At 45.2% G+C, this 71,841-nt stretch overlaps 4 protein-coding genes across 5 annotated transcripts; 2 read left to right on the plus strand and 2 right to left on the minus strand.

Moving 5' to 3' along the window:
- The first annotated feature begins 15,338 nt into the window (after positions 1-15,338).
- On the plus strand, positions 15,339-16,108 carry LOC103696655 (zinc finger A20 and AN1 domain-containing stress-associated protein 1-like). The gene has a single exon (XM_008778339.6). The coding sequence runs from the start codon at positions 15,459-15,461 to the stop codon at positions 15,939-15,941; it is 483 nt and encodes a 160-aa protein (XP_008776561.1). The 5' UTR covers positions 15,339-15,458; the 3' UTR covers positions 15,942-16,108.
- A 14,953-nt stretch (positions 16,109-31,061) lies between these two features.
- Positions 31,062-33,197, plus strand: LOC103696656 (serine/threonine-protein kinase UCN-like). Its single transcript, XM_017840490.5, has one exon. The coding sequence runs from the start codon at positions 31,478-31,480 to the stop codon at positions 32,786-32,788; it is 1,311 nt and encodes a 436-aa protein (XP_017695979.2). The 5' UTR covers positions 31,062-31,477; the 3' UTR covers positions 32,789-33,197.
- A 3,557-nt stretch (positions 33,198-36,754) lies between these two features.
- LOC103696657 (sm-like protein LSM7) lies at positions 36,755-43,260 on the minus strand. Of its 2 annotated transcripts, none has more exons than XM_008778341.5 (6): positions 42,942-43,260; positions 42,501-42,563; positions 40,290-40,371; positions 38,127-38,198; positions 37,370-37,422; positions 36,755-37,043 (listed from the first exon to the last, which is right to left on the minus strand). In XM_008778341.5, the coding sequence occupies exons 2-6, from the start codon at positions 42,501-42,503 to the stop codon at positions 36,954-36,956; spliced, it is 300 nt and encodes a 99-aa protein (XP_008776563.1). In that variant the 5' UTR covers positions 42,504-42,563; positions 42,942-43,260; the 3' UTR covers positions 36,755-36,953. The 2 variants fall into 2 exon arrangements, with proteins under 2 accessions (XP_008776563.1, XP_008776562.1); XM_008778340.4 differs by having other exon boundaries at positions 42,501-42,591; positions 42,942-43,259.
- A 651-nt stretch (positions 43,261-43,911) lies between these two features.
- Positions 43,912-54,562, minus strand: LOC148714644 (uncharacterized). The gene is made up of 3 exons (XM_088714300.1): positions 54,142-54,562; positions 53,227-54,060; positions 43,912-44,028 (listed from the first exon to the last, which is right to left on the minus strand). Exons 1-3 carry the CDS (start codon positions 54,337-54,339, stop codon positions 43,912-43,914), a joined length of 1,149 nt encoding a protein of 382 aa, XP_088570426.1. The 5' UTR covers positions 54,340-54,562.
- Positions 54,563-71,841: the final 17,279 nt, after the last annotated feature.

The following is a 71,841-nucleotide window of genomic DNA, read 5'->3' on the forward strand; positions in this document are numbered from 1 at the left end:
ACGTCTCTCTCTATAAAAATAGCTCATGTCATTACCATATAACATTTTCAAGCTAGCCTGTATGGTTAGGTATATAACTTAAACAAAATTATCGGATCTTAACATCATCATTTCTGCGTTGATTGGATTAAAACCGTGTGATCGAGGAGGACGAACGCATGCGACCACATCCTTGATAGGATCCAAATTTCCAAACTTTATCATGCACGAGACCAAGTCTCCAAACGTAGTACTGCGGTACAGTACTCCGCCGGTATTACCTTGACTCACGCCCTCCAGTCGTGGTCTCGGCCGTACGGGTTCTCATCAGCTGATCCATGCCGAACGCGCGACACCATAAATCCGACTCTCTTCGGGATGCCTCTAGGGATCTCCCCGGTTCGTAGGGCTCGTGGCATTTGTCTGTTGGTTGCGAGGCGGTATCTGGTGTTTGGGAAGGAAGGGGGCGAGCGTCGCGACACGCCGACCGGACGACACGTGGGTGGGGGGTGGGACCCTCGTGATGGACAGAAATAGAGTCGCTGGTGGCGGTCAGATTGGGCGGCCGAGCGGCCAGCGGTAGGAGAAATTATTAGATTGGCCAGTTACGGATTTGCCCTTACCTGCCTTCCAAGTTACGGTTTTGCCCTTCGCTGCCTCATATAAACCGAGGACTCGGCGCATATGAACAGGCTCGTTCATCAGATTGCTGGAGTTGATTCTACTTGCTATCTTGTATGTTAGGAGACAAATATGTGGTCTCTACTGTTGGGATCCCATCAAGTTGTGGCCCACATTGACAAATGGCGTCAATATGGTCCAAATGGAAGAATGTTGGATCAAGAGTTCGAAGCAAAAGATGACAGCTGCTTCAACAATGAAGGCTGAGTTATTAGTATGCTACGATGCAGTGACACAGGCTATTTGGTTGAGGAACTTTATCACGGGCCTACAGATTGTGGACACTATTTCAAGGCCCATAAAGTTATATTGTAATAATTTAGCAGCAGTTTGCTCAATAAAGAATAACAAGATATTCAATGGAAATAAGCATATGGAGGTGAAATATCTTGTTATAAAAGAAAAATGTGATGACCATAAAGTTTCAGTTCAATACATCAATACCGTGCTTATGTTGGCAGATCCTTTGACCAAAGCAATAGCCCCGGGATTGCATAAGGAGCATGTCGGTCAAATGGGCCATTTTCTGTATAAATTAATTGATGTATGATGACCCAAAGATTGAGTTAAAGATTGATTTTGATGATCACAAAACCTTGAAGTATAATTACTAATGTTTGTGTTGCAAGAAGAAAAGATAATTTATTTTGCAAGGAACATAGCAAGTTGGAAAAATACAAGAAGGCCTCAAAAGCTCTCAAAAAAAGTTAGAAGAAAGCTACAATTTATTGGCCCAAGTTTCAAGTTCAAAGGATTTAAGTTGGAGGAGCAAATTCAAAGAAAGATTCAAAAAAAAGTCCTCGAGTCGACTCCGGGAAGTTTAGAGTCGACTCTGGCACTCTAGAGTTTCAAGAAACAGTGCTCGAGTCGACTCCGGCACTCTACGAGTCGACTCTGACTGAGAACAAACAAAAAGACAGAAAGTTGATTTTCAACGCTACAGTGATCTCGAGCCGACTCCAACTTCAGCGCTACAGTGCGGAGCCGACTCCCAGCTACAGTGTCGGCAGACTACTATTCACAGATCGACTCATGTTTCAGCCGAGTCGACTCCTACTTCAGCCGAGTCGACTCGAGCACGCTGGGAGGCATAACGGCTAGTTTTTTCTCGATTCCAACGGCTCTATTTTTGTCTCTAACGGCTAGATTTTTGTTTCCACTCTCTCTAAAGCTATAAAATCAAGAGGAGAGATAGGGAAGAAGGTATGGAAGTGGGAGAGAACATTTAGGAAAGAGATTTCAAAGAGATTACAAGGAAAATCTCCCATAAGCACAAAAGGGCCATTCAAAGTAAAATAGAGAGAAGAAGAGCATCCAAGTGAATCCCAAAGCTTCCTCTCCATCCGTGTGCTGCCTCGGTGATCCTCTACTTCGTGCAAAATCAGAAGAGGGTTAAGGGAAGAAGAAGCCGAGTTCCTCCATCTACAAACTAGTTTGAAGGCTTCTTCTCTTTACTTTACTTATTTATATTGCTATATTTGCTTATATGAGAAGCTTGTATTTGATTTAAACTCTTGTTCTAATATCTTGTAACTTGGTTCAATCAAGGGATTGAATCAAGGGGTTAAGGTTTGTTGGTGAGCCAAAGGGAAAACCAACGTTGTAAGGTTGTGGTTGGTGAGCCTTTGGGAAAACCAACTGGGTTGATTATGAATCCGGAAAACAATCGTTGTAAGGTTGTGGTTGGTGAGCCTTTGGGAAAACCAACTGGGTTGGATTGTGAGCCCGTGAAAACAATCGGTTGGTTCTAGTCGGTGAGCCTGTGAAAACCGACCGAGTTCGTTGTGATCTCGCAAAACAACAAGTTGGGTTGTGAGCTTGTAAAATAACCGGCTGTAATCTGAGGGATTATAGTGAAATTTCCAAGAGGTCTTGGGGAGTGGATGTAGGTGCTGGGATGCACCGAACCACTATACTTTTGTTGTGTTTATGATGCTCTTTGTTGTCTGACTTCCTCACTCACTTACTTACTTAGATACTATGCGTGCTTAACTCTTCTCCGTGCATCCTTTAGTTGCAAGCATATTCAATTTACTTAATCAAGTCTCATTCAATTGAATTGCATACTTGGGCAAACTTAGACTAATCTTTTATTGAGTCCGCTGCTTAATAGTTGATTAGATTAGAATCATACTCTTGCTAAGTTTAAATTCCACTAAGCATCCATACAACTTAGCCTAATTAACTCTAAAAGATTAGAAGTAGTTGAAAAGTTTTTAAAAGACCCAATTCACCCCCCCTCTTGGGTTGTCACCTTGGGCAACAATGTATTATTGTGCACATTTCAGATGGTTGTAAATCACATTTATTATATTTTCTGCTTTAATGAATTCATGTGGTTTATGCATACTATGGTAGCAGAAATTGTGACCAAAGAATGGATTTCATGAGAAGTTCATTCATAAGGGTTTGGTTATGATGGTTTAGTAATATAGTGATCATGGAAGGTTATACGCCAATCAAATAGGTGTTATTTCCGTCATGGTTCATATTATTATTCTCAAAGTAGTCAAACATAAAATTTGCCCAAATTGATATCAGAATAGAAAGAATACGCGTATAAAGATTATAAAATTCAAGTGCTAAGGATATTTCACTTGTCAATATGGTCCAAGTGGGAGAATGTTGGGATCCCGTCAAGTTGTGGCCCACATTGACAAATGGCGTCAATATGGTCCAAGTGGGAGAATGTTGGATCCCGTTTAATTAAACCTTGATCCCGTTTAATTAGAACCCACATCTTGACAAGTATTACTTGTAAATCCTGATAATCACAAGGGCATTAAGGTAATTGCACATCAGTGAAAGGTTGCCTTGATGGGGGGTGACTCTTCACGGGTGTAACTAATCACGGCGTTTGGTCCCTGGAGAGGACTATAAATAGCCTGTTAGACCTCTTCTCTTATACATGCATTAAGAGCTCTCTCTAGAAGATCTCTCGCTAATTTCTGTCCAGATCAGAGCAATCTCAGTTGATCGGAGCTGCGCACGTATCTCCGAGTTCAATCCAAGATGGATATAGCGACTCAAGGTATGATTTATGAAGGTTATGAAAGAGTAGATGCCCTACAAGCCAATCGCAATATGTATTGTGAAGGATTTTCTTTTGATTTTCCAAATCATGTACATGACATTTAATATAAATAAAGGCATTGTGTTTCATCATATGCTGTTGATTATATTTGTGATGAACCTCTTAGATTAAGACAATGATTTTGAGGCTATGATGAGATCATACTAGTGAGACCTAAAATCTTAAAATCCTAATCTTAAATATTCCCAGTCATTGGTACATTGAGTCGAGGATCAATGTTTACCGGAAAGACTGGCACATCTTATGTATGCTCGATGCAGAGGGTGATTGATCTCACAATCACTTGTGTGGAGACACTAATACAAAGATGTGGGTGCTCATTAGAGAAATGAGTTCACTGAATTGACCTACAAAGAGAAATCTTATGAAGTCTTACTTACATGTCAAAAGATGATTCTCTTAGTAGGAGTTGTGCAACTGATCCTTTGACCTGAGATCACCATAGTATCTTGTGCACATAAATCCATATTTTGGTTTCCACTCATTCATGACAATAAGTTATGTACGAGGTCTTCTGGATATGGTGGAATGTGTACGAAGGTTATGAGTAGGTCAATAAGGAATTAATCACTTCTAGTAAGAGAAGATCGCATCCTATTTATTCTAATCATATGATAATTCAGAAAGTCTTTGATCAAAGCACAATGAAAATTAGAAAGAGTTTCTAATATTTCATTATTCGAATTATCATTAGAAAATTGAGAAATATGTGAATATAAAATTGAGTTTGACATATATTCATACTCATATATATATTCGGGATGCAGTTTGATTAAAGGATTGAATTGCACGGTAACTTGCCACTGAAGGGTATTTTTGGTATTTCCACCAAATTCCATATTTTTCGGGTAGACATGACATGTTGCTAGACGTCAATCTTGTCTTATAGGTTTGATCGAATTAAAGAGTTTAATTCGATCACCAATTAGAAAGGATTCTAATTGTTAAGTTTGGGTTCGCGCAGTTTTGTCACGACCCCCGCCCCGTTCCCGGCGGGCCGCCGCGACGGTCCTAGGGTGCGGGTAGGCATAAGGCCACCAGCCACCGCGTAGAACCCTACTACCTATCAATCATCAATAAATCTTGAAAAAATTTGGCATGATGCATGCACAAAATGATCACTTTTCCTATAGTGACCTGTCAGGATTATCTCAATACATACAACACACTACCTGTCAGAGCAGCAATCACATAATCTGTCACATATAAACCTGGACAATATATAGCAATACATTATCACAGGCACACAACTGATCTGCACACATATATATACCTGCTTCCCAATCCATCCATGGTCAAACCCATATCCACAACAGGATCTATGACTGTAACTATGCACTATATACAATAGAAGGTTTATAATACACCAAAAGATATAAACCTCTATCTACATTATACTATACTATACTATGGAGCGGCACAGCTAGCAGGCAACCACTAATCCTGCTCCTCTCTATACAATACCTTTCCTGCAATCAAAAACATCAAACTGGGGAGTGAGTATATAAATACTCAGTGAGTGGAGTAGAGAGTACTATGCACATGAGACAGAATATAATCATGGCTCGAGATGAAATCTCAAGATCAATAACAACATGAACATGAACTCAACATAGAGAATATAGAGTAAATCATCAATATCACCACAATCAATATCAACTCATCTGAAGCATATATGGAATAATCAAGTAAACATATATGCTACTCATGAATATGCTCAACAGATCATAATGCTGGAACATACAAATCAGGTGTCAATATGCTGAAATCATCACTAGACAGCTATCGGGAGGTGGGTTTTACGCCCCAGGCGAACCAGCAACAACTCCCTACTGCCATATGCATATATCGAATATGACACCACACCAATATGTAAATCATCACTAGACAGCTGTCGGGAGGTGGGTTTTACGCCCCAGGCGAACCAGCAACAACTCCCCACTGTCACATGCATATGCAGGATAAGACACCATACCGATAACATAAATGCTAGACAGCTGTCGGGAGGTGGGTTTTACGCCCCAGGCGAACCAGCAACAACTCCTTACTGTCACATGCATATGCAGGATAAGACACCACACTGATCATATAAATGCTGGCCAGTATCCAGAACAGAAATCCATCTCACATCTACATACTAAACGGCACCTCGCGGGAATTCTACATCCGCGGAAAGCCATACTGCACCTCGCGGGGTCTTACTATGCCCGGCGGCAAGCAGAATATAAGTCGTAGGACCGGCCGATCCTACGCCTAGGGCCGTGTCCCCCCCTAGGAAGGAACTGGGCTCCGCCCACCCAGAAGGCTACTATGTGCACAAAGGCCGATGTTCAACCCCCATCGACTATAGGTGTCCTGCAGATACTGCCAAGCCATGCATAAATTTCATAATGCACCCTCCCAATACTCTACTAAAAAGGAGTATGATCAAGACTACCACTCACTCGACTCCGACCCAATCATAAACTAACATCAGAGTTAGGAGTGAGGGTCAAGGAAGTGCAATACAACTCAATATACCACTAAAAAGGCTCTACAAATCTTTGAAATGGAGGAAATGAAATCAATTTACAAAAGAAGTTATTTCACAATTTGGAACCAATTTAATTACTCATAAAAGAGTATAATCAAGCTACGACTCACAAGTCTTTAAAATAGAGGAAATGAAATCAATTTACAAAAGAAATCATTTCACAATTCGGAATCAATTTGATTACTCATCAACCCCTCGTAATTCCTCTCAATGTTCCCTCAAATGCATGTACAGAATAATCAAGCATGGAGAATCAAAATATAGAGGAATATACAACAACAATTAATCAATAGGCTCAGGTGGAATCAATTCACACCTGGCGACATTCATGAAAATGAATTAAGGATGCTCATGGTGCAAAGTACATGACTCCCACTCACCTGTCAATCCGGCACGGCCTCGATACGCCTCTAGAATTTTACAGTAGGCAGCAGGGGACTTCTTTCTCTTGTTCCCTAGCTTCTTGCCCAACTCTGACATGCATTTACAATACATTTAGTTTTGTATCAAGGGCTATAATCTACGTACCAATTATAATATAGGGAACTTTAATTGATTCAACTCCCCCATTCCCTAAATCTTTTCTTTTCTTTCTTCTTTTTCTTTTTAATTAATTAACTTACCATTTATATGTATTAGGGACTCCCTTGCATGAGTACAAGGTCCCTTTTAGCTTGATCTAGGCTTAATACTCTATTATAGCATGAAATCCCCTATTTTCCACCCGGATGAACAGTAACCCGAACTGACAGTGGGTTACTTCATCCCGGTTTTGATCCACTTTCAGGACTCCAAAATTGATGAAATTTTTACCTAACATTCTACACTCATAGAGGATTCCAAAGAGATAACATGCATCATCATCGGAGGCCGTTTGACCCCATAAATAATTTGCCGAAGTTAGGACTTCGACACAGTTTTTTTCGTAGTGCCGGAAAAATTTGTCAAAATCCGATTCTTCTTCTTTTAACCACCTCTACAACCCTTATCCGACCCCTCTAGACTATATCCACCCTTTGTATAGCCTAATATCATCAAAAGACTAGATAGGGATGGATATTTACCTTTTTCTTTTTGGAAATCGAGGTCCTTGCGTAGAGGGGAAGGAGATCTACGTTTTTCCCTTCAGCTGGAAGTGCAACCGGGATCCCTTTCCTCCTTGAATCCCCTTCCTCTTCTTCTTTCTTCTTCTTCTTCTTCTCTTTTTCTTTCTTTCTTTCGTCTGTTTCACGCCTGAGAACCCCCTCCCTGTTTCTCTCGGTTTCATTCCAAAAGCCAGCTCAAACCCTCCAATTAAATCACATCAAGATACTATTCACCCTTTGTTTAATATTATTAAATTTCCATTTTGCCCCTAACACTTCAACATATCTACCGTTGTGCCATTAACTTTTGATTCCTTTCCAATTTTACCCTTACCACTTCAACGCATCTACAACTATGCCATTATCTTTTCATTCCTTCCAATTTTACCCCTCATATCAATTTTAAATGACTATTCTATCCTTTTTTATATATAAAAAAAAATATTTTGGGGTTATTACATCCTCCCCCCCTTATATAAAATTCGTCCTCGAATTTAAAAGAGTAAATTACCTGATTACTCAAAGGGGTGAATGTATCTGCTCTTCATATTTTGCTCGGTGTGGTATTGGGAATCAAATAAATTGGGAGTGTTTTACCTTCTATCTCTACCACATAGGTAGGATACACATACTTCGCTTTTATACTATCCCCTACAGATGTACTAATAGCTAAGGAAATATGCATTAATATCTTATCCTTAGCTAACTTCTTAGCAAAATAAGGGGACACAAATGAATGGGTAGCTCCAGAATTAAATAATACTCTAACTTTAATCTTATCAATGAGGAGCATACCTGTCATAGCTACATTTAATGCCTGTGCCTCTTGTGGATTTACCGTGAACACCCTTCCTTGCCCTCTACCTACTGGAGCTGATGGCTGAGATGGTCCAACACTCTGCTGTGATGCTGGTGTCTGACCTCTGCCTCTGCCTACAGGCCCCCTACTACTAGGCCTGTCCATCTGCACAGAAGGGTAGGATGCCAAAGGCACAAACTGCTGGATGGCACCCTGCAGGCATTCTCTGGCAAAATGACCCGGCTGTCCACATCTGTAGCACACTCCCTGGCCCATTCTGCATCTGCCAGGGTGCTGCTTCCCACATATGCCACACACTGGCCATGATTGGAACCCAGATTCAGTTCTGGCTATAGTGACTGGAGGACGAGGTACTGATGGTAGAAAAGTTTCTTGTGATTGACCTCTTTCCCTCCATTTCCTCTTACGTGGGGCAGGTGGAGTTGAGCGTACAGACTGCTCCGTCGGGCCCTCCGAGAGATCTACTCCCTCAGATCTACCTCTACTGCTTTGCTCCTTCCCCACACTCATTTTTCTCTGTTCTCTTTCAGCTCTTTCCTCTTTGTTTCTGGTCTCCCACTGTTTTGCTTTATCTATCAGCCTAGACAGGGTGGGGACCTCTACTGCCAGTACTGCATTATAAAGCGGGGAAATCAGACCTCGTCTGAACCTTTCTATCCTGGCAGCTTCAGTGGGGATGATGTAAGGAGCATACTTCCCCAATCTAGTGAACTCACGAGCGTACTCAGATACGCTCATTCCGGGCATCTGCTTCAGCCTCTCAAACTGAAGAGCCCGATTTTGCCTCTCAGCCGGACACAAAAACTCATCCATCACTGCTTGCCTGAACTCTTCCCAGGTTGGAGGATTCCTACTGTACAATCTGTCCTCCACGTGTCTCTGGTACCAGTCCCAGGCATCTTCCTTCATTGTAAGCCCTACAGGTTCTATAGCTCTTGCATCAGAACAGGGCAGTCTCCGTATCATCTTTTCAGTCTCCTCCAGAAATCTCTGAGGATCTTCACCTTCTTTCCCCTTAAACTCTGGGGTTCTGAGCCTCAGAAATTTCTGTACAGTAATCCCCTCATCATCTAGAGCCCGCCTGGCCAAACTTCTTGGCACAACTACAGGAGGTGGGATGGATACTACTGACGGGGCAGGAGATTTCCCCCGAGCAATCTGCTCTCTCAGAGCCTGATTCTCTGCCAGTAACTGTTCCATTAATGCATCTCTACTTCCTACCTCTCCTTGATCATCAACCCTCCGTCTATCAGCAGAAGAAGATTTTTCTCTTTGGGGCTCGACATGTGTGGAACCCGCATCCAATGCTATATCTGGCTCCATTTTCCTTGGAAGTATTCTTTATATGTCTCTAAAAGAGTTAAAAAGAGAGGGCAGTCGTTACACACTGAGTCATAATATATTTTACTGAATTGTAAATGACTCATAAATTAACATACAGAAAAATCCTATGCTCCATAGTATAATCCTATACTTAATCCTGACTCATCCTATTGCTCTGACAGGACTCTTCTTAACCTTTGCTCTGATACCAAGCTTTGTCACGACCCCCGCCCCGTTCCCGGCGGGCCGCCGCGACGGTCCTAGGGTGCGGGTAGGCATAAGGCCACCAGCCACCGCGTAGAACCCTACTACCTATCAATCATCAATAAATCTTGAAAAAATTTGGCATGATGCATGCACAAAATGATCACTTTTCCTATAGTGACCTGTCAGGATTATCTCAATACATACAACACACTACCTGTCAGAGCAGCAATCACATAATCTGTCACATATAAACCTGGACAATATATAGCAATACATTATCACAGGCACACAACTGATCTGCACACATATATATACCTGCTTCCCAATCCATCCATGGTCAAACCCATATCCACAACAGGATCTATGACTGTAACTATGCACTATATACAATAGAAGGTTTATAATACACCAAAAGATATAAACCTCTATCTACATTATACTATACTATACTATGGAGCGGCACAGCTAGCAGGCAACCACTAATCCTGCTCCTCTCTATACAATACCTTTCCTGCAATCAAAAACATCAAACTGGGGAGTGAGTATATAAATACTCAGTGAGTGGAGTAGAGAGTACTATGCACATGAGACAGAATATAATCATGGCTCGAGATGAAATCTCAAGATCAATAACAACATGAACATGAACTCAACATAGAGAATATAGAGTAAATCATCAATATCACCACAATCAATATCAACTCATCTGAAGCATATATGGAATAATCAAGTAAACATATATGCTACTCATGAATATGCTCAACAGATCATAATGCTGGAACATACAAATCAGGTGTCAATATGCTGAAATCATCACTAGACAGCTATCGGGAGGTGGGTTTTACGCCCCAGGCGAACCAGCAACAACTCCCTACTGCCATATGCATATATCGAATATGACACCACACCAATATGTAAATCATCACTAGACAGCTGTCGGGAGGTGGGTTTTACGCCCCAGGCGAACCAGCAACAACTCCCCACTGTCACATGCATATGCAGGATAAGACACCATACCGATAACATAAATGCTAGACAGCTGTCGGGAGGTGGGTTTTACGCCCCAGGCGAACCAGCAACAACTCCTTACTGTCACATGCATATGCAGGATAAGACACCACACTGATCATATAAATGCTGGCCAGTATCCAGAACAGAAATCCATCTCACATCTACATACTAAACGGCACCTCGCGGGAATTCTACATCCGCGGAAAGCCATACTGCACCTCGCGGGGTCTTACTATGCCCGGCGGCAAGCAGAATATAAGTCGTAGGACCGGCCGATCCTACGCCTAGGGCCGTGTCCCCCCCTAGGAAGGAACTGGGCTCCGCCCACCCAGAAGGCTACTATGTGCACAAAGGCCGATGTTCAACCCCCATCGACTATAGGTGTCCTGCAGATACTGCCAAGCCATGCATAAATTTCATAATGCACCCTCCCAATACTCTACTAAAAAGGAGTATGATCAAGACTACCACTCACTCGACTCCGACCCAATCATAAACTAACATCAGAGTTAGGAGTGAGGGTCAAGGAAGTGCAATACAACTCAATATACCACTAAAAAGGCTCTACAAATCTTTGAAATGGAGGAAATGAAATCAATTTACAAAAGAAGTTATTTCACAATTTGGAACCAATTTAATTACTCATAAAAGAGTATAATCAAGCTACGACTCACAAGTCTTTAAAATAGAGGAAATGAAATCAATTTACAAAAGAAATCATTTCACAATTCGGAATCAATTTGATTACTCATCAACCCCTCGTAATTCCTCTCAATGTTCCCTCAAATGCATGTACAGAATAATCAAGCATGGAGAATCAAAATATAGAGGAATATACAACAACAATTAATCAATAGGCTCAGGTGGAATCAATTCACACCTGGCGACATTCATGAAAATGAATTAAGGATGCTCATGGTGCAAAGTACATGACTCCCACTCACCTGTCAATCCGGCACGGCCTCGATACGCCTCTAGAATTTTACAGTAGGCAGCAGGGGACTTCTTTCTCTTGTTCCCTAGCTTCTTGCCCAACTCTGACATGCATTTACAATACATTTAGTTTTGTATCAAGGGCTATAATCTACGTACCAATTATAATATAGGGAACTTTAATTGATTCAACTCCCCCATTCCCTAAATCTTTTCTTTTCTTTCTTCTTTTTCTTTTTAATTAATTAACTTACCATTTATATGTATTAGGGACTCCCTTGCATGAGTACAAGGTCCCTTTTAGCTTGATCTAGGCTTAATACTCTATTATAGCATGAAATCCCCTATTTTCCACCCGGATGAACAGTAACCCGAACTGACAGTGGGTTACTTCATCCCGGTTTTGATCCACTTTCAGGACTCCAAAATTGATGAAATTTTTACCTAACATTCTACACTCATAGAGGATTCCAAAGAGATAACATGCATCATCATCGGAGGCCGTTTGACCCCATAAATAATTTGCCGAAGTTAGGACTTCGACACAGTTTTTTTCGTAGTGCCGGAAAAATTTGTCAAAATCCGATTCTTCTTCTTTTAACCACCTCTACAACCCTTATCCGACCCCTCTAGACTATATCCACCCTTTGTATAGCCTAATATCATCAAAAGACTAGATAGGGATGGATATTTACCTTTTTCTTTTTGGAAATCGAGGTCCTTGCGTAGAGGGGAAGGAGATCTACGTTTTTCCCTTCAGCTGGAAGTGCAACCGGGATCCCTTTCCTCCTTGAATCCCCTTCCTCTTCTTCTTTCTTCTTCTTCTTCTTCTCTTTTTCTTTCTTTCTTTCGTCTGTTTCACGCCTGAGAACCCCCTCCCTGTTTCTCTCGGTTTCATTCCAAAAGCCAGCTCAAACCCTCCAATTAAATCACATCAAGATACTATTCACCCTTTGTTTAATATTATTAAATTTCCATTTTGCCCCTAACACTTCAACATATCTACCGTTGTGCCATTAACTTTTGATTCCTTTCCAATTTTACCCTTACCACTTCAACGCATCTACAACTATGCCATTATCTTTTCATTCCTTCCAATTTTACCCCTCATATCAATTTTAAATGACTATTCTATCCTTTTTTATATATAAAAAAAAATATTTTGGGGTTATTACAAGTTTGGACTTAAATCGATTAGAAGAGTTCTAATCAAGTTGGGTCAACTTGCACTCACACCTATTGCTGGCTAAGTATGGAACCCAATGGGTCACACACAAGAAAACTTATTAAGGGTCTAATTGGATTAGATCATGTTTGCAAGATAGACATCCTAGCAGGTGTTGCAAACCCTTAGCTCTTGATTCGAATTGGATTCGAATCTGATTCTTAATTGATCTAATTTGATTAGATCATCTTCTAATATGGGTTAGCCAAGAGTTGGCACCTAATTGGCTTGGTTTGAGTCTAATTGGATTAGATTTAATAAATCATTCAATCTAGACCGTTAGATCTTGATCTACCGTTGGATGAAGACATAATGGAGAGTTGGTTTAACCCAATTGGATTGGGTTAGAGGATGGCTATCATAATTGACCATTGGATCTTAATCCCACCATTGGATGAAGACATAATGGGTCAAGTAAATGGCGCCTTGCATTGGAGCCCTTGGATCATCATCATGAAAGATCAAGAGGTGAGGCGTGATGGACATGTGATTAGCATGTGATGTTGACTTGGTCAAAATATGGCACCACATGAAAGGACATATCATTTGATACACCTCTTCACTTGATCTGCACCTCCTCTTATTTGATATGGCCCTTAGATGATGTCCTTTCATGAAAGGATGTGTGGATGGGATGCATCCCTTGGAGATGCATCCCTACACCTATTATAAATAGGCTAGCACTCCATGAGTTTCATCATTCCAACTCCACCCCACTCCTCTCTTCTTTCTTTCTTACATTAGTTTCTTTCTTTCTAGCATTGCTTCTAGTGTGTCCTAAGCCAAGACAAGGTGGTCTTCTTTAGGACAAAAGGATTAGAAGTGATTTTAGAAGGTTAAAGAAAAATAGAAAGAAAGGAAAGCCAGCCATTAGAGTTCTTTAAGAATTCTGCATTAAGGATCAAAGTCTTTGGAGCTTAAGACTTAAATCAAGTTTTCGTGTGGATCAACGTTGGAGGGTGAACACTTGGGCACCTAGTGGAAATTCTGCATATTGGATTAGCGTTAGAGGTATTCTTCTATTTCTGCATTTATATTATATTATTTGATTGCTTCCATTAAGGTGATCTTGGCTTATAAGGGTTTTATGTTAAGGAACTTTATCAAGAAATTTTTAAAATTTCTAGCTTCCGCTGTACATTATAACATGCTAAAACCCTTCAGGTTAATCATTCCATCAGCTACTGCATGGATTAACCACTTGGATGACAGAGAAAAGCCTTTTTTTTTTCTTCCAATTTTCTGTCAATGATATATAGAATCTGAAGTCACATCATTTCTGAACTAATTGAAATTCTTAATCTCCTATAATTATCTAAAAGGGTACAAATCCAAAATACTGCTAAAAGTAAAATTAACATTTTGGTTCTTTAGACATCCTTACTTTCCATCTCTCTTTATAAGAAAAGAAAGAACAAAGAGAATCCCATTTACATCCTTTTGGATAGCTATGAGGAAAGTATTATCAGTGCTCTCCATTATAACTCCTTTCTTTGTAGCTATCCTTTCCTACAGAGCTGAAAACTGTTCCACTTTTCAAGTTGGATAAGTATTTCCTCCTTAGCTATTGTCGCAAGCTGAGCAATTGGAATCCTCAAGTAGGGTACCTTTGCATTCAACAACTGCAGGTGGCGGAGCTTTTTTAATTACACTTTTTTGAGTTGGCTTGGCATAGTGTAGTGTGTAATAATCATGGAATAATTAAATCAAAAAATTACAACTAATCATCCCAACTTATACTACTCGAGAAAAATAATTTTTTACTTTGACACATAGAAATTGTTGGAGTTTTAACTTCAAAAAGAAATAATTTTAAAAAATAAATATACTAGTTTTATCTTCTAAATTTTTTGTTTAAAAATATTGCATCGTATCAATTATCGGACAGAGTCTATAAATAGGCTCTGGTCCAGTAGCTTAAAAAATCTCAATTCACATTACTACTAGTTTGTTTTATGAAACGAAAATTCTTCTCTCCTCTTTCTACTCAATCCATAATCACAGATAATTAAATTAGAAACTTACAACTAATTATCTCTACTTATACTGCTTGAGAAAAATAATTTTTCATTTTGGCACATGGAAACTTTCATTTTTCCTTCTTAAAGCTTACTTGTTTGTAGCATAAATCCTGCGTGCGGACAGCGCAATGAACCCGGCCCACCATGCTTGGCGGCTGCTATCTGGGTCCACCATGGTCGGCGGCCCACCCGATACTATTCTTCTTCCATAGTGTGTGTATATATATATATATATAATCAAAAATATCAGGGGTAATTTAGCCACCGCAATGCCGACATTATGTCGCCATATCCGTCTAAATAAAGGGCAATTGCGTAAAATAAGCGTCCAATCCAGGGCCAATCTCGGTATTATAGCTTCTAGAGTCGTCTGATCCGCGTGCCAACGCGGCTACATTTCCTAACGTCATGACCGGCCCTCTACCCCTTAAAAAAGCTCTCTCCGCCCCCTCCTCTTCTCTCCACGCTCAAACCCCTCGCCCCCAATTCCTCCTCTCCCAAACCGTAACCCTAACCCTAACCCCAGGGAGCAATTGAAGAGGAGAAATGGCCCAGAGAGAGAAGGAGCTCCAGGTCCCCGAGACCCGCACCCTCTGCGTCAACAACTGCGGCTTCTACGGCAATCCGGCCACCAATAACATGTGCCAGGCCTGCTTCCAGGCTGCCGGATTCGCCGCCCCGTCGTCTCCCCCGTCCTGTTCCAGCCACGAGAAGCCCAGATCCGCCCCTGCCCGGTCGCCGGATCCGGCGGCGGAAGGCGGGTGGGGAGAGGCCAGGGGGCCGCCGGCCAAGCCCGATGCCGCCGCCGCCGCCGCAGGGGTGACGCTGGCGAAGCGGGTGAACCGGTGTGCTGGGTGCCGGAAGAGGGTGGGGCTGACGGGGTTCCGGTGCCGGTGCGGAGAGCTGTTCTGCGCGGAGCATCGGTACTCTGACCGCCACGACTGCAGCTTCGACTACAAGGCCGCCGGCCGGGAGGCCATCACCCGCGAGAACCCCGTCGTCCGGGCCTCCAAGATCGTTAAAATATGAGGAGTTGTTGGGGGAACTTTTCCGTTTTTATTTTTCCTTTTGGTAATCTCTCCTTTGTGTGACCGGAAAATTTCCAGAATCGGAGAGAGAAGCACCTTGTTTTTTTTTTTTTCTTTTTTATATAAAGATTAAATTAAGAAGAAAACCGATCTCGATCTTCCGTTAAATTCTCGAATTTCTGCGTTTTTCCTGTTTAATAACTACGTTGTGTTCCGGGACGGAAGATTTTTGGAACTAATCCTGGTTTGGTGATAAAAAAAAAATGATGAAAGGTTGGTGGCGGTGTGGCCGGCCTCAAAATCGCGTATGCTGTGACGTCAGACCACGTTTATGGGTTGAGGACGTTGTGGTGCGCCCTCGGAACGGAAGAGCCGCCGTCGATGCGCGGTGGTTCGATGGCACTGTCATGGTCGTTTGTTGACCGAATCCGGTCAAACTGTGACTTCCTTCTGGAATCCAAACTTGGGCCGGTGCGTCCCTCCCTACGGCCCAACTTCTTTGGAGGAACTAGGAAGTTGGGTTCATTGCCTCCGAAAATGTCCGCTTGTTCTATTGGTTTTAACTTTGTTATCTTAGAAAGCCTTGTTGCCTGTTGCTATAGGCCTCGGGCTTTTGCTATCTTGTTCCTGTGAATATAGCTTAGCTTTAAAATTAAATAATTTTTTTTTGCATGAATATCCTTTCAAATATCGAATTTTATATGATGTCTTTTTAAAATTAATATTTGCATGTATATTATCGTAAAATATTTGTTTTGCTATTTTATTCTTCTTTCATTCTTCTTTTAGCATATGCACCAACGCCATCTAACAGCGTTAATAGTTTCAAATTAAAATGACAAAAATATTTTTAATGGATAGATGTGCAAAAAGAAATATTTATAAGGTGATCGCGATAAAAGACAAAAAAGATAATTTTAAAATTTTAATTTATTTTTAATTAAAATAGTTATGGTTTTCATTGAGGGTGCTAGAAGAACAGTTGGCTTCGGCAGGTTGCTCCAGTGAGCAATAACAAAAAAAAAAAAAGGAAAAAAAAGAGATTCTGAGGTCTGTTTAAAGTAGCAGTAAAAATTGGTTAAATTATATTAGGGTCTTTGTGCATAAATAGTATTTTTATGAGAGTATAGAAATAAATATAAATTTTAAAAAAAATATTCATGCAAATTTAAATTTTTAGGAGAATACTTGTGTAATAAAAAAAAATCCAAATTAAATTAGACGATTCCTCTTGTCGGGGAAAATTTTAACCGGAAGTGCTTGGGGCCCAGCAAGAATTTTAGTCTCATTATAGGCTGGCCTTCGCTTCAATGTATGCAGCGGGCCAGAGACACTGCTTCCATGACTCCATGTGAAAGCCCATTAAGGCCATAAAAAGGCCGAGCTCTTAATGCTAGGTGGCACTCGGGAATATTCCAGCTAAGCCTCGTGCAAGGCGTGACGGCGATTGGTTTAATCTGCATTCCAAATGCGAGTACAAGGAAATTGAACTCGCACCAAATTACTTTTGTTGCATAGCAAATTAATTTTATTGTCTTTATAAGGCGCAGGAAGATGGCCACTTGGCTGGAAACTTGTTCCTGCATGTGACTCCATTAAAACCCCATTTCTCTCTCTTTCTTTAATGGTTGCGTCCTCCAGCCTCTAACAGCTCAGAGAGATTTATGTTAGATGTGACCTGAAGCACTATATAAATATAAAATTACTAATTTATTTTAAATAAAATAAAATTATTTTAATTTAAATATGAACTTTAGTTTTTTTTTTTAATTTAATCCAAAAAATCATCATCGTGGAAATAAAAGTTTACGACCTATGATTTTAGAGAATACATAATTGACACAATCGAGAATATTGTGAATGAGAGCTCATCAAAATAAACAATGAAAGCTTAAATATAATTAAATGAGAGAAGCTAAGAGGATCAATTAAAGGAGGAACTAGCTCAGTTGAGGATTTTTTTCGGCGATTTTGGGAAGGGAGTTTTATTTAATTTAAGTTTTCTGGTTGGGCTAAATAAGTTTGGATCTAGGTTGAGTCTATTATTCTATTGGAGTAGAATAACATATGGACTAAGCCATGTTGGATTAGAGAGTGGTGTTTTAAACTTTTTGGATATCTATGGTATCGATTGATTTTTTATTTTTTTTTAATCGCAAAGTAGGTGAATTAGTGAAACATATTGACAGGGCCCGAGTGCCGCTCGTGAATGCTGGATGGAACGGGAGGAAACAAGATCATTAGTTTGCGTTCAGAGAAGTTTCATGGTGCTATATGAATTGATGGTGGTGACATCCTCTTAGGCCTGGTCCTCCTCCTACCTTATGGCAGCAAATGCTTGGTTTCTCCTTTTTTTTTTTTTTTTTTTTTTTTTTAAGAAATAGTGGAGGAAGTGAGACACTTCCACCAGCTTTATTATTGATAAAAATGCATGCTTTTACAAAAAAAAAATATAGCACGAATCTTTTCGATGATAAGTATTCTAATAGGGCTCGTTTGGTTCGTGAAAAATATTTTTTTCTTCTAGAATTATGATTCTTGCGAAGGAGATTTCTAAAAAGAGAATTTCTAAAAAAGTACTTATGGCATGTTTGGTAGACAATGAGAAAGTGACAGATTTTCAGAGTGCTTATGTTTGCTTGACCATCTACTTTTTTGAACAAGTTATGTGCAATTCTTATTATAACTTAATAAAAATTAGGTCTTTAATGCTTCTTTAATGCTGAAGATTTTTTTTGGAAAAAAATAAAAACGAAATGATTTTTGGATCACAAAAAAGTAACTTTTTTCATGTTTCTCATGGAAAATGCTTTCTTATAAAACGTGGGAATCATATTTCAATGAAAATATAAATTTCTCGTTTATCTCCTTTAAAATTTTCAACCAAATAACAAGCATCTTATTACTTTTTTTATCGGCCATACTGTTCTTTCTCCTTCTTTTGCGAACCAAACGAGCCCATGATGAAGGCTGTGGGTTTCAGTGTGTGTCTTCCTTTCACTTTCCCTCAAAATGGTTTCTAATAATGATTATTCAAGCTAAATCAATGCCATCAAGATCCTGCCAGTTTTTCCTCCCCCAAGGAAATAACGGTGGGTAGTTACTAAAAAACAAAAAAGACAACGATAATAGTTGATAGAGCATGATATAACCTCTAAAAAATTACATCCTACATCACATATACTACCATATAGTGATCCACCAAATCAATCACAGATATTTGTTTCTACGAGCCCCATTCATTCATTAAGTGCTTGTCTCCTGAGAATAAGTATCTGTGTTTGGCGTGGTGCACCCCGTGGTGTACGATATAATTTTGCTTCAAATATAGGAGGAATGCAACTGTTGGACTATAATCTAATTATCTGAAGATGACTAAATTAAGCTCAAGGACATAGTTCTTCATCCTTGGTTGTGGTACACAGTCACATTAAACTTAAGATAGCCATTAAAATAAATAATCAAACTTCAATAGGCACCTGCAACTCATGGACTCAAAATCCTAGAGTTCACTTCCATTACTTGATCCGATCACTTTATGCTCAAGGATTAAAATTAACTAGTTGCATAATATATGAGCTTTTCTCTGTGCTCTCTCCAGCCAAAAGATTAATGCTGATATTTCATGAGATTTTTTTTTTAATGATGATCCAGAAATAACTCTAGGAACTCTTGGCAATAAACGAATTGGTAACTTGTGATGCGCCAAAATATTTTTCCATGTACCTGGGAGAAGTGGTAGAGAAGGCACCCGGATAATAACATAGTTTTGTAGTTTTATTTTTATTTTTATTTTTTTACTGTAACGGATGTATCATAGAGCGGATACGAATACATCCAAAAAACTCAAAAGATAATAAGCTCCGAAAAGCATCGGGTAGTCCCTTCTTCCTCAGCCATAATGTCTCTCCAAAGTGGTTAGTCACATAGGAGGCTATCCAATCTGCTGCCCCGTTGGCCTTTCGATACACATACTTGCCTGCTGGGCCATGCCACCCCCACCATTTTTCGAATATTCCTAAGAAGTGAATGGTAATCACTCATCCCTCTCACACTCTGCTGGATCCATCTAATAATAGTGGCTGAGTCGTCTTCAAGTACCAAGGTATTAGCCTACAATACGTGCCAGGCATACCTTGGGCTGGTCGAGGCAGCCGAAGGGGGTTCCAATCATTCATGGATCTTAAGTGCAGGTCTGTTAACGAGCCGAGCTGCTCGGGCTCAGTTTGGGTTCGGCCCGGTAAAAGCTCGGCTCGAGCTCGGCTTGTTAGTCAAACGAGCTAGAGCCCAAAATCAAGCCCGTTTAAACTCGAGCTCGAGCAGCTTACGAGCCCGTTTGAACTCGTGACTTAACCCTTTTTGAGTCTCCCCAGTCCCCTCCCTCTCCTTTGAATATTGCTCTCTTGCTCTAGAGTCCGGCTCCCCCGACCTAGATCTCAGCCTGCCTCGCTCGAATCGACCTCCTCCACGCCTCTCTCGACAACCTCCTCCAAATCCCTCAGGCCCAAGACCCTCTCCGCCGCCCCGCCTCCACCCTCTGGACCGACGGCCTCCTTGACTACTTCCTCCGCTTCGCCAACTCCTACGGCTCCTTCCGATCCGCCCTCATGTTGCTCAGACAAACCCAGTCTGAGCTCCACACCGCGATCCGTCGCCACGACAAGGCCCGCCTCGCATCCGCCCTCCGATCTTAGAAAAGAATCGAGAGAGATCTCGCCAGATCTGGGCACCATCTCTTCCTCCACTTGTCTCCCACCTGCCTCCCTCGACCTCTCCCACTTCTACTGCTGGACCGAGGATATCCCCCCGGCCCTCCAGGCCCATCTCGCCGCCGCCGCCTCTCTCGCCCGCCTCGACCTCCTCCGCCGAGGGCGTCCGCGTTTCCGAGCTCGCCGCCATCGTCGTTGCCTGCCCCAACCTCCGTCCTCCTCGCCCCTGCGTCTTCAACCCCCGCTACTTCGAGTTCGTCGACGACGCTTCCCTCCTCACCCTCGCCGCCGCCTGCCTCTGTCTCTCCCTCTTCAACCTCGTCGACCCCTCCATCCTCTCTCTCGCCCGCCCCATCCCCATCTCCATCTCCGAGCTTAGGCTCGAGCTCGAGCTTGTAATTCAAACAGGCTTTACAAGCTCAAGTCCGAACTTTTACTGTACCAAGCAAGCCTGAGTTTAAGTCCAATATAGAGCCCGGTATCGAGCCCGAGTCAGAAATTCTGTGAAACGAGGAAGGCTGGGGCTGGGCTCGTTAACAAGCCTACCTAAGTGGAAACTTGGGAGGGTTCTCAACGCGGCGGGCGCGAGGAGATAAAAAAATGGCAGGCATGGGCGTGAGACTCGCGCGCTCGGGCAGTGCGGCGAGGAGATACCGTAATCTTAGTCGAGCACCGAAAGTGTATAAAATATGGCCTCTACTGCGTCTTGTACTCTGGACCACTCTGTACGTCCCATCACCAGGGGTTCAAGTGGGATCCATCGTGGAAGCCACCACTCTGTACTCTTTTTTTTCTTATTCAAGGATATTAGAATTAGTCCATAGTTCATGAATTCTGGATCTTTGACGGATTGTTCTTGTTTAATGAAAAATAATATATTTAGTTTAATTATGAAAGATGAAAAAAAACTCATACAATAAATATGATTTGTTCTAAATAAAAAAATCTTTTTAACAAAATTGTGTGGATTACTAGTCATTTAATGGAAGCTTCTTCTGCAACCTTTAGATCTATAAAATATTTTTCTTTTATTGCAGCAAGCAGAAAGTATAACAAAAAAAATATATAATGTTTATGTGGTTTGATCTATTGATTTATCTCAACGAATAAAGACGATGCAAAAATTTTACTATAAAAATTGAAAATTATAAAATATAAAATTTTCTTGGAAACTCTAACCTGGAAAATATTTTATCTCTGCAATATTCTATTATATATATATATATATATATATATATAATAGAATAAGTTGATTTAGATTCGAATTGGTGTCTCGTAATGATCAGGTTAGCTAACTATTTCCATACCTTCGGCTAACTATTCGAGAGCTCCGCTCCAAAAAAGAATTCCTTTTTGACTCTCTATTACTTGTAAACTTAAAGGCATATTCAATGCTTTTCATTATGTAAAAAAAGGAAATTAAATCTATTTTTCTAAAAATTATTATAATTAGTTATTTCTCAATTTTTGCTCTTACATGAATGGATAAATGTAAATATATTGTATATCATATATCAATAGTATTAATTGCTTGCATTTTATTTAAAATTGTAAAATATAGGATGGACCGCTTTATCAGTCTATTTCATGCTCTAATATGTTATCTAATGAATGGGATATTGGTCTAAATCTCCATGTGACACTTATCTAGCCCCTCAATATTGCATCAATCATCAACCGACACAATAAGTAAAAAATAGAATTGGAATCGATGGCAGTAACCATTCAGTCATTCCAACTTCAATAGAATTTTATAGTTTGTGCTTAGATCTGAATAACAGCCCTAATTGAATCATCGTCCGTCAACCCTAAATGTAGAATTTCAATGGTTCCGATGTTTTCGGTTGTGGCCCATACTTGAGGACCATTGCTAGCTTCTGCTAGAAAATTGATGGATGGGATACCTAGAACTAATCATCCAATTTTTGTGACTAATTGGTAGGTCTATGGATCCATCGGACGGTTCTTAGCAGTGGACCCACCAGTGATGGGCTTCTAGAATTCGGTCAATTGTGGGCTTCTAGCATTGGTGGCAAATGATATCTAGTGATCATCACCTCCAATGAGCGGTAGTGCATGAAATAGTTTATAGGAGGAATGTTTGAGTATAAGTAACCACAGCACGGCTACAACGAAACGCACTTGTTCATAGTAGTGCAATTCGCAGCTTTTACTTCTCTATGCCGTTAGCTCTTCTTGTGTGAATCATCTAGTTTAAAGCTATAGGGTTTCATGGATTTATGAATCCAACCTTCTTTTTTATCTTTTAAAAAGTACATCTTTTTTGTAAAATAACAATAGGAATGCTGTCATTCTTTTAAGCAAACTGATGGAAGATTGAACTCGCGCACCATTCAGTGAGAAAGAAAACGAGAGGAGCACTAACACTAATAGTGATTTCATAAATTAAAATGATAGAAAAAATATTTGTTTGGTGGACTTTGAGAAAAACTTCTAGGCTGGATAAGGAAACCTTTTCCAAGTGGACGAGGGTTATTCAACTCGAAGTTTGAGTGCTTGGATGCCATCAAGGTGGTCCAAGGTTTTGGGGGATGGCTATTGGCAACGACATAGGGCTGGGGTGGTTGTAAGTTTGGTGGTTTAAGCTTACCAGCTAGTGCCTTAAGAGTAGGTTGGCCACTTTTGTGTTATAGTTGAGGCTCTTTTTTTCTATCATAGTGTAAGAATCTATGTGGACGTCTTTAGTCTTATATCAGCTATGCACTAAGTAGATCTTGGGTACTTATACGGGGCCAAGAAACCTAAATAATATCTTCTGACTAGTCCTTTTAGATAAAGTCTTGGGTTGTAACAAATCGTATCAAAGCGGACCCGGCCTCGGGCCTATGTGGATTGAGAGATATTGCAGCACAAGCTTATCGGGGTTGACCACAGGTCGATTACGGTGCTTGTGATTAGATTTGAGTGGATTTAAATCCTTAGCCTAGCGAGAACAGCAGGACTTAAATGACAGAAATATATGAGGATCCGTGTAGACGTTTGTTTAGTCCCACATCAGCTATATACTAGGTAGATCTTGGTTACTTATACAAGGCTAAGAACCCAAATAAGACCTTCTAACTAGCCTTCTTGGAAGAAGTCCTAGATCATGACACATATAAAGGGTAATATATATATATATATATATATATATATATATATATATATATATATATATATATATATATATATATATATACTTCTATATTATGGTTTTAAAATTTGAATCCCCATGCTATTAATGAAGCCAAAATAATGACCACCAAAATCGAGAGAATTTGAGGAGTTTGACGCTTGCTACTTTTTTTTCTTCTTCTTTTTTTGATAGTGTGAGTTGCTCACATTTACAGAGAAGGATATGGCATTGTGGACAAGCTAGCAAATCAAGCTAGAATGATGGAGGAAAACACTCGAGCTAGCAAGGGCATATGAGATGAGAGGTGATCATGCTTGGTTCAGGAGTTTTCCCTGACAGATGTGCACCAAGAAAGCAATGGTGTAATATGAACTGCACTACCATCTTCTGTTTGTTGAAAAGTCATAAAGATATGCTACGGGGGTGCTTGAACTGTTTGGTTTCCTTTCGCACTAATCGCTTGTCTAACAAGGTCGAAGTCATGATGGGTTAGGTTTGTCCCACAACTCCACACGAACGACTTTCTACAATTAAATGAAGTATAGAAAAGAAAAAAAAATAGTTAAGAAGTACGGGTTTGTGACATAAGTCACTCATACAAAAGAACTAAAACCAACATGCAGACGTAAAGGGCAGTCTGTCTTCCTAGCTAGTTTGGACATCATACCAACCATAGGGGTATTGATTTTGGGCAACTAATATATCTCCAAAACAAAGTTAGTGACATGGTCACAATTTTTCTTTTCTTTTTTTTTTGTGTGGTAAAACCGGATATACTATATTTATTATATTATATTTGAGTAAACACAGCCACGAGAATCAGCATGTAAAATATTCAATAACTAAGTGAGAATCATGGAAGTAGAAGTATAGTACATGACATTGTCACAATTCTTCTTCTACTGTGGCTAAATGGATAAATTAGAACGATAAAATTATTCTTGCTCAAAAGTGACAACAGCATGAGAGAAAGGATGCCATTTATAAATGATTTGATTCTAATTCTACACCTTTCACTCAGCGTCTCCCTTTTATATCATCAAGGAACAATATTCAAATCATAAACAAGAGCCATTCTTTCCATCATCACCTGGCTGTGATGGCCGACCGTGCCGGTCATAAGAAATTCCCCCTCCCTTTGCTTTAAAGCGCATCATATATACTTGCTGCCTTCCTCTTTAGACAGTGGTGGAACAACACAAAGGGAAGCAAGGCAGCTTTGCCCCCACTCAAGAAGTGGAGCTTAAGAATTTCGCACGACCAAATGATGGTCGACCAAACCCCACATCTTTTTGAGGCTTCGAACGTCTGTTCTTTGTGCAGCTAAAGAGAACATTTGCTCGTGAATGGGTCATGCCAAACATCCAAAAAGAAGGAAAGAAACGGAGAACACTTGGCTAGTCTTAATGTACCCTAAAGTGGGGGAATAGAAACTTTTGGTTGTGGACCTCTTTCTCCCCCTCCCTCTCTCTCTATCTCTCTCTTCTCTTTCTGGATAGGACCAGAGGGAGAAGGGGTTTGCACTTTGGACCTCATGACAAGGCTCGGAATGGGCATCATGAACATGTTTGGTTGTTCTCCAAAACCATCTAAAAGAAAGCATTAAATGGCATCCACACTTTAGCAAGGCCTAGTCATGCACATGGCCTTCTCATAGAAACAAACAAGACATGTATTAACTTTCATGACCTCCACAAGCACACTTGACACTTAAGTTTGGAGCTTTCTAGCTTTATAATGGCTGGTGGATTCGGGCGGTCGATATGGAGTTTAACTTTAGGCTCCATGATTAGTGTCTCTTCGACGGGATTAGCAGCCTGTCTTAGTGCTTGGTACATAACAGTGACTTTAGTTTAATTTTTCTAGGTGATGGTTCGATATTGCGTTCATCTTATCCTTAATAATGCTATGATTGTAATGTCGAGATGGGTCGTTCGAATAGTGAGATATGATTTAGTAACTAAAGCGACTGTGATTTTGACCAAATGAATGATAGGAGGCACATGAAAGTGACCTAAATGGCATTGCAACTCAACTGAAACAGTTATGAAATAAATGAGGATAATGTTACGGGATAAGCCCGAAATCTTTGCAAGTTAGATGATCTAGGAAATTTCCAACAATTAGTTAGTTGTGGTTATACATTTTGCCGATCAACTATTGCTAAAACATCCGAATAGCCAAGCAAACCAAGTCTCTTAACTAAGTTTTGGGGTGTTTCTGCTTGTGAGACACCAGCATCCGGTCGAACATTGAACTAGAGTTGGCAAGAGGATGATATGGATGGAAAGGCAAGCAAGGATAAGATACCATGCATCAACTCCCAAACAATTTATGCAACAACAGTCTAGTGCTTTAATTTGCTTAAAAACAGTTGAACAGATGTTTCAAACATAACTTCTTTCTAAAACATGCTTTATTTATATTACATAACTAGACATACAGACACAACAGCATAAGACTGACCATCACATGGCTTCAGATGGAATGCGCATGGCATACCACATAGCTTCATGTGCCATTGTGCAGGCCACTATATATGACCATATGCCGACATTAAACATTGGATGCTAATCCTTCCAAGTATAACATCATTTGATTCTCTGAGACGCATCCAGGAGTTTGATGCCCACTTCTTGGCTCAATGCATCTGTAAACAGAATTAATTCCATGGAGCCGAAGTAGATGCTTACAGGGTCGACAACAGTAATGGGCTGAAGGTTCTTTTGTGTGCCAGTGTCTCACCCTATTCACACATTCCATGGCCAACTGCAGCCACAGTGGGGCACCATCCATGTTATGAGTTCTTTGATTTGAAGTCCATGCATAAATGCTGCTGGTTCTTTGATTTGAAGTCCACACTGATGAGAGTTTTTGAGCCTACTTGAAGTACTATGATGTAATGTGGGAAAAAGTAATTATAATTTATAATGAAGTGATGATTAGCATGTGGGATAACCCACACATTCCTCAAGCTTTAATATAACCTATGTATTGTGAAATCTTCAATCATTTAATTGAAGACTGGCTGGTTTTCTACTTGAAAATTTTATCTAGTTTAATTATTTTGAATGACAAAAAAGTATAGTCTTTGTTAGATTATTTTTGGTTGGATATGCATGAAAAATGCTAATATTAGTTTAACTGAAGTCAAGAGCCCATTTGGTTGTCTTAAAGGTTCCAAAGAGCTTAATAATTAATTCACTATTTTTTGCCTTGTTGGCTGATTGTCTCTTTCTCTTACCATCTCCTCATTAGATTTTATTTCTCCATTATGGTCGGGCAATTGCTTGAAAACTGTATTCTTTAATGATTGGCAGCCACCACAGTAAACACTAATCTTATTTCAAACGCAAGGCAGTTCAATTCCTTCCATTATTTATAAGAATTTATTTGTATATTTTCTGCACGTGCATCTGCTAATCTTTGTATAAATTTCTACGGTTGGTGGTTGAGACCCGTCAAGGTGGATGAACCTATTACATTAAGGAGACGACCTTTTACTTTTTCTCCAAGCTGATGTCAAGCTTCTAATCAACATACTCCAATCCTCCTAATTTTTTTTGTTATTAATCTCTTTGTTGCGTCGGACCGAAGGAAGAACGAAACAAGAAAGAAAAAATAGAAAAGTATAAGAGTACACCATATTTATGTATTTCGGTCTACTGACCTACATTCATAAACAAAATCGATACAGAAGTTTCACTACACAAAATTGAAGATTGCAGAGTATACGATTTTTTCTCGAACCCTACCTCCCAATACATCTGATTCCTAAAACAATTAATTACTCTCTTTTTTTTTTTAGGGTTATATATATCAGGTTAGTCTGCTTGTGAGGGCTCCACCTCTGTGTCCCTGACTAACTAATCATGCAGCCCAAATAAAACAAGTACGCCTGCTAGGGAGGGGTGTTTGTTCCTCCGCTCTGCTCGCTTTGTTGGCTTCACTTTGGAGAAAAAAAATTATTTTTGCATTTTTAGATCTTACAAACTAAAGATATACTCCATACCCTTTTGAGTAGGAAATTAGTTAACCTATCATGGCAGTCCAAAACTATAACCCCATAAAGTCAAAAAGAGATGGAACGTGGAGGAAACACGACTACCTCATAATATATAGGTCCTCCTAAATATCAAATTTTGCATGAATATCTTCTCAAAATTGATATTTACATGTATACCCTCGTAAAATACTTATTTTGTTATTCTACATTTTTTTATTCTTGTTTTTGCATATATACCCACGTCATCTAACATTGTTAAAAAATTAACTGTTGACTAAAATGCCCTTAATGGATAGATGCACAAAAAAAATAAGGCGACCGTGATGGGGGGACAAAAATTTTAAAATTTTATTTTATTTTTAATTAAAATAAATATAGCTTTTATTAATGGTATTAGAGGTATTTGTGCAAAAACAGTATTTTATGATGATATAGAAATAAATATAAATTTTAAAAAAATATTTACATAAATTTAAATTTTTAAGAAGAGTATTCATGCAAAAAAAATTCTAATATATATATAGTAGAATCCCCAATATTGCCTAGAGAGCATCAATCTTTTGTTTTGGTCACCGGTCATTGGTCACAGCACAGTGCTCGTCACTGAATAGTTCTAGCAATTCAAGGAATGAACCTGTCTGGCCTTGTTGGATGATCACACATCAATTCCTGCAGTTCATGAAAAGAAGAAATATGACAAAAGAAAAAGATGATGATAGATTAAGAGGAGGTCACCCAATTTCAGCCTGAAATCAAGGGGGCAATTATAAAATCATTAGAAAAAAGGTCACCACCAGAAAGTGACTTGCAATATTGAACTTAAAATAGTAGCTAAGAATCAACTTGAAGCCAAGTCAAGCTCACTGTTCCAAATAGTTGAGTCGCAACGACAGGATCTCTACTGTTTTAAAAATGATCGAAACGTAAGAGATGGTGTTTCTGCGTACCATTCGATCACCAGTGTGAAAATTTAAGACCATATCCCCGAATCAAATTCAAGTTGATGGGTGACACCTAGATCTTGTCTCAAGGTCCTGGTTGATTCATTTGGTGGAGTACGGTAGACCAAGCATCCACCAACTCTGTTGTGTCTGAATCAAGCAAATTAAATTGGCTCAATTAAGACTAGTTTTGTGAGACAAGAGGCGTGCAGATGACTATTGAAGGGTCAAGGGTTCAGAAGAAGCCAAGCAGTGTGCAATTCAGCATGTGCTGATCATTTATTTGCATGTGCTGATCATTTATTTGGCAAACTTGAATGAAGGATGATTGCTAGGGATATCTTATCTGAAAACCGACATAAAACCTAGGCGAAGACCCACCGGTTAAGCTTGCTTGGATCATGGGAATTTTACTCGGAGGCTGTTAATCATAGGATATATAGAAGCCAACTCATCATTTCAAATTTTCGATCCCAGTACAAGATGTCTTTTATAGGATTTTAGAGGATTGCAAGAAAAACAAAAACAAAGGTCTTTGTTCGAGCCACGATCTATCCTCAAGGATTATAATCCCTGGAGACCATGGAGGTATGAAACATTATATCTTAGGAATAGACATCAGAATCACCTAGGAAAATCACGCCATTCATAAGGAAACACTTCAATTTAGTGTGCATCGCCCAATCATTCTCAACCATGTCTTTCCTTGTAGTTTATTTTGTAACTTTTCCACTGTTAAAATATTTACAGAAGAAGAAAAAAATAAAAGAAAAAAAGATGAAGAAAAATAATTTTATTTTTTTGCTCGATCATATTTGGTACATCTCAAGAGTTATATATGCTCGTGTACAGACTTCACACAAAAAAAATAATATAGGCTGATATAAGATCATACTAATAAAAAAAATAATGCTCGTCGATATAAATTATTATGTTGATTGATACAGGATCATACTAAGAAGCAAAATAATACTAATCAATACAGGATCATGCTAATAAAAAAATAATATGAATTGATATAAATTGTTGCGTGATTCCTAAAATTATGCTAACATCCACATAATCACATCCTCACGTTTGCTTAAGGAGCCTATTTTGTTCTTTTTCCTTCTAGTATTGATTTCTTCTCTCTGTTGTAATGCTCTGACCTTATATCTCTACTTCCTCTCTCTCTGATGTATCTCTCGCCTAAGCTTTGGTAAATTCTCGTGATCTTTGATATGTAATAAAAGCCAAGTGGCTGCGTTATCATCATCCAAAAAAAAAACAGCAAGTAGAGCTTGCAGGCATCCCTTTGGTTAATGCCTGCAGTGATGCAATCAACAAGCTGAATGGAGTCTATCCAGAGAGAGAGAGAGAGAGAGAGAGAGAGAGAGAGAGAGTGAGTGATCGGCCCCAACGGTTGAATAAGCTGGGGACCAAATTGCTTAGCAAAAGCACAAGTTAGTCCAGAGTCTTATCCGGTGCTTTCCATTTCGGAGTAAACCGTTTGATGGTGTTGCAAGCGTATTTTTAGGGTTCTGGTACTCTGAAGCCTTCCCATGTGCGCATCCCCCAAAATAAACCGTACGTTTGTCCCTTTCTCATCCTCCACCCCGTCCTATCCAACCTAACCATTCCCAATTCATACATTCTAAATTCGCCCCCCACACGTGGTTATCATACCTTCCCTCCAGCTCTAATCCCCTTCCTTTTTAATTAAGCCTCAAATTTAAATATCTAATCGAGCAATAAATAAATTAGTAAATGTGTTATAATAATTTCATTAAACAAATACCATCTGGGTATCATCTTTGGATTCAAGATTACAAGAGAAACTAATCACAACTTTTAACCCATACAAGTTTTTATATTGTAAATGAAGATTGCGTGTTGCTTGTTTGCTTTTAATTTGTCTTCGAGATTTGGTTCAACATCTTTTTTTTTTATGTTTTTTTCTATGTTCTTTGATTTCACACTTTTTGAATCTTCCCGTGCCTTCCAAGTCCAAACGTCTTGCCTTACAAGTAAATTGAAATGGCATATATATATAATATCTATCAAAAAGAATGGCACGTAATACCATAAATATTAGGTGATGTAAAAAAAAATATTATTATTTTACTTTACTACATGATCATAGTTTCAAGGCAGTTAGGTATGGGATTAAAACCCCTCACTGTTTGAAAAATAATAAAAAAAACACATGTATGTAAGAGTGTAATCACTGTGTTAGGCCAGACATTCTCCCTCCGGCCATTCTCAAATGCAAGAAAAAAAAACACCCGATAAAACGAAGGCAAGCTATTTACTTCACCTACAGGTCGTCGGATTCCAACTAAATAAAGCTAAGAGCTCCTGCTAATTAAAGCAAGAGACAACTAAATAATTAAATAATCATAATAGAGAGACAACTAGACTAGATAAATAAATAATTAACTTAAATCTTTTAAGGGGAAAATAAAAGATAAATTCTAAAAAAGTACAAGTAATAGCCCCACGAGAGCCAACTCACCACCTTTTTCCTCTCCCCACCCCCTTCCCTCCTCCCTTATATCCGTTCTCCTGGGAACAAACCTCTCTCAAGAGTCCTCCTCCTCCTCCTCCTCCTCCTCCTTCCCAATCCCCAAGCCACTACTATAACTACATTCACGAACTAGAGAAGAGGAATAGGAGAGGATATCAGGAGACGAGAGAGAGAGAGAGAGAGAGAGAGAGAGAGAGAGAGGGAGGAGAGAATTTATCGATTGATAAGATTAATGTGATATGGAGCTGGAGCTGGACAAGCTGAGCGCGGTTCGGGTCCTGGGGAAGGGGGCGATGGGCACCGTGTTCCTGGTTATCGACCGGTCGGACCACCCGTCACGGCCGCCGGTGTTCGCCCTCAAGGTGGTGGAGAAGCACTCCCCCACCGCCAAGCCCGACGCCGACCGCCGCGCCCGGTGGGAGCTCTCCGTCCTCTCCCGCCTCGGGTCCCACCACTTCCTCCCCTCGCTGCTGGGCTCCTTGGAGACCCCGGACTTGTTGGCCTGGGCCGTCCCATTCTGCCCCGGCGGCGACCTCAACGCCCTCCGCTACTCGCTCTCCGATCGCATCTTCTCCCCTGCCGCCATCCGGTTCTACGTCTCCGAGATCGTCTCCGCCCTCGCCCACCTCCACTCCCTCGGAATCGTCTACCGCGACCTCAAGCCCGAGAACGTCCTCCTCCAGGCCTCCGGCCACGTCACCCTCACCGATTTCGACCTCTCCCGCCACCTCGCCCCGAAACCCCTCCCCTCCTCCCCCGCCTACAGCAATCCCATCTCCCTTCCTTCCCCACCCGAGAACAACCATCGACGTCGACGCGGCCACCACCACCGCCGCAACCTCACCCGCATCTTCTTCGGCGGCCACGCCAGCGCCACCGGCGGATCCCCTGACAACACCGGCGGATACCCCGACAGCACCGGCCACCTCCGGCAGCAGCTCAAGAAGGCCAAGTCCGCCCGCGTCTCCCCCGTCAGCCGCCGCCGCCCCAGCATCTCCGGTGGGGTCGCCGCCTGCGAGCGGTCCCACTCCTTCGTCGGCACCGAGGAGTACGTCTCCCCCGAGGTCGTCCGTGGCGACGGCCACGAGTTCGCCGTCGACTGGTGGGCCCTCGGCATCCTCACCTACGAGATGACCTACGGCCGCACCCCCTTCCGCGGCCGCAACCGCAAGGAGACCTTCCGGAACGTCCTCACCCGCCAGCCGGAGTTCGCCGGTCGGCAGCGCGCTGACCTCACCGACCTCATCGCGCGCCTCCTCGCCAAGGACCCCGTCCGCCGGCTCGGGTACGCCGGCGGGGCGGAGGAGGTCAAGGCCCACCCCTTCTTCCGGGGAGTCCAGTGGGATCTGCTTGCCGACGTCAACCGCCCGCCCTTCCTCGCGCCGCTGGAGGACCTCGAGGAGGAGGTGCTCGCGCAGAGCGGTGACGGGACCGCCGACGCCGTCGAGGGGTTCGACATCCGGGACTACTGCAAGCGGCTGCGGGAGCAGCAGGCCTCGCCGGCAGCGCCGTCGCCGTTCTCCTCGTCGGTGTCGCTGGCGGAGTTCTGACGGCAACCGTTAGTTGGTTGCTCTTCTTTTTTTTAACCTTTCGTTTTTTTTGTTTTTCAAAGAAGGGAGGACTTTTTCCCGTTATCGGGTTGTACATAAGCAAGGAGGCCGAGACGTGCGGAGACGGGGACTCGGGGAGGCTTCGATGGGGCGGGCGGCGGGCGGTTGTAATTAGGGTAACATGTAGGGTGTATTTCACAAAATTTTGAGAAGACACGTGTGATATGCGCACGCGCGTAGACTGCTTTCAGGGCCAATCATGTTGTATGCAATATTCCTCCCCGTATTTTGGAATGAACAACCACAGCATGTAGCGTTTAGATGGACAAATCTTTATCATGTTTTGATAATTGCTGTGATCTGATCTCTCAATTTTGATGAAATATATCCTTCAATTTCCCTCTTCTCATTCTATTTTTTTCAGTTGGATTATTTCAGCCACTATGAAGTCTAGAACAGCATGTGCATAAATTAAAGTGGATATCTTAGTCTCTTGCCCTTAATCAGCCACTTTTCAAACACTTGTATGTGGTGCACTTGAATTATATGTAGATAATACGCATATATGGTGACATACATAAGAAAAGATATATAGATAGATGGATGGATAGATGTAAAAAATCCTTATTAAAAGGTACACGGTTAGTCTAATTTATGAGACAATAGCTCATCAAATAATCAAACATCACATAATGAACTCTCTTATCTATAATAACTTCACAGTTAAATATAGGGTCATTAACTACTTGATGTTTCCAAGATCAATTCATGGTTTTAATCTACTAAAGCGTGGTCGGTTAGAGTGGATTAGACAGCATAGCATCATATCAGAGCTGCGGAACATCATTTACATGAGTGATTTATGATAAACTTCCTATTCCTGCTAAAACCACCTGGCGATGTTTGATCGATGATTACGGAACCCACAGGCTCGCTTTCTCACTAATTTTTAAACTCAAAGGCAAAGAACATGATCACTGCAGTAACCTTGCTATATATGGTACCAACAAAGTTATGGTAGAGACCTAAGATAATGCCCATATATCTTACTTCGAGTTGACAATTCACACCCAGCATGGCAACTAAATGTGTCAAAAGGGAATTCAAAAGAACAACTGAACATTCTATACATTGTATGTTGCCAAGAAAGCAAGTCTGAAGGTTGAACTCTTCTTCCATACAAAACCATTTCCAACTAGAAAAACAGGTTGAAGAAACTAGAGGAACAAACAATATAGTAGTCTAGTTGGGAATGGTGGGGATGGCAAACAAACCAAAGAAGAGGATGCACAGAGCTCCATTTCTCATCAGATGGAAGTTTAAAAAAAAAGAGAGAAGAGTAAACAAAAAACAGACTCTAATAGAAAAATAAGTTAAAGATACTAGAGGAACAAACAAATTAGTAGTCTAGCTGGGAATGGTGAGGATGGCAGACCAAGCAAAGAGCATGGACAGAGCTCCATCTCTAATCAGATGAAGTTAAAAAGAGAGAGAGAGAGAGAGAGAGAGAGAGAGAGTGGGTTAAACAAAAAAAAAAACAGATTCTAATCATTTGAGGGCACGTTGCTCGAGCAGAGAATGGACAGGGAAATAGACAATGGAGGGTGTCACGGAGTGGCACGGTTTGAACTGTAGAGATAAAAATAAAAAAAACAAACTAACCATTTGAGGGCACAGCACCCTGGGAAGAGGACAGACCCTCCGATAAATCTGCTCGTGACTCATCGTTCTTGGTGTCCTACATCCACCAGGGTTCAAAAGAGATGCGGTACCCTCACATCTTTTTGTTCTCTCGCGCCTGTTAGGTGAAAGGAGAGGAGGGCAGGGACAAGCAAGGGGCCCCTCCTACTCTCCTTCTACTCCCCAATCATATATTTTGGAGGAACAGATGGAGGTGAGATGAGGCCTTCATATCCCACTAGAGTCAGCAAGACATCAAACTGCCTCAATCCCCACTGCCTTGACAGACCGAGCCTGGCATCTTCTTTCTTTTGGAAGTTTTTGCCACCCTTTCGTTTGGCCTGTGACCCTCCAGTTGCCCACAATGCTCCCTTGGGCCCTCTGTTCCTCAATTTATCTTGTGACGGGAAGCAACTCCACTGAAGAGTACCACAGGCTATAATGATGATGCTGAGAACAAAATGTTGAAGTGATCGCGCGTCATCCATCAGCATCTCCAACGAAAGAAACAGCAACTCTTTCTTCCAATCAGAGCGGACCGAAGGATGACTCGAGTTACCTTGCTTTCATGAGTATGACGACGCTCGAAGACACGCATCAAGACCCCCACCTCTGGACTCCCACTGTAATGCAATGAAATGGACTCGAGACAACCGAGAGGACCCCCGTGTTTATCCTTTGCTGGTAGTATCAGTCTTCTTATATGCTTCCCCTGTCACCGAGAACGAGGGTTAAGAAAATTTTGTTCGACGTTGAATTACGTACGCATCCGACTGCACCACTGCAGTTGTTTTTCTTGCCAAGCTCTTCTGTTGTCAAGAATCTCGTTCCATGCATAAGGAGAAAGCATAAAACATCTCAATGCAAACATTTATTTTCTTTTAGTGGGTTGCATATGTTATAAGATTTTTTTTTAGCACGGTTGCTTTTAAAAAAAAATTCAAATTTGCATGAATACCTCCTAAAATTTATATTTCTTTTTGTATCCTTGTAAAATACTATTTTTGCACAAGTGCTCTTAATATAATAGTTCTTCTTCTAACACCGTTAGTAAAAACCATATTTATTTTAATTAAAAATAAAATAAAATATTAAAATTACTTTTTTTGTCTTCCATCATGATCGCCTTATAAATATTTTCTTTTTGCATATCTCCCCATTAAGAATATTTTAGTCATTTTAATTTGAAACCGTTAATTTTTCAATGGCGTTAGATGATGTGGGTACATATGCAAAAACAAGAATAAAAAAAGATAGACCAGCAAAATAAATATTTTACGATGATATAAATGCAAATATCAATTTTGAAAGAATATTTATGCAAAATTCAATATTTAGAATAATATTTATACAAAAAATTCTATATTATATTATTCTTGTATAAATATATCCATGAGAATTGCATAAGTTTCAACAGCTATAATATAAACAACCAAGGTGGTAGCCTGATGGTAAGGGAGCTTGAACTCCACCCAAGTTGTTCAGATTCGAAACGCGCAGGCGTCTATTAAATCAAAGGACCGCATGCCTCACGCACCGATGGCTCCGTGTGGATATGCTTTCCTTCCATCAGTATTGAGGTAGCACTGTGGTGCCGCACTCACACGTGGATGGCCCAGTAGAGTTTCTCACAGGTTGAGGAGGGCACACAGAAACTTGCAAGCCGCATCGAATATTTTCTGGTGGAAGAGGCTCTGGTGGAAGGGGGCTCAGTGGGAGCTCGGGGTTCTGCCCCTCCCTCTCCCCTCCTATTTTTTTACCAAAAAAAAAAAAAAAAAAAGAGAGTACGGGGGCAAAGAAAAACCCAGGCCGCAAATTTCACGGTTCCCAAGTGCCGTATCTGAGTCCGGCAATCTCTGTGGGCATGCCATTTGAACTCCGGTCATCCACAGTAGCTCCTAATAGTTTAACCTGACTGAGTACTGTGAGATGTGATGTGACAACAACCAGCAAAAGCTTGCCTTACTGGCCCTGAAACCAGACAATGGGTGATACTTACTTCATAAAAGCAACAATATCTCCGCAGCAACAACAAAATATTTCTGGCTGTATTGATGAATAAATGTCTCCCACTTTGTCATCATGTATAATGTGTTTGGATGGCCATCACTGATTTGAATTTAGCTCAATGTTGTCAATACTCTTGCACCAATGCAGCAGCCTATGGATGTCTCAGAATTCTAGTAAAACTAAATCTAATTTTGACATGAGTTATCAGCATATATGCCAAGGGCAATGCACAAGAAAACAATTTTAAGTGGCATAAAGAGAGCAATGGAGAAGTAATACCAAAAGGAAATGTTTATCCAAGATATATATATATTGATAGTGCTGCCATTCCAAGACAATGAAAGGTGCCTGGGTATTTGAAGAAAATTCTCGCCGAACTTTTCCAGCATAGTTAAACCAACACAAGCAAAAACACTGCCAGAATTATGTAGGATTACATGCCAATTAAGTTAAGAAAGAATAACAGAGCTAACCCTTAGGCCCCCTCTGGCTGGATAAAGGGGTTGGCGATCTCATCAGTTCCATCAGTTGGTGATACAAGCATTACTGCAGTTCCCCTACAAACCTGAAGGAGAATAACCAGGTGCTTTAAAAACGAACATTATCAAAAAAGCATCATTTTCCCCTCAGCTTCATGTAAATGATCATCGAAAAAGATGTGTATCGATAGGGGGAAAAATCTTGAAGCCTAAGAATCTTGAATTTTGATGATCTTCAGTAACATCTCAAATCCAGGTAGGTAGTTACGGAGGCATTAAGTCATCACGAGAACATAATCCTTAGATGCCCCACATGGTCGCATTACATTTTTAACATCAAAACCAAGATTTAAAAACTAGGAAGAAGAAAAGAAGTCACAAAAGACAAAAGAATAGGGAAGAAAGAACATACGATTAAGCCAAGACACCTGGTCTGATTGGTAGTTTTCAGTGGATCATCAGGATCTGCAACAATAAAATGGTCGGCACAACTGAGATCACGTCTTTCAAAATTACACCAAGTATTGGACTTTGCAATATATAACTACAACAAGAGATATTTGAAGAAACGTTTAGTGGCAGAAAAAGGGAAAACGTGTTTTGTTAAACATAGTGGGTGAAGAATTAAAGAAGAAACTTGAGAAATTTCCATTGAGTAAATGGAAAAATTAACAGTTATGGGTAAAGTTGGATCTTAAAAGGCAATCACAATAGGTTTTTTGTGCTATAGTTAGTGTTGTAATGTTTGGAAAACACTGCAGCTGGCTAACTCATGGAGTCCAGCTGTCCATACTGGCACGGAAAATGGAACTCATCATTCTAGAAATCATTACACATGATATATATACAAACTTACAACTTAAGAATAAAAAGTATAATGTCAACTAAGTCATCTGTAGCATGCCAAAGAAGATAGACAGAACAGGGTTCAAGGATTTCCATTTATCTATCATCTTCATAACATGTATGTTTCTCCTAAAACATGGTTGGAGTAACAAGGGTTGGTGTTCATTAGTTTTCTGGGCATCAAAAGAAAATTTGTGGCTGCCGTCAAAACCCACAGAGATAACCTAGTGATACAGTTAATTAAATTTTTTTAATGGATGAAATAAGATAAAGTGTAACTAGAAGATGCCTTTTGATGAACACATCCTTCAAGAATCAAATACCTCTAAGGAACTCTATTGCTTCATCAAGAACCAAGTTCAGCAGCTGATCATACCCTTTCAAAGTCCCTGATACTGCAAGAAGACATTCAAATGGTCAGGTAGCTCATACCCGGTAAAGTATTATGATGCTTACTGATCCTTCATCATCATTAATTCTCACCAAAAGTAGCATCCTGAAATTAAAGTCTCTACCAACTATATAATATGATGTAAAGATCTCTAACATCAACAAATATTTTAAGCTAACAAGTTCCAGATAAAGTGCAGCCAAACATGAAACAGAACAGACAGGGGAGGTGGGGAGAGAGCGCGAGCGAGAGCGAGAGAGAGAGAGAGAGAGAGAGAGCATTAAACTAATGAGCTTAGTGATATGCTAATTGAAGAAACATTAAAAAATAGAAAAAAATTGATTTGAACAAGAATATCAAGTTTTGCTTACGAAAAAAGAAATCACAAGAGACAGCAGTGATGACTCGTAATCTATTTTTTCAAAGAAAACTTGGTAAAATTCAACAAAACTTAGATATTATTTTTAAAGAGAGGAGAGTGAAGGCTAGTACTAACATCACCCCAATCAATGAACAGAATCAGCAAGATCCACAAAATAATCAAAATAACCTGAAAATCATCTGCAAAAATTCATGAATTATTCACAAAAAATTGCCAGGGAACTCTTAAATTCAAATTATTAAGCCACAAAAGAAGGATAATCATCTGCAAAAGACAGAAAAGATTATTTTTTCCCCTAATTTCAAGGGTATATGCCACTAGGTGCTGTCTGAGACAAATTACATTAACAAAAGGTACAGCAACACAGCAAGGAAACAAGTCAACCTGACCCATGAAACAATAGTAGGCTGGAAGAATGTATCTGATGATTAATTTCTCAGTAAGTGTTGCTTCTTTTGGCTAATCTAACTATGATAGAATTAAGTTTGCTTAACATGCCTGGTAGTCATGCACAAAATCAGAGCTTTCCTTCTATCAGAGAGAAGACAATAACAGAATTTTCCTCCCATAAAATTTAAAGCTTTAACAAGGTTTTCAACCTTCCGGAAGCAAGAAACATGAATCTGATTGTTCAACACTTATCTGTTTACCGTTACTGTGGTAATTATCTCGCTGATGTGATCATGAACAACACAAATTCCACAAGGCCCACACTCCAGTAGTCATTAACAGAGGAATCCACTTAAAACAATCCCTTCCAAGATTCACTTCTAACGCTCGTCATCAACATTCACCTTAGATTCTTTTTCGAAAGGACCAGAAATCACCAACTTATAGCCCTATGGAACACCGAAGTGGATGAACGAAATTCCTTTCATTAATGTCATTCAAAGAGGATTTCAGAATCAAAAGACATAGATATGCAACGTTCTTCCTTGGGGAAGATGTAAAAAGCGGCACATGCACAAAAAAAATGAATAGAGGATGGCTGAAGGGTGACGTGGAAAACATGTAACTAGCTGAAGGATTATAGATGGTTCAGGAGCAGAAGGCAACGAAAGAAGAAGGCACCCTGCATTATCAGTCTTAAAATTAGAGGGGACAGAGACTAGCAAAAGACCACATTTTTGCAAGCGGTCAACAGAGAATTTCATCAGTCCAAGAGTAGATTTTGTCAACGAGTTCTCCCATAAACTGAGCAGGCAGAAAAAAGAAGGGCAGAAAGAAAACGACAAAGGCATTGAAAATCAGAGTTATCATACTAAGATTTATCGCTATCAAAATTAACTAGCAATCTATTTGAAAACAGTAAACTGAAGACACTTCGTAACCAGAAATCCTAAAAAGCGAGTCCCTTAAACATATTTCTTTTAAAAGACAAACCGCAAAAAGCAACATACATTTAACTAAGAAAAGGAGGGATACATTATGCAGACATGCATAAAATCAATTTTTAACAGAAAATGTTATTACTGACATGATCTTTATATACTAGTACAAATTGCCAAATATAGCAGTTATAATTTCATTTTGCAAAAAACTCTGCTAATTAAATATGATCCGAAATCTCATTTCTATTAGCTTTTTATTTTATTTTAAAAGTTAACATGGATGGACTAAAAATGAACGAACAGATTAAATTTCCAAAATATAGTGCTTGACTAGTAGAATAAATTAATGCTTTGGCTACATAATACGACATAGACAACAAACCTTGTCTGCCTCCAGTTAGCTTGACCTGGACACCCTTGTCAACAAACTTTGCTAAATCTAAAACTGTCTCCTTCCGGCCTGACTGGAAATACACAATAAAAAGCCTTTTGATGAGAACAGCATATTACTTAAGACTGGTGTCTGATCATCAAAAGAATTTAAGCCAAGTAAGATCAACTACTCCAAGAAGAGATGAATTAGATTAAAGTCAAGTGACATGAGTTTAATGACTTATCCTAATGTGTCAAGCAAGAGCTGATTTAAAGCTAGAAGATGGAGAAAAAAAAGATTATCATGCATAGGCCAGAAAGTTTGCATATAATTTCACCATCTTCTGCGCATCCATTGCCTATCTAGCCTAGCAAGTAGAGAGTCTTCTATTCAAACAATTCCAGCATGTCCAAACCGTTCATATCAACATCTCACCACCAACCAAACGATATAACAGAAGAGGCTGTTCTCAATACATATTGTATTCATTAGGCAGCCAAACTACGACTTGAATTTATTATTTTTTTAAAAGGAAACCAGCTGGAGGATAAGAAACTAAGAAACCACTACCTCCACTAGGAACCAAAAGCAACTTCAGCAAGGAAGCTAAATATTTCAATTTTAAGTCCTCTCACAATATATTTAACAAGCACCCAAGGCCCTTTGTATGTTAAGAATTTAGATCTTCATGATTCTCGACATCTACCCTACTTATCCCCATGACTCTATAAAAACGAAAGAAGCTCCACCAGAGCCCAACTTCAAATCCAGCATCAAGTCTGAAGCACCTCACATGTGTCACACTCGCAAGGCTAATATTTAACCCAGCAACATGTTAGTTCAAGTCCACACACATCCAGCCCCAAGAACCTAGTCAGCTCTCCTCTGTAGAATAAAGGAATTTGATGATATCATTATCATGAACATCCTTCATCTCAATCCTTATCCCAATGCGAAGACATGCTCTATGATATAAATACCATCTTTGTTACCTAGACCCTTCGATTTAGCGTAAACTACCTGCATCTGACATTTAAACACAGACATTAGTAATTTGCTATTCAAAGGATTCGATACTTAGACATGCACTTGCACCCGAGATCCAAACCCAAGTCCGTGTAACATAGCACATCATTCCTTGGCATTTCTGAATTCATAACATGTGGAAATTGGAAAACTTGAAATTGTCCTCTTCCCTAAGCAATCTTAAATGTTTTTTCTTCCCCCTTTCTCAACTCCTTTTAGGGTGATTTTCTAGCAAATTCTTCATATATGATATTTTGTTTTTTTTTGGCGGGAGGGGCAAGTTCTAAAGTGTCATGACCAAAATGACACTAGCTATATACATTTAAGTTTTAGACATGATAAGATGGCCATAGATCAAAGTGCAAATACCATTCTGCAAGATCTTTGGAATATTTACCCATTATGTTACCAAAGCACATGAAACCCATTAAAAATAACATGAATCATATTTTGAAGTACAGGCTACGAAATGTAGCTTAAGGAAAATGTAAAATTTCGAAACCTACTTGATCGGTAGTTTGCAAAAGAATTCGATGTATACGAACTTAGCAAAAGATCACTATGATGCTCATGCTCTAACAACCAAACAAGATTCTTCAGGGTGAACCGCAAAATCAGAATTTCAAGAGGTTTATATCTTTGTCAAATTAATGAGGCATGAAGTTCTCTTGAAAACTTGCAAGAAGTATTACTACTAAACTAGATCTCAATGGGGGCTATCAGGAAATATCCAGTTCAGTCGATACATGGTACTAGAATAAGCTCAATGCAAAGGCAGATGGAATTTACCTTACAGTATGTGCAGAAGACATCTAAGTACATCTCTTTTTTGATACATCTAAGAGAATCTGCTCTGATAATTTAAGACAGGATGGAGACTTTACAAACTTGCCAAGACTACTTAAATCATGGAGCAACACAACAAAAATAAAAAACAAAAACACCACTATTCATGCGAAGGACAACTATGTCAATTATAAGTTTCCATCATGTTCCATTGTAGAGATTCCATATATTCATTATCAGTTTCTGTAGGTTGATATAAGCAAGAACCAAGAAACTAATCCTTTCAATATAAGAATGACGTAACTGGATAAAAGGCATCATTTTTTATAAAACAAAAACTTGAGCTAGCGTATTTGAACATTAACAATTGGTCAGAAGAAAGAAAGAACAGCAGCAATACTGACTCACCATCTTATAACAAAATCTCCTCTGCTAAAATTCTCTTTTCTCTTGCTTTCTGAGAGGAAGTGACTGCGTGACCAAAAATTAACACAAACACCTGGAATTAAATCATGATTCGAGAGAAGCCTCAGAACAAGTACAATTTTCACCACCAAAAGCAATCCAGAAAAATCAACAAGAGAGGAAAGAATAACTCGTGAAACCCTATCGGAGGCGCTAAACACAGGACAGTAAAAGCGAATTGACTTTTCCCAACCAATTTACCGTAGGAAAGGATGGAACTTAAACGGAACAGAACAATCGAACGGTTCCTTGAAACGAAATATATGCTTTGTATAAAAGAAGAAATAAAAAAAATGAAACTATAATACAAAGTAACAGCAAAAAAATACGATCAGAAATGGGGTAATCGAAGAATGGAATGGATTAGGGGCGAAAAAAAGTAACCTTTCTTGATTTCGTCTACGTTTTGGTGGGTTTATGGATGGAAAAGAGCGCTGTGGCGTCGGCCTAGGGTTTGCCCTTTCCCGCTTCGAGCGACCGAGGGAACTCGGAGCAAGCGAACCGAGCTCAATTAATCGATCAGGGAGGTTTTTGGGAGCAGTTCAGTTCCTACTCGGGAGATGCCTGGCAAGTTAGTATCGTTGCCGACGGATCGATCGCAGGTATGAGTCAGGAATCTCCGCACTTTGATTAGGAGGGCGCCAGAGCAGCAGATTGAGGGAGATAGACATGGAGGATGCGGGTTCATCCGCGGATGGCGCTTTTCATCTAGAAGGCGGCATGGGGCTGCCTTCCGACCAGGAGTCTGCTAGCGAATCGAGGCATGTAGATTTCTCAGGGTTGTGGTTTGTGTACAGATTCAGAGGAGACCATTGATCATGTTCTATTACAGTGTCCTAGGGCCAGAGAGATTTGGAGTAGGTCTCCTGTCTCACTTCCTACTTCGGTGGAGTCGGCACAGGACCTTATTCACATGCTGAGAGCATCCGTGTGGAGCCCCAGTTTTGTTGAGGCAGGCATTTTACTCATATACTTGACTTACTACATCTGGTTGGATAGAAATGCTGGACTCTTTGAGGGGAGGAGGTGATCCTCGAGGACGGTGGTGGATCGAGCTGTGTTACAGGCTCGGGAGGTCACCGGTGCTACCACTCTGTTCTTTTCTGGGATGGCCAGGAATATCTGGGGTACTCTCTCCGCTGCTACAACGCCCATGTTCGCCCTTGTTTCATGGGTGCCCCCACCTCCTGGTCATCTCAAGGTGAACTTTGATGGTAGTCGGTCGATGGACGGTGCATCTGGAGGTGTGGGTTTTGTGATCAGAGACTCTCTGGGCAGGTTGATAGCCGCTGGGGGCCGACGCATGTCAGGGCTCACCGTTGTTGGGGCAGAGCTGCAGGCCGCTTGAGAGGGCTTATCCTTCGCGAGGAGGGTCCTCGGTGCTGAGCGGGTGCATCTCGAGGGGGACTCTTCTACGGTGATCGATTGGATCCGGGGTGCGGATAGGTACGGTGACGGTCACCCGCTTATCCTGGAGACCCGGAGTTTTGTTCAGGAGATGAGTTATTTTCAGGCAGCACATGTGTACCGAGAGGAGAACAGATCAGCTGACTGGGTTGCTTCCTACGTTGCCCGGCACTCCGTGAAGTTTCTTTGGACATCTGTTGCTGACATTCCCACTTTTCTATACTCTTTACTTTTCTTAGACTTGGCTGGATGTACTCAAGTTAGAGCTATATGAATTGCCGTTTTCAACAAAAAAAAAAAAAAAAAAAAAACGAGCTGCATTAAGCTAGAGCTAACTCGAGCTTGGCTCTTTCCATTCACGACCGGCCTGGTTCAGAGTTTTGGTGAGGGCTTGAGAGTTGAGACCTCTTGAAATTTTTAACTATATCTTGAATTAATTACCCATATTTTATCTTTATGTTACAATCCAAATGAACTTTGTATATATACATTATATCCGTTTAGTAAGCAATAAAATAATTATTATATATGTTACGGGGGAACTTAGCCACTATGCCCCACGTGACCGGCACGCGCGCCCAGGAAGACTACGGCTGCCCCTTGATCTAGCAATCCGACCTCGGGTCGGATATCTTCGGCTCCGCAGCCCGACCCCGAGTTGGCTGCCCCTTGGTCCAGCAATCCGACCCCGGGTCGGATATCTTCGGCTCCGCAGCCCGACCCCGGGTCGGCTGCCCCTTGATCCAGCAATCCGACCTCGGGTCGGATATCTTCGGCTCCGCAGCCCGACCCCGAGTCGGGTGCCCCTTGATCCAGCAATCCGACCTCGGGTCGGATATCTTCGGCTCCGCAGCCCGACCCCGAGTCGGGTGCCCCTTGATCCAGCAATCCGACCCCAAGTCGGCAATCTCTTGACAACAACAGACTGTTCCCCTGAGGCACGCCGCGGCCCCCTGCTCCACTACTCCCTGCAACGGCCGTATCCGGCGCTGCCCCACGATCCCCTGTAACAGCCGTACAAAGCGGAGCTCCACTACGCCCTGCCATGGCCGTACCCGGCGCTGCCCCACGATGCCCTGTAACGACCATGTCAGTGGCAACCCCATCGTGCCACACGATGACCAATCCCCAAAAAAAACCCCCAGCCTGATATATATGCGGCTGGGGGGGAAAGGGAGGGTAAGCAAGATTTTCCAGAGTATTATCTTACCTGCTACCTCTTCTTCTCCTTCGATCTCCCCTAACTTGATCGTCGGAGGGCCCCCACTACCCCGGTGGTGGTGCGAGGCTTGCTTGCAGGTCTCCCGGCGGAAGGCGGAGCGCAACCGAAGTAATTCCAAGGGAACCCCATTCACACCGCTGTGCCAATCGTTCTCGGTTTGGAACCCCAGCAACAGTTGGCGCTAGAGGAAGGGCCCGGATCTCAGAGCGATCGTAATGGCACGGCGAGGTGGTCGTGGAGCTTCCAATGCCCCCGGTCGCGGGGCCTCTCGCGCCTCTGGCCGGGAGGCCGCTGCATCTCCAACACACTCTCAGCAACACTCCACCGCCCCACTGCCCATTCAGACGGTCGAAGCCGCCCAGTTCGACCAGCTAACCCAGCAGGTTCGCACCCTCGCGGAGGCGGTGCAGAATCTGCAGGGTGCGATGTCCCGGGCGCCGCAGCGGGCTCAGGAGCCGCCGCTGCCTGAGCGTTCGCCTGTCCTCCTCAACCCGCGCTCCTTCCTCTCCCATGGGGAGGAGCGCCGACGCGAGGAGGATTCTTGAGCACGCTCCATTCTGCCGGGACCTTCCCACCGGAGCTGCGCGGGGTACGAGAGGCGGGCCCGGGCGCGTTCCCAGACCCCCCAGTCCTCGAGGAACCCGCGCTCCAGTCGGTCCCCCTCTCGCCGCTCCTTGTCTCCCACCCACCGGTCGCGCTCCCCGGACCGGCGGGTGGACGATCTCCACCGACAACTCCAGGTCCTGAAGGGCCATTCCAAAGATCCCTTCGCCGACTTAGAGATCTCCTCCCAGCCGGCGCTTGCCTCGAGGATCCTGCGGACCCCGAATCCGCCGGGGTTCAAAATGCCGGCGATCGAGCCCTATGACGGGGCGGCGGACCCGCGGGATCACGTCGAGAGTTTCAGGACCCTTATGCCCCTCCACGGAGCATCAGATCCCCTTCTCTGCAAGGCTTTCCCGGCAACCCTCCGTGGCCCGGCGAGGGCGTGGTTCGCCGGGCTGGAGGCTGACTCAATCCGGTCCTTCGACCAGTTCACCCGCCTCTTCATCACTCATTTCGCCGTCAGTAGCCGGCGGCGACTGGTCTCCGACTCCCTCTTTGATGTCCGGCAAAACGAGGGGAAAGCCTGCGGGATTATCTTACCCGCTTCAACAGGGCTACGCTGGAGGTCCGGAACCTGAGTCAGGAGGTAGCTCTTTCAACCCTGAAGCGTGGCTTCCGGAAGGGCAGACTCACCTTCTCCCTGGACAAACGCCTGCCGCGGAGCTTCCCAGAGCTGTTGTCCCGGGCGAACCAGTATGCGGACGCCGAGGAGGCGGCCGCCCACCGGAGCAAGGAGGCCGTCGAGATCCCTCCAAAGCTTGGGAAGAAAAGGCGGAAAGAGGCACGCCAGAGGAGGAGCCCGACGCCCCAGCGTCGGCGCAGAAGCCCGTCGCCGGCGAAGAACCACGGCGCCCCACGCCCTCGTTCTCCGCCCCGACGTTTCAACCGGTACACCCCTCTCCTGACTCCCCGGGCCCAAATCCTTATGGAGATCAAGGGGCGGGAGGACCTCCCGGCCCCGAGACAGATGCGGAGGATACCTGGGAAGAGGCCCTCCCGGGCGTACTGTGAGTACCACCGAGACCACGGCCACGACACAGAGGACTGCTTCCAGCTTCGGGACGAGATCGAGGCTCTCATCCGTCGGGGGCGTCTCGGTCGATATGTGAGCGACCGACGTCCCCCCGCAGACCTGCGTCCGGCCGACCCGGCTCCTCCGGAGCCTCGGGAGCAGAATCGACCCGTTGCGGGCGTGATCCACACTATCACTGGGGGCTGCCCCCGGCCCGTGAGGAACGCAGGGGGCTCGACGGAGGCGTCAGGGGCGGCCGTCGCAAAGAGGCAGAGGGTCGGCAATGTAATCACCTTTTGTGATGAGGATGTAAAGGGGGTTCAGACCCCCCACGATGACGCCATGGTGATCTCCCTCACTATGGCAAACTATGATGTAAGGCGTGTTCTTGTGGATAGTGGAAGCTCAGCTGATATCTTGTTTTACGAGGCCTTCCAAAAGATGGACTTGTCCAGACAATTGTTGCACAAAATATCCACCCCCCTCATAGGATTCACCGGTGACGCTGTCCCGGCGGAAGGTGTCGTTGAGCTGCCTGTGACTGCGGGCGTCGCACCCGCAGAAGCCACGGTGCGACTCGGATTCTTGGTCGTCCGTGTTCCCTCGGCCTACAACGCTATCCTCGGACGACCCGGACTGAACGCCCTTCGCGCGGTGGTCTCTACGTACCACTTGCTCATGCGATTCCCCACGGCGGTCGGGATCGGGGAGGTCCGAGGCGACCAACCGACCGCACGGCAATGTTTCCTAGCGACCCTCAAAGGGAAGAAGCCCACAGAAGCCCTAAGCGTCGAGTCCCTTGATGCCAGAGACGAGGTGGCCTTGTGGCAGGGGGAGTCGGCCGAGGGTGTGGTCGAAGTTCCCCTCGAGGAAGGCCGCCGGGACCGGGTGGTCCGGGTCGGCGCCAATCTCGACCCGGGAGCTCGGGCCCGGTTGGTAGAATTCCTCCGAGCCAATGCCGATGTATTTGCCTGGTCGGCGGCCGATGTACCTGGGATCGACCCGGAGGTCATTTCTCACGCCCTCAACGTCGACCCGACCCACCGGCCAGTGAAGCAGAAGAAGAGACACTGTGCCCCGGATCGGATCCGGGTGGTCGACCAGGAGGTAGACAAACTCTTGGAGGCAGGATTCATAAGGGAGGTGAGTTACCCCGAGTGGCTGGCAAATGTTGTACTTGTCCGGAAGGCGAGCGAGAAGTGGAGGATGTGCGTCGACTATACCGACCTGAACAAGGCGTGCCCTAAGGATAGCTTCCCGCTTCCGCGGATAGACCAACTGGTCGACGCGACTTCCGGATATCAGCTGCTGTCTTTCATGGACGCCTTCTCCGGTTACAACCAGATAATGATGGCCCCACAGGACGAGGAGAAAACTGCCTTTATAACGGACCGGGGGCTGTACTGCTACAAGGTAATGCCCTTCGGTCTGAAGAACGCTGGCGCCACTTACCAGCGCCTTGTCAACAAAATCTTCAAAGAGCAAATCGGCCGGAACATGGAGGTGTACGTGGACGATATGCTGGTGAAGAGCCGCCAGGCAGACCAGCACATCGTGGATCTGGAGGAGACTTTCACCACCTTGCGGAAGTTTCGCATGAAGCTGAACCCAGCGAAGTGCGCCTTTGGCGCTTCGGCCGGGAGGTTCCTCGGTTTCATTGTCAACCAGCGGGGTATCGAAGCCAACCCGGACAAAATCAAGGCTATCCAAGGTATGTCCCCTCCGACCAAAGTGAAGGAGGTTCAGGAGCTCGCTGGAAGGGTCGCCGCGCTCGGACGATTTGTGGCAAAATCGGCCGAATGCTGCCAACCATTCTTCAAGGTGTTAAAATGCCCGAAAGACTTCCTCTGGACGGTCGAATGTCAAGCAGCGTTCGACCAGCTCAAGGAATACCTGGCGTCTCCTCCCCTGCTATCCAAGCCGCAGAAAGGGGAGATGCTCTACTTCTATCTGGCGGTCTCCCCAACCGCGGTCAGTGCGGTGCTGGTTCGGGAAGAGGCAAAGCTCCAGAAGCCTGTGTACTACATCAGCCGGGTCCTACGGGACGCCGAGACGCGGTATACGAAGGCTGAAAAGATCGCCTTCGCGCTGCTGACCGCGACCAGGAGGCTCCGCCCCTATTTTCAGGCCCATTCTGTCACCCTCTTAACTGATCAACCGTTACGACAGATCCTCAGCAACCCCGAGAATGCGAGACGGCTGGTGAAGTGGGCAGTAGAACTCGGTGAGTTCGACATCCGCTACCAGCCTCGACCCGCCATCAAGGCCCAGGTGCTCGCGGACTTCCTCGCTGAGTGCACGGTGCAGGAGGCGGAACCTAGACCGCCGGAAACACCCAGCCTCGACCTCCCGACCTGGACGCTTCACATCGATGGGTCGTCGAACCCCGAGGGTGGAGGGGCCGGGCTGGTCCTTACCAGTCCTGATGGAGTGATAGCCGAGTATGCCTTGAGGTTTGGATTTCCAGTTACCAACAACGAGGCGGAATACGAGGCCCTAGTCGCGGGACTCAAACTCACCGGGGAGCTCGGCATCCGGCGTTTGAAGGTCTTCACCGACTCCCAGCTGGTGGTCGGGCAGGTCCGTGGGGAGTTCGAGGCCCGGAGCCCGACCATGCAGAACTACGTCCGGAAGGTGCAAGCACTCATTCCCGACCTCGGCAGTGTCGACATCCAGCAGGTCCCCAGAAGCGAAAATGCCAGGGCCGACAGGTTGTCCCGCTTGGTGGGCGCAGAGGCGCACAACTTGTCGAGGGCAATCTACCTGGAGACCCTGGATGCCCCGAGCATCGGCGAGGCTGGAGCGGTGATGGCGATTGATCCGGAGCCGTCTTGGATGGACCCGCTCGTCGCCTACCTCGCCGAAGGGATCCTCCCTGAAGACGAAGATCAAGCTCGGCGACTTGTCAAGAAGTCCGCCCACTACGTACTCTATGAAGGGAGGCTGTATCGGACCTCGTTTACTGCCCCCCTCTTAAGGTGCCTCCGCCCCTCGGAGGCGGCCTACGTCCTCGGCGAAGTCCACGAGGGCGTCTGCGGATCCCACTCGGGGGCTAGGTCCTTGGCGCACAAGATCATGAGGCAAGGCTATTATTGGCCTACCTTGTTGGAGGACTCAAAGGATTATGTACGGAAATGCGACGCCTGCCAGCGCCACGCCAACGTCCAGAGAGTCCCTTCTGTCCCCTTGGCACCAATTACCGCACCCTGGCCCTTCGCACAGTGGGGAATGGATATCCTCGGACCATTCCCCGTCGCTTCAGCCCAGCGGAAATTCTTGATTGTTGCAATCGACTACTTCACCAAGTGGGTGGAGGCAGAGCCGCTGGCCACTATCACGGAGGCGCAAGTCCGGAAGTTCGTGAAGAAAAACATCATTGTCCGATTTGGGGTACCCCGCGTCCTCATCTCGGATAATGGTCGACAGTTCGACAACAAGCATTTCCGTGACTTCTGCGAGGAGTTCGGGATCGAGCATCGGTTCACATCTGTGTCGCATCCCCAAACCAACGGTGAGGCCGAGGTGACAAACCGGACAATCCTCCAAGAAATTAAGGCGCGAATCGGTCGGACGGGACAAGCTTGGGTCGAAGAACTCGAGAACGTCCTTTGGGCGTATCGGACCACGCATCGGACCCCTACCGGGGAGACGCCTTTCAGCCTAACCTATGGCACGGAAGCGGTTGTCCCCGTGGAGCTCGGACTCCCCTTGCCCCGGGTGGCTGCGCACCGACCCGAGGCCAATTCGGAGCAACTCCGAGGGAACCTGGACCTCTTGGAAGAAGCGAGGGAAATGGCGCAGGTCCGGATGGCGATGTATCAGCGGAGGGTGGCCCGATATTATAACTCCAAGGTCCGACCAAAACTTTTCAGAATCGGAGATCTGGTGCTAAGGCGAGCCAAAGCATCTCAACCCGCGGAAGGTGGGAAGCTGGCGCCAAATTGGGAAGGCCCGTATAGGGTTCGCTGGGTAAACCGACCTGGCTCCTACCAGTTGGAGGCCCTAGATGGTCGAGAAATTCCAAGGAGCTGGAATTCCGCTAACCTGCGGGTATATTGCCAGTAGAAAGACAAAGCCAGAAAGACAGTTCAAAAAATGTATAGTCCTTTTCATCTCAATAATTCCTGGTTACAATGGCGTGTTCGTGTGATTACAAAGAATTCCCGGAGGGGAATTGGGGAGTAAAGAAAGTAAGAAAGAGGTGGGGACTCCGTGGAGCTGAAGATCCGGGATCCCGAACCCTCCATCCGAAGCAGCTGCAATCCCACCGGACGTGGGTGCTTCCCCCCGGAGGCGCCATCGACGCCTCACGCAAAAGACGAAGAGCCGGCGCGGACGAAGAAGTTCGCACTGCTTCTAGAGGAACGCCACATCCAAGGGATATTCCGGTCCTCCCCAGGAGAAGGGGAGGAAAGGAATACAAGGGAGAAGAGCGCGAGGAGGCGCGATCCCGGATGAAGCGTCTAGCGCAGAGCTCAATCGGGAGGTGGGACTGAAAAGAGGGGGGATGTGATCCCGGATGAAACGCCTAGAGCGGAGTTCTACCGGAGAGAATCTCCCTGTTGATCCCAGATGAAACGATTAGTTGGCGGAAGTTGCGAGGGGCGCGCCTCCCGTTCCTCCGGCGGGGGTTTCCCAGCCACGCGCCGGAGAGGAGGTCCACGATCCATGGCAACCTGAACAGCTCCGGCTTGGCAGGCTCCACCGCACCTGCGCTTATATTTATAGCCAAACTGTGGCCCCCTGGTCGTTCCGATGCGGGTGGCTCCAATAAATGCGGGCACATCGAATCAGGAGCCGTTCCGGCTCTCGAGGTTTATCCCCCCACGATCTCCTAAGCGTCGTTCTCCTTAATTGCATTCTTCGTGTAGGACACTCCGGGCGGCGTGTATCCCGCGGCCCACATATCTCCGCACGCGTCCAGGCCGCATCCGCCTCGAAGAACGCGCGTATCGCGGCCGCTTAACTGGCACTCCTCGCAAGCAGCAACTGGCCGGTCCGATTCTCCAGGTAACGCCTCAATTAGCACTTAATGGCCTTCTGGTGTTCCCCAGGCGACGCTTCGAGAGGAGGAGAAACACGATCGCAGCTAGCCACGGAGAAACCCCGTCGAGCGGCAAGTGATAGGGGCGCGACCAACGAGCGGAATTCCCCGAGGCTTGGCCCTCGGATGCCAGGCTAACCCGATGATCATCCCGGGAGCAGACTAGCCTGAAGCCCCGACCGGTCGCCTCGGCTTGCGCCAGCCTTGGCCGACCAACGAGCGGAATTCCCCGAGGCTCGGTCCTCGGATGCCAGGCTAACCCGATGACCATCCCGGGAGCAGACTAGCCTGAAGCCCCGACCGGTCGCCTCGGCTTGCGCCAGCCTTGGCCGACCAACGAGCGGAATTCTCCGAGGCTCGGCCCTCGGATGCCAGGCTAACCCGATGATCATCCCGGGAGCAGACTAGCCTGAAGCCCCGACCGGTCGCCTCGGCTTGCGCCAGCTTTGGCCGACCAACGAGCGGAATTCCCCGAGGCTCGGTCCTCGGATGCCAGGCTAACCCGATGACCATCCCGGGAGCAGACTAGCCTGAAGTCCCGACCGGTCGCCTCGGCTTGCGCCAGCCTTGGCCGACCAACGAGCGGAATTCCCCGAGGCTCGGTCCTCGGATGCCAGGCTAACCCGATGATCATCCCGGGAGCAGACTAGCCTGAAGCCCCGACCGGTCGCCTCGGCTTGCGCCAGCCTTGGCCGACCAACGAGCGGAATTTCCTGAGGCCTAACCCTCGGACGAATTTCCTGAGGCCTAGTGCCGGAAGAATTTCCTGAGGCCTAACCCTCGGATGCCTGGCCTAGCGCCGGAAGAATTTCCTGAGGCCTAACCCTCGGATGCCTGGCCTAGCGCCGGAAGAATTTCCTGAGGCCTAACCCTCGGATGCCTGGCCTAGCGCCGGAAGAATTTCCTGAGGCCTAACCCTCGGATGCCTGACCTAGCGCCGGAAGAATTTCCTGAGGCCTAACTCTCGGATGCCTGGCCTAGCGCCGGAAGAATTTCCTGAGGCCTAACCCTCGGATGCCCGGCCTAGCGCCGGAAGAATTTTCTGAGGCCTAACCCTCGGATGCCTGGCCTAGCGCCGGAAGAATTTCCTGAGGCCTAACCCTCGGATGCCTGGCCTAGCGCCGGAAGAATTTCCTGAGGCCTAACCCTCGGATGCCTGGCCTAGCGCCGGAAGAACTTCAAGAGTCAGGAGTCGGCGAGGCGCTACCAGGAGTTAAAAAGAGGAAGGACGAAAGTGAAATGAGGAAATACTTTGTTTGCATTAACTTTCGTTGCATCAGGGTCGAGACCCATACAACGTGGCAAAACGCCAACATACAAAGAAAAGAACAAAGAAAAGTACAGAGAGTCAGCTTGGAGGAACCCCTGGGTCGGGAACGGCGAGCGCGTCCGCGAAGGGTAGGGAGACGGTTGGAGAATCGGTAGGCAATGGCATCGGAGGGGAGTCGAGGAGGGAGACCCCACTCAGGTCAATTTCGGGGTATTTAGCGGACACCCTTGCCAGGCCTTCATCGAAGCCTAAGGCAAAGGAGTCGGACCCCGCGTCCGACATGTCACGGATGAACTCGGCGGACTGACGATAGGCCTGTACCGCCTGACGCTCGATTTCCGCGCTCTTCTCGGCCAGCGCCGCCTCCGCTCGCTCCGTAATCTGAGCTTTCGCTTCCATGACCTTCGCCACAATCCGGTCGTCCGCCTCGGAGGAGACCCTCAGCAGATCGGCCCGAGCCTCCATGTGCTTCGCCTCGGCAGCGACGCGAGCAGCCTCAGCCTCCTCCAGGCGCGAATGAAGCTCCTGGTTGCTCGCACGAGTCCCCTCAAAGGCCGACTCCAATTCGGCCTGCTTGGCTTCAAGAGATCGGGTTCGGTTGCGGGCGTTGTCGGCCGACTGCTGGGCCTTCTCCCACCTCTCCCGGAAGTCGGCAGCCTTCCGGGACTGCTTTTCGGCCCGCTCCTCCGCCTTCCTGATCTCGCTTTCGAGACCCGAGGCAACCTTGAGTTGCTCCTGAGCCTCCAACAGTTGCCTCTCGAGGGCGGCGAAGCCGAGTGCCCGCTCTTCGGCCACCTGGAGCCTCGTCTCGAGGTCCCTGGTCGTCCTCCCCGCCGCAGCCCGGCCTCCCTCCTCTACAGCTTTCAATCGGCTCTCGGCCCTCGCCAGAAGCCTCGCCTGTTCCTCGTGGCTCTCCTCCAGGCGGATCATGTATTGGGCGAGCTAAGAGGTAGGAAAAATGAGAGCGTCAGACGGGGATCAATAGAGCCTATAAATGACGAAAGCGACCAAAAGAACACTCACCGACATGAGACAGACGCAGCTGGCAGCTCCAACTTCAGGGATACCCATCTGCCGGACCTGCCTACGGTCCCCCTCCAGCAGCACCGTCTCGACGAGGTTTCGGGCGCCGGCGAAAGTGAAGGCCGACCCCGACTTCGCCCCGGAGCCGGATGGTGGTTCTGCAGCCTTACCCTTACCCATCGCTTGGGGGAGAGTCATGCCGACCGTGCTCGGGGCGGGGGCCGCGCCAGAAATCGACAGGGTCCCGCTCGGCCGGGGCCTCGGCGCGCCCCTCCTTCCCGTATCATCCGAAGCCGACCGAGTCGAAGGCCGGGCTGGGGACCGACCGCGTCCGACCCGGCCGTCTCGGGCGCGCCCGGATGACACCTCCAGAAAAACGGTAGTCTCATCACCGGAGGGCTGATGCGGCGTCAACTGTCGGTCCGAGCCCGTGGCGTCCCCCTGATCGGTGGGCCCGGACCCGTCTGTCGACGTCGGAGTCGCCTGCTGGCGGGGCTTCTTCGCCGGTGGGACCCCGCTCGGAGGAGTCCGTTTCTTCCTCCGGACCGCTTCCAGTAGGGACGCCCTACTAACAGCCATTGCCTTGTCCGACTGCATGACGTCGTCGATTTCTGCAAAAAGGACGAGATGGTTAGAAACCGAGAAACTGATGGAAAGAAGAAATGAAAGAGGAGAAAAGAGCTAAAAAGAAGAAGTAGTGGCGGGCTCACGGTCGGCGGGGACCGAGCTCAGACCGACGTTCACCAAGGCATCCTCGAAAATAAGGCGAGCCACCGGGGGGAGCCGGCCCTCGGGAACCAACCCCCTCAAGACGGCGACGCCATCGGACTCCTCCCTCGACAACCTCGATAGGCCGATCGGGGACTTCATCGGCGTCTCCCAGGTTGTCCCGATTCCCCAAGAGGGATCTACGTCGATGAAAAAGAAACGCTCCTTCCAGCCATGAATGGAGGAAGGAGCCTCCTTGACGAGGCCGCACCCTCGCCGCGCCGCAAAGCACCACCACCCTCTGTCCCGGGGGTGGCCGTTCAGGCCGTAGCATTCCCAAAAGACGTTCAGGGTGGCGGAAACCTCGTGCATGCGGCAGAGAACCTGGAAGGCCGTCAGGGTACGCCATGAGTTCGACACCAGTTGCGTCGGCGCCACTCTTAAACCTCGAAGCACCTGCACGACTAAGTCCGAGAGGGGAAAGCGGAACCCAGCCCGAAGGATGTCCTCATTGATGGCGACCTTCCCTGGAGGAGGATGGGACATCCTCTCCTCAGGCCCCGGAAGCGTAACGTTGCAGGCTTCGGGAAGGTGGTACCGGGCCACGAACCTATCTAGGTCTTCGGGGACCAGCTCCGACTGAATGCGGTCCGCTCTTACTTCGTCCATCCCTAACGGCCAGTGAATCTACGGTCGGGACGGGGTCAAGAGGGGAGAAGGGACCGGAACGACTGGGGTACACTAATACGAAAGGAGAAAGTACGGAGAGCCCTAAATTGAAGAGTGGGGCAACTCACCGGAAAGGAAGGAAGAACGGCTCCGAGAGCGTCAAAGGAGGAGCGAACGAACAGTCCGACGGCAACGGCAGCAGCACAAGGGAGAAACTCGAGGATGCCTGTGAAGAGAAAGGCGGACGGGGGAGGGCCCCCGGTTAAATAGGCAGAAAGGCGGGTGACGCCTCAGTGACGCCAGAGGACGCCTGGCTACCGAAGGATCGTTCGCGCCCCAAAGGCGAATCGACGCCATTAAGGAAGGATGTCCGCCGAAATCCGCAGACCGCCAGATCAGCGACAGCCGCCATACGCCATAAAGAAGGCGGGGAGCTCGGAGCGCGCGCGCCTTTCCGAGGGATGGCGGCAATCTCGAAGCATCACTCCCTTCACCCGTTCCCCTCCTGGTTCCAGGCTCGGAAGTGGGGGGCTACTATTACGGGGGAACTTAGCCACCATGCCCCACGTGACCGGCACGCGCGCCCAGGAAGACTACGGCTGCCCCTTGATCTAGCAATCCGACCTCGGGTCGGATATCTTCGGCTCTGCAGCCCGACCCCGAGTCGGCTGCCCCTTGGTCCAGCAATCCGACCCCGGGTCGGATATCTTCGGCTCCGCAGCCCGACCCCGGGTCGGCTGCCCCTTGATCCAGCAATCCGACCTCGGGTCGGATATCTTCGGCTCCGCAGCCCGACCCCGAGTCGGGTGCCCCTTGATCCAGCAATCCGACCTCGGGTCGGATATCTTCGGCTCCGCAGCCCGACCCCGAGTCGGGTGCCCCTTGATCCAGCAATCCGACCCCAAGTCGGCAATCTCTTGACAACAACAGACTGTTCCCCTGAGGCACGCCGCGGCCCCCTGCTCCACTACTCCCTGCAACGGCCGTATCCGGCGCTGCCCCACGATCCCCTGTAACAGCCGTACAAAGCGGAGCTCCACTACGCCCTGCCATGGCCGTACCCGGCGCTGCCCCACGACGCCCTGTAACGACCATGTCAGTGGCAACCCCATCGTGCCACACGATGACCAATCCCCAAAAAAACCCCCCAGCCTGATATATATGCGGCTGGGGGGGAAGGGGAGGGTAAGCAAGATTTTCCAGAGTATTATCTTACCTGCTACCTCTTCTTCTCCTTCGATCTCCCCTAACTTGATCGTCGGAGGGCCCCCACTACCCCGGTGGTGGTGCGAGGCTTGCTTGCAGGTCTCCCGGCGGAAGGCGGAGCGCAACCGAAGTAATTCCAAGGGAACCCCATTCACACCGCTGTGCCAATCGTTCTCGGTTTGGACCCCCAGCAACAATATATATATAATAGTAATTAGAAAAACATATGGTACACATATTTTTTGCTTAATCAAGTTAAAGCCTACCTTTAGTTTAGTTCGTATCTTAATCAAGCGAGCCAAATGCAACACTAGTAGGAGCTCTTCGCAAATAATTACCGTACTTGATGTACCTACTTTTGCTTTAACGAGAAGAAAAAGTTTTTGTTCTATTGCATAACTTTGAGTTTTTGATGTTGAGATTACCATTAAATGATGCATCTTCGTGAAATTCAAAATTTGAAATTCTTATTTTTAGTAAAATAGTAAAAAAAATGATGAATTGAAACAACCATGTAAGTATGTAAAACCCGCACATAGTATTTTGCCATATATTTTGCAAATTGGTCATCCCAACTAGTCTAAAGTCAATCGTCAAGAAGGTTTTCATCATCTTTTGAATAAAATATTAAAAAATAAAAATAGTAAAAATAATATTTAAGTTTCTTTTTTTATTAATAATGATAGACTGAGTTACAATACCTAAATTTGTATTAGTAAGATCTGTTTTTATGTAATTTAAGTCAAATTCTTCTTATGGTTAAATGATGCAACAATTTTCTCAAAACATATATTATTACGGTCCACTTTTGCACAATCCAAATTGAATTCTTCTTATAATTAATAATCATGAAATGCTAAAATCCTAAAGTAGATAGATTTTCATCTTTATGTCGACTTTATGTGCAGCTTCATTGTTTAATTCTTTTAAGGTTGAGAAATATGCCTGGTCAAAATTAAAAAAAAAAAAAAATCTAATCAAGCTGCTTCAAAATTCATTTGATGGAATTCGGCCATAATTGCTAGGTACTTCAAACTATCCAAACATCGGCATTATATTATGGATTGAACAGTTACTTAATAATTAAAATAAATTATAAAAATTTGTATGGGATTCCTCCTCCCCTCCTCCTCCTCCTCCTCGATTGCCGCCACCGCATCCCCCGTCGGCGCTTGGTCCACGATGCACCTGAAATTCTGATAACTTTTCCCTTCGGTTCTGCGCCGCCGCCGCTTCCCGCTGGTATGTCGGCCCCCCCTCTCTCCACCGCCGCAGCGGAGGCGGCTTCTTCTTGGGATGAGGTGGTGGAGGCCAGGCATCCAAGGGGGAGTGGGAATGGCTGTGGGCGGTGCGAGACTAGGCCTAGGGGCCACCGGTATCTCGGCCCCTCTCTCTCCGCCGCCGCAGCGGAGGCGGCGTCTTCTTGGGATGAGGTGGTGGAGGAGTCAAAGGGGGAGCTGGAATGGATGTGGGCCGCGCGGGAGCGATCCCAGGGGCTAACGCAGCAGGTGATGCCCTTGAATCGTAGCCGGTCCCTGAACCTCCTCCCCCGCTGTCTCAAACCTCTCCACTCCCTCGCTCAGCCCAGTTGACTTTGTCCTCAACAACTCAACACCACTCAAGTGCCTCTCCCTGTCCTCAAGCCTCCCTTCCACCATCTGGGCTTTCAAATATCCCACCATCTCATGCTCAACCAAAGGCAGTCCAGAGCTGCTCTCAGGCCTTGGAGTTCTCATGAAACCGCCCAACCAACCGTGTGAGCAACTCCACGCATGGCTTCAGCTGAGGCACCGTATGACTGATGATATCTCCATTTCCCATGCCGATGGAAACAGGAAAAACCATGGCTGATATGAGGAGCAATGATAAGACTATCATTGTAGCCTTAGCCGAATACATCACAACAGCCATATATACTCTTCGCTTGTCTTTGGTTCATGTTTCTCTCATTACTCCGACATCCGAAAATTTCTCATGGGCTCCATGCACTCTCTCGAATTCTATGTTGCTGGCATCAACCATACTAGATGAATCATCTTTGCTAGGTTGTTGGATTGCAGGTTCTGCTACCATGCGATGCCGACTGATTCCAGGGACTGCAGACTTTAGCGAGTTGCAAAAATCTAGGGTAGAAGCAGAAGAAGTAGGAGGAGAAAAAAAAGAAAGAAAAGGAAGGAAAGAAAGTAGACGGAGAAGCAGCAGCAGGTTACTTTACTTATTTTTTTTAAAATTTTTTGACGCGCGCGACATTGGATTTAATTTAAAATTAATAGTTTGACTAACTTTTCATCAATTAAAGTATTAAATAAAAATAAATCTCATAAAAGTAAGCATAGATTTTTTTAAATTATTAAATGTAAATATAATTTATCTCTAATTTTGAAAAGAGGAAAAGAATTTGTAATGTACTTTAATTTATATATATATATATATATATCAATCGGAGATCATATAAGTTTTTTTAAAATATTTTTTAATTATTTGAGTATTTAAAAATATGATAAATAATTTAGCTTTTCGATGAGATGGATGCAGCCTCAAACCCTGTCGAAACCGCTTTATAGTGTCCAAAATGGTCCAAATTGGTTCAAATTGATTTCGGTGATCCTCTTTATTTATTTTGAAAGTATGGGTTGGGAGGCTACAGGGACAAAAAAGCGGTGGAAGATATATGGACAACCAGGGATAGCCCCGCCCCTCACCATTGGTATGTCTAGATGGGTACTTCTCTAAAACCTAACCTCATTTCCATCCTTGGTCGTGTCCAATTTCTGTGACAAACTAATGCAGATACAGTGGCATGTCCGGGTTCTGAAAACAATGAGGATAAATGAGGATTTCTCTTAATTAGATTAAAGTCTGGTTGTTAGAGACCAAGTAACTATAAAGGTGCCAAGTTTGGCGCTGGACCCAGCAAATAATTATAAATTACAGAAGTCCTAAAAACAATTCTTAGAACACTTGAACACTACCATACTAGTGATAGTTTGGTTGGCCATGGGGGAACAATTAGAAAGTTATATTGCCTGCTAATAAATTAAACAACTAAAAATATTGAGAACTGATATAGCTCAAATTTGTCATTCCTAAAATCTCATTTGATAACTTAACCCGCCAACCAAACAACGATATATGTTCAATGAAATCAACGGCCAATCAAATCTCTTAACTTACAGCACGACACAATCTCAATGCACTCAAAATTCAAAAAGAAATATTGTGACTGACTAGCATATAAGAAAATCATCCGATCATAGTGCACCTAAAAAAAAATATATGAACTGCCCCAACCAGTGGATATAAAAAGAGCTCAACTACTCACCATGAATCTCGTAATTCTAATCACGTAGATCTACTTCTTTTCTTCTATAAATACTAGGCACAAGATCCTCCCGGGTATGGAGAAAATCTCAAATACTATACTCTCATACCTATTTGTTTCATCTCTCCTATTTTCTCTTGAAATTTTGCCTGGCTTAATAATCGGAGGGTTCCTAGACGAACACGTTCCAGCGACCCTTTAATCATTTTCAGTGGTTGTAGAGCAGCCTCAGCATCGTGCTTTGCTCCTCTGACTCATCCGAGCAAATCAGCGCATCTACCTGTCCGGTCGAGCTCTAACCGACAATAAGAGAAAAATAGAAAAAAAATAGTGTGTAGAATTCATCATATTCTTTAAATTTTCTTTGCCTTCTCATTTTATTTAGATGCCCAATCTTAGATCTCTCCTAATTATTGGTCCCATTTTATTTTCGCTTTCAAGACACGACTCGTGAGTAAAATTTATCCAGATTGATGGATCCATATAGTATGAACATACTAGCTAGATATGGGTTCAGACTTCTTTAACTTGATTATAAATAGATTGGATATGGCTCTCTCTCTCTCTCTCTCTCTCTCTCTGTGTGTGTGTGGGCGCGCGCACGCGCGCGCGCGAGGCTCAACGCAATGACCTTGCACGAATCGGACCCTCTCCATTCCCACTCCTCTCTTTTGCTGCAAATTTATTTATTTTTTTTTTTTTGCTAATACGGGTGGATCATACCTGACCGGTACGGATATACCCAATAAAGTCAAAAAATAGGATACCTCGGAGTGCTAAAGGCAGCTCCCCATCTCCAGTCCACAAGGTGTCTTCGGAATGGCAAGCTACATACGCAGCCACCCAATCCGCAGCACCATTGGCTTCACGGTAGATATGCTTAGCCTGAAAGGCCCATCCATCCCTCGCCATAGTTCATATGTCACGAAGCAATGGGTGGTCACTGACGTCACCCCTAGGACCCTCTCGGATCCAACTGATAACGGTGGCTGAATCACCCTCTAGGATGATAGTCCTAGCTTGTAACACGCATCGGACATGTCGAAGGCCCGCCCAGGCAACTCTTAGCTCCGCGCTCGGAACCGAGATGTCAAATAAATGACTGCCACCAGCGGCCACAACCCTAGCGAGAGGGTCCCGAATGACGAAACCCGCACCTCCCCTCGTGCCACCATCCAGGACTGACCCATCAAAGTTGACCTTGAGGAAACTCGAGGGTGGGGGCTCCCAGGTGAAAAACACCGTGTGGGATACTGCCGAAGTAGGGTGGGAGCCCCAGATGTCCCGAGCTGTCAAGGTCCCTCCGGTGGTGGAGGTGTGACACATCTCTGCCGCCTAACTACAGGCACTCTCGACCACAAATCTCGGCGACATACATCGTTCACCGAATATACGGGCGTTCCTGGCCAACCAGATCTGGTAGGCAGTACAGCTCACTCGAGTAACCTCCCGACGAAGCGCCGGGGACTCCGAGCCCTGGCGCATGGCCTGTAAGAACTGGTCTCCATAGCTCCACACCGGCTGCGGAACCCCTACCAGACGCCAAGTGTCCCTCGCCCATGAGCACCGAAACAAGGCATGGTCGACCGTCTCGGCCACACCGCAATCCCCACACTCCAGGGGGATCCTCAATCCTCGTCCGCCAAGTACTGCTCTCGTTGGAAGACAGTCCCAGACCACCTTCCAAAGGAACAACGCAACCCTCGGGAGGAGGCCCAATCAAGACCCGGCTCGTACTCCCGCCTAAGAATGCGGAAAAGGACGCCCATCCTGACTCTGGGACTGGTCGAGGAACTCCACACTCGTACATCTGGTCCACCGCTCTGTGGCAGAGGGAGGGAGCGAACCCGTTCCGCCAGATGCTCCCCGAAGAAACGGGCTAATCGAATCTCGTCCCAGCCGGCCTCCCCGGGGGTCATAAGATCACAGACCTGTAAACCCTCCCCAGCCTCGACACTGACAGTGGTCGGCCAACGGCACAAGGGGAGGCCATCAACCCATGGGTCCCTAGTCACATCGATGCTGCGGCCATCGCCTATCAGCCATCGGGTGTGATCCGACACCATGGGCACGTATCTCGCTATCTCACGCCATAAAAAGGAACATCTCCGCCCTCCTCGAACCCCGCCCTCCAGGCCTACCCCTCCATAGCGGGCAATCATGATCCGGCTCCAGAAACCCTGCGGCTCCAGGATGAGGCGGGAAGCATGCCGGGCGAGGAGCAGCTCTCGTCTCTCCAGGAGAGACAACACCCCAAGGCCACCCTCCCTGAGAGGGAGGCAAATACTCTCCCATGCCACCAGGTGCACCCCACGGCCCCCACCAAGCGAGCCCCATAAGAAGCCCCGAATCAGTCGCTCGATCTTCAGTAGGGTTGACCTTGGTACCACCGTGTTGGTCATGAGATAGATAGGCATAGAGCCCAAAATAGATCTAATCAGCAAAACTCTACCCATCATAGATAGAGACGCTGCTCGCCAGCCCTCTAGCCTACTCTGGACCCGTTGCACCATCCCGGAGCACTCAGATACACGCAGTCTCCTACCTGTGATCGGAACACCCAGGTATGTCCAGGTCTCGTCCTGCTCGGCATCTCCAGAATCCTCCGAATCTCACGTCGAACCCCGGATGGCGAACTTGGGCTAAAGGAGATGGAGGATTTCTGGGCATTCACTCTCTGACCAGATGCATAGCAATAGGCGGCCAAAGCCCGCCTAATAGCCTGGGCGTCTGCTACGCGGGCACGCGTTAGGAGGAGGCAGTTATCGGCAAAAAGTAAATGTGATATCGGCTGGGCCCCTAGAGTTGGGACGTAAGCCTCCAACTCTCCGACAGCACACGCAGCCCGCAATGATCGAGACAAGACATCAGAACAGATGATGAACAGGTACGGGGATAGCGGGCATCCCTGCCGAAGCCCCATCATAGAACTAAAGAGTGGGGACGGAGAGCCGTTGATCAAGATGGAAAACCACGGACTCCGGACACACCCCATAGCCCAACCAATCCAGGTCTCATGGAAACCCAGACTCTCCAAAGCTAGCCTAAGAAAGCTCCACTTGATTCTATCGTAAGCTCGTTCCATATCCAGCTTGATAGCCATCAGGCTTCGTCGCTTTGGGGCCCGTCGAAGATCCCATATCATCTTTTGGGCCACCATAACGTTATCGGAAATACTCCTACCTCCAACAAAAGCACCTTGCTCTTGACAAATAATGCCGGAGAGAAAGGGCTTCACACGATCCATCAGTATTCTTGCCACAACTTTGTATAAAGTAGTGCACAAACTGATCGGTCTAAAATGGCTCGGCTCGGACGCGTCCGCTCGCTTAGGTATTAGCGTGACAAATGTGGCCTTCCAGTCGTCAGGCATACCTGACCGACTAAAGAAACACAAGACCGCTTCTACCACTACGATCCGGACGATACTCCAGTATCTCCGGAAAAAGAAAGGGGGGAAGCCATCTGGGCCCGGAGCCCTGTCCTCACCCAGAGCCCAGACAGCCTCTCGCACCTCCCCCTCCGTCACTGGTCGAACCAACAGTGCATTCTCAGCCACCCCGATTTGGGATTCAGCTCTCGGGAGCAGGCCGGCGACGTCCGACCCACTATCCTCCGTCCAACGGGAGCGAAAGAACTCGAGTAGGATGTGGCTGATCGCCGAGTCATCTTCCACCCAGTGACCCCGCTCATCCCGCAAGGAACGAATAGTGTTCCTCTGCCTCCTAATAACCGTCGATCGGTGAAAGAACCTAGTGTTCTGGTCACCCTCTCTGACCCACTGAATTCTGGATTTTTGTCTCCAGAAGCATGTTGACGCAGGATCGAGTGGTGGGTGGCGAGAAATCCCCGGAGGCTCACCATATCAGCCTCGGGGAGCCCGCCCACTTGATCTTCCCTACTTTGGAGGTCAGCAATTGCAACCTCCACATCTTCCAGCTTCCTAAAAATATCACCTACGACCTTCCGGTTCCAGCGACGTAACCGTCGCTTGGTCAACTCCAGTTTTCGTGAAACCCTCTGCATGGCGTCGCCGCGGACCGGCAGGCCCCAAGCTCCCCGGATAATGTCCCAGGATTGAGGGAAGGATAGCCAGACTTTCTCGAAACGGAATGGGCCCTGGTGACTCGAACCTGATACCGTCGAAAACAGCAAAGGACAATGATCCGAAGCAATCCGAGAAAGATGACTAACCCTATAGGATGGAAATCTGATGAGCCAGTCAGTAGAAGCAACAACCCTATCCAGTCGCTCCCACACCCTAGCTCGTCCGGATTGGTTGTTACACCAAGTGAAACGCGGACCGGAGAAACCCAGATCTACTAGGCCGTTTCGCGAGAGGAAATCACGGAACTCCCTCCTATCCACAGAGTCAGTGAAGGCCCTGCCTCCTCGTTTCTCACACTCCTCCAAGATGCAATTGAAGTCACCCACCATCGCAGACGGAAGTCCCTGAGCAATTAAGTGGGTGAGCTCGTCCCACAGAATCCTCTTAGTCCGATGGTTTATACTAGCATACACTCCGCACAAGACCCACGGTGCAGCGTTAGGTTCCGAGATGATCATGATGACCTGTTGGGAGCAGTTGTGGAATACGTCAACCGTAGCCACACCCCGCTTCCACAGAGCCACAATGCCCCCCGACAACCCCTGGGAATCTACTGCATACGACTCCCAGTCAACCTCTAACCGCCGTAAAATACGACTGAGTCCTCTACCGGATAGTCGTGTTTCATAGAGTAGGCAGATCTTCGAACTATGGATCTGGACCAACCGCCTAAAGGATGACATGAAGGCCGGCTTTGCCGCCTCCCTACAGTTCCACGCAAGAATCCTCATGGGAAAAAGTCCGAGAGGTCGGCCACAAGCACATCAACCCTCTGGGCCATAGGGTCCATCACCACCTCGTGATCAGGGTCAACCTGCTGACCCTCATCCATACTAGTCCCGTACATGACTCGCAGCACAGCCGCCTTCACCTGTTGAACGACAGTCGAGTGATCCACGGTCGTGCGAGTAGCCCCCTCATGACCATTCGAGTCACCTACCCCCGGCTCCACCAGTGCAAGCGTATCCCGCCCCACCAAAGAGTCACTCATAGGGCAGTCAACGCAGACAGGAACCTCACTCGTCCAAGTCATATCACCCGGATCTGGCCCACCAGAGGCACCATCTTCCTACCCCATATCCACCTCTAGAGAGCCTAGAGTAGTGGGGCTCACAGACGACGGATCCACCCCAGAGGCCTGGGCCCCAAAGTGGAACCCACCATCACTGGGCCCCGCAGCCTGGGCCACAGGCCCTATGTCAGGCCCCATAAGGCCCGTTTGGGTCGTGAACAGCGGCAGACCCCCGCCCATAGGGGCCTTACCGCGATCATCCGCGCGAGACCCAGCCATGCTGGGCCACGCACGGACCTCCGCGCGACGGGCCTGGGAACCCGACGCGCGGTTCACCGCGTAAACCACGCGGGGCACACGTGCCCCGCGGGTCGCTGGCCCGGCTAGGCCGCCCCTGTGGCCCGCCCGACCCCGGCCCAGAGAACCGCCCACATCAAGTAAAAGCCCAGGGTTCCTGAGCCTCTTCTTGGGCTGAACCTCGGGCTGGCCCATCGACCCAAAGCTCGGCCCGGCCTGATCCGACAGGCCGGCCCGAGTCCCCGGCAGCCCGATCCCGATCGCTGAGAGCATCGAGTCAACCCGTCCCACGATCGAGTTGCCGGCCGAATCAACTCGGGAGCTCCCCTCTTGGCCACCGGGGGCCAGGTCCGCCGCCACCGGCGGGGACTGTCGGCGAGCCACCTTAGAAGGCTTTTGCCAGCCCTCTAGATCCGGCGGGGACACCGGAGAGCTGGACAGGGGAAGCGGCGGAGTGGGTCGAGGAAGGGGGGACCCAGTAGGAAACACGGTCACCTTCCCCCGCTCCGGCGGACCGTTCTCCCGTGGCTGTCGGGCGCGGGATGTCACCAGCCACGGACCGTAGATCAGGCCGGAGCCCACCTCCCCCGATGAAATCGCGTCGGTCGGAGCCGAAACCCCAAACCCACACGCCGGCTCGAGATGCCCTATTCTACCACATCAGACGCAGAGATCCGACACATTCTCGAAGACGAAAGGCTGCCAAATAGCCTTCGTCCTCCCCTATATCCGAATCCCTGGGAGGAGGGGTTCGGAGGCGTCAATAGCTGTTGCCCAGATAGACAACCCAAGAGGGGGGGTGAATTGGGTTTTACACTAATTTTTCAATTAAAACATTTGTGGATAACTAATTAATTCTTTTTGCAAGTTAATTAATTAGATGCTGCGTGCAGTGAATGAAAAGAAAGTGCAAATAACAAGACAATCACAAACACAAGGATTTTATAGTGGTTCGGAGCTAACCCTTGCTCCTACGTCCACTCCCCAAGTCTCACTTGGGAATTCACTATAACCCCTCGGATTACAGCAGGTTGTTTTGCAAGCTCACAACCCAACTTGTTGTTTTACGAGATCACAACGAACTCGGTCGGTTTTCCCAGGCTCACCGACTAGAACCATCCCGATTGTTTTTTCGGGATCACAATCGAACCCTTACACGTTGGTTTCAACCTAGGCTCACCAACAAACCTATATACCCTTGATTCAATCTCCTGATTGAATCAAGTAAGAACCAAATGGAAAGAACAAAGACAAACAGAAAAATAGAGCTTCTAAAAAGCAGATATACAGCGATATATATAAGAGAAAAGTTAAGAGCCCTCAAACACGTTTGAGATGAAGTAGAGAAGGGCTTCTTGAACTTTGGGTCTCCTCTTGAATGTCTGGATGACTTGGAGGCGGGAGGAGACTTCTTTAATGCTGGGAAGAGTTGGTTGACTGGAGTTAATGGCCCTCTTCCTTCTTTTCCGTTGAAATCAGTTTGCAGATGAAGGATTCTTGTTTTCTTTGAGTGAAATGTTACTTCTCTTCTTTGCTACAGTCCTCTATGGCTATTTAAGCCATTCTCCACGGAAACTAGCCGTTAGACACACTTTACTAGCCGTTCTGCACATTCTGCACATCCTGACAATGTGTCCGTTGGGGTCGGAGTCGACTCGCGCGGTCTGGAGTCGACTCGGCTGTAGCAGGAGTCGACTCATGCTTTTCTGGAGTCGGCTCGGCAACTGTTCCAGATTTGAATTAAAGTGGTCTTCTCGACTGGGAGTCGACTCGACTTAACCCGGAGTCGACTCGCCAAAATCTGGAGCTGACCTTGCACTTTTGGAGTCGGCTCATCCCAAGGAATCCATAGATGTATTCTTCAACTTGGCTCACTCGAGTCGACTCATGAGTTCTGGGAGTCGACTCGGCGCTCAGAGGTCGAACTCCCGATCTTCTGTCTTTTGGCTCGTGCAGTCTTGGAGTCGACTCGGCTCTCAGTATCCGAAAAACAGTCTTCTGTCTTTTTGGAGTAGCGCTGCCTTGGAGTCGACTCGAGCTGTCTTGGAGTCGACTCGCGTCTCAGAGACAACAATACTGTCTTCTGTCTTTTTGGGGTCGCGCTGTCTCGGAGTCGACTCGGGCATTGTGGGAGTCGACTCGGATCTCAGTGTCCGAAAACTGCTCTCAGACTTTTGCCTAGTATAACACTGAGAGTCGACTCTAGCTTTCTTTGGAGTCGACCTGCCAACCATCGGAGTCGACTCGCGTTCCTCAGGAGTCAACTCGGCTCTCAGGGTCCGAAAACTGCTCTCTGACTTTTTGTCTGTAACTCCCTGGAGTCGACTCATACTGCTCTGGAGTCGACTCGGCTAGCATCGGAGTCGACTCGCGCTCTTCAGGAGTCGACTCGCTGACAGGTTTTGAGTTGTATCTTTCTGCTCGTCTGTCTATTCTCAGTCGGAGTCGACTCGTAATGTTCCGGAGTCGACTCGAGCCTGTGCCAGTGCTTCTGATACGCTTGGAGTCGACTCGTAATATCCCGGAGTCGACTCGAGTCTCAGACTTTGGTTCATCTTGACTTCTTAACTCATCCAAATTGTCTTGAACCAAATCTAGAGACACTTAACCATAAATTTACAAGAATATCACTGAAACACTAGATTGAATTCATTAGTAAACATAAGATATACTCAAATGCTTTGAGCTCATCAAAATCAAATAGGGTTATAATCAATCACTCTACAATCTCCCCCTTTTTGATGATGACAAAACATTGAGTATATGTAAAGTGAATTGCTCAACAAACAAGGAGAATTATAGTAAAATTTTAAAATGAATTCAAATGTCTGGTTATTTAATTTATCCAAACCTGAAAGGTGTGAAACAATAAATTTTGAAGTTAAGGCTCTTCCTTTCATTTGGAATTATATAAGCCTTCATATCATGCAATCAATTGTTTGGCTTATATATATTTAATGATTTTGCTTTCTTAAACATTCAGATTCTTCCCCTCAACACATGCATTCAACTTAGTTTTGATTCTCAGAATTTAACCTCAAATTTTTGATTTTTAGAGGAAAAATCTGTCAATTTGTTCTTAAGTATGATTCAACTAATCTCTGAATATTCCTTGAATAGATTCTGGAAATTACTCCATTAGGAGCCCCAACAGAGAGATAATGAGCCTCGAGGTATCGAATCCACTAAGAACAAATTCTTGTGTGTTATAAAAATTTTCTTTTTATTGATTTTCATTGATTCCTTTTACATATCTATTAAATATATTTCTCCCCCTTTTTGTCATTGCATCAAAAAGGAAGTAAGCAGAACACACAAGCAAGCGGAGATCAATTTGCACAATTTTGAAGAAATTTGTCTACTCATTGTATTGATGTATATGTAAGTACATTTGTGAATACAATAAGTAAAGCAGTAAATACATGTCAAAGTAAACAAAATAAGCTAGGGCTTCCTCGAGGAGGATGCGGCTCCCTTGGGCAGTCTGGACTGGTGTTCCATAAGTACGGTGACCGCATCGGTGACGTGCCCTAACTGTGTGATAATGGCCGAGGTGGCCCTGCTGTGTGTCGTGGAGAGCTCGGTCAGAGTCTCTTGAAGTGTGTCCAGCTTGGCGATCAGGACATTCGCCAAGCGCTCGGCCCCCTGACTAGTGGTGCCCATATCATGTCGGATGTCATCTCGCATCTTCCGTGTGTTGCTTGTGACATCGCTCATGTTGGAGAACTGGGCTTGGATCAGGCTCCTGACATTGAAGATCTCCTCTCTCAGATGAGCCGTCATCTCGGTCACGGCTGATAGGGAGGGAACCAACGCAGAAGAGGGGGCAGTGGGTGGACCTCTGAGCTCCCTCAGAAGATCGTCCCGAAGATCTCTGACAATCTCCTGCCGCAACTCCCGGAGCTGCTCAGGAGAAATCTGAACCTCCATCTGCTGAGTGGGTGGAGCTGAGGAGGAGGGTCCGGCTGAGGTGGTGGGAGCTGAGGTGGAGGGAAAGGTAGGATAATCTGAATCTGGGTCAGGACTGGGGGAATGTCTGGTAGTAGGTGTGGAGGAAGATGGTTTCCTAACCCATGTTCCCTCTACCTTATGAAACCCCATCCTGTGTAGGGTTCCCTCACCCATGCGATCTGTCCATCGCAATGCGCGAGAGGGTTTCCCCTCAGGAATAGAGATCTCGGACTCCCTAAAGATCAGGGTGTACAGCATCCCATACGGAAGGGTGAGCCTAGGTCTATCTAGTGGCTCACATAGGTATCTATAGATCATCTTGGGGAAGTTGATAGGGGTGTCCTGGAGAATGTGGTACATGAGGGCTAGGTCCCTCTCAGACACAAAATCAAATCGGCCGGTCTTAGGAAAAAGGGTCCTAGAGATGATGCTCAGGAGGAGCCGCATCTCAACTGACAGTGAGCTGGCGGACACCTCATCTAATGGGGACTGGGGTGGACTCCCTAAAATGGCCGTAAGGGCCTCAGTCCTATCCTCAGGATGAGTAGGTGATACCCCTACTTGGGGAAGATGGAGGATTTGAGCAATGATATCCTCCGAAATAAATAGTGGGACACCCGCTACGGTCCCCTCTATCCCACCATTTCCCCTATGTACTGTTCCATAGATGTTGCCCAGTAGATACAACCCAAGAGGGGGGGTGAATTGGGCAATAGAGAGATTTATCAATGTCAAATCAATTTCTTATTTCCAAAATCAATTTAGTTTAGATTCTATTTGCTTAGGATAATTATCAATAAGATATGTTAGCTAAGTTTTAATCAACTTATCTTAAACGGTTGTTTCTATCAAAATTCAGATTATGATTTATTTGTTATCAATGAAATATGATTCATTAAAGTTAGATTGAAGTCTTGCACAAGATCACATAATGAGCATACATTCAGGTCTACTAGCTGTATGATAAAATAATTATTCTATCATGCTTCAATACAGCTTTAAACAATAGATCTACTTTGCTCATCCTTTTCAAATTCTACAAGATGGGGTCATAGATATACCTTCTTCATGCCAGTCTTCTATAAGGGTTTTCTTGTGGACTAACTTTGGACAATGAAGATCCCCCTTTCTTGTTTGTCTTAATTTGGAGTTTGAGAGAAGATGTTAATTCATTCATTATATATATTTCAAACTCACCTTACATGAGCTAAGTAAAATCTTCATATAACTCTTCATTAGTAGAACCAAAAATGATGTCATCAATGCATACTTTGAGCAAATAAGATATCACAAATTCTTCTTTTTGATGCATAGATTTATCACTATTACTTTCAATCAAAAAGGTTACTTAAGCTTTTATATATATGCTTTTGATGCTTGTTCCAAATCACATATTGCTTTATCATATATGTAATGTGTAATCTTTAAATATGGTGGTTATTTTACATAGATCTCCTTTTTTTAATGAAATAACCACATAGGAGTGAATTCTACACATTCATTTGACAGATTATAAAGCTCATGAAGCAAACAGATGATAATGGTGATCTTTACTTCTAATCATGCAAGAATTTCATCAAGATCTATTTCATCTTTTCTTGATTTAGTCTTTTAGTAGTTATCAATTTTCCTTTATTGAGTGCATTTCTGAAAAACTCAATTTGGTTCTAATTATTAACAAGTTTTCAAATTGTTATATGTAAAAGATTAACCATATACATATATAATTTGATCTTAGTATCTTGATAATAAATCATTAGTCTCATAAAGAATAAAATGACTTGATATTTCTGCAACTAAAATCTTTTCATTGAATATTCTATATGCATTGCTTGATGAATGATATCCAAGGATAGACATATCTCTAGGCATTATTTTCATAAGAACATATCAAGCATAACGTGTATGACTGAAAAATATGAAAGATATGCAATGGTTCATTTTCAATTTTTCAGAAGATCAAAAGGAGTTTTCATCAAAAATAGATCTAATAGAAATCATATGTATGACAAGCAGTGATGATAGCTTTTTAAAAAATCATTTAAGTAGATTACTATCATACACAATTGTCTTTTTCATTTCTTCAAGAATTCTATCAACCCTATTTTACTTAAGGTATCCTTGGTGCTGAAATACTTAATTTCTGTATAAACTTTATCAGGATTTTGGTTTTCAACACTGTGCCATGATACTTTCACAGTTTGGAAACCTTTATCATTTGAAACACTTTTTACAAGATTTAGCAAATACAGAAAATTACTTCAGTTTTATTTTCCAAGAACAAATCCAATGTAAGCTTTTGAAAACTTAGAGATGGAAACAACATCTTTAGATTTAGAAATGATTTTTGTTTGTTTCCTTAGTTAGCATGCATAGCAAAACTTTGACCTTTAAGTAGATAATCTAAGTAAGCCAATGCCAAAGTCT

This window comes from Phoenix dactylifera, chromosome 2, assembly GCF_051530095.1.
Source record: "Phoenix dactylifera cultivar Ajwa chromosome 2, Ajwa_hap1_PhDact_Kaust_v1.1, whole genome shotgun sequence".
Taxonomy (NCBI): Eukaryota; Viridiplantae; Streptophyta; class Magnoliopsida; order Arecales; family Arecaceae; genus Phoenix; species Phoenix dactylifera.

Coding starts and splice junctions, on each gene's coding strand:
- LOC103696655 (XM_008778339.6), top strand. CDS start 15,459: ATGGCCCAGAGAGAGAAGGAGCTCCAGGTCCCCGAGACCCGCACCCTC.
- LOC103696656 (XM_017840490.5), top strand. CDS start 31,478: ATGGAGCTGGAGCTGGACAAGCTGAGCGCGGTTCGGGTCCTGGGGAAG.
- LOC103696657 (XM_008778341.5), bottom strand. Junction 38,199..40,289: donor GCTAACTGGAGGCAGACAAG/GTTTGTTGTCTA, acceptor GTCTTCTTGCAG/TATCAGGGACTTTGAAAGGG. Junction 37,044..37,369: donor CCAGGTGTCTTGGCTTAATC/GTATGTTCTTTC, acceptor ATTCTCCTTCAG/GTTTGTAGGGGAACTGCAGT.
- LOC148714644 (XM_088714300.1), bottom strand. CDS start 54,339: ATGACTCTCCCCCAAGCGATGGGTAAGGGTAAGGCTGCAGAACCACCA. Junction 54,061..54,141: donor GCTGCGTCTGTCTCATGTCG/GTGAGTGTTCTT, acceptor CCTACCTCTTAG/CTCGCCCAATACATGATCCG. Junction 44,029..53,226: donor CCTTCGCGGACGCGCTCGCC/GTTCCCGACCCA, acceptor CCGGGTCTCCAG/GATAAGCGGGTGACCGTCAC.